Consider the following 71,874-nt stretch of genomic DNA (forward strand, 5'->3'; position numbering starts at 1 on the left):
TAAATCAATAGACCTTTAATCAGTGGACGTGAAGAAAACTGAGCAGTTTGGGGGAAAGCCCTTAAGAAGGGAAACGAACTGCTTCTGAGAATTGAAAACGGCGGGCATTTCAATGCCTCGGTACTTTTCTCTTTTTAAAGCGGTATCTTAGGGCTATCACCAGCGTGGTAGCCCATTGGCTGGGAGGTGGGTGAGACTGCGAGCGCAGCCGATGGAGGTGGAGCGGGCCGCCGCACCGCCCTCTGGCCGGCAGGGGGAGCCCTGCCGAGCGCCGGGCCCCGCGCCGGGCCCCGCGCCGTGCCGCCCCGCCCCGCGTGCCCCGCGATCTCTGCGCCGCGCGCCCGCCTGCCGCCCGGCGCCACGCCCGCCGCAGGCCGAGGGCCAGTCACCCACGGGCCGACGCCCCGCAGCCCGCTCGCCGCCCCGCCCCGCCCGGCGCTGCCGCGGGACGGGTAACGGTTACGAAGCACTTTCTCCGCCGCGATTTCTGCTTAGTCATTGTCTTCCAGGAAACGGCTCCTCAGTTGGGAGTCCACTCTCCCGCGGCGGCCGCTGTAGCAGAGAGCCGCAGCCATCAGCGCGTCTTTCCTGGCCGCAGCTCCGCCGCCACCCGGTCGTCCTTGGGCCCGAGCGCAGGCCGGGGTCTCGCCGCGCGGGGCGAGTAGCCTCGCGCTTTGCTCTCCGGCCTCGGGCACCGCGTCTTACGGGCGGCCTCCTTCCCCGCCTGCGGCCCCGTCGCCGCCGGGCCCGCTCCGTCGGCTGCTGTCATGGGCACCGACAGCCGCGCGGCCGGAGCGCTCCTGGCGCGGGCCAGCACCCTGCACCTGCAGACGGGGAACCTGCTGAACTGGGGCCGCCTGCGGAAGAAGTGCCCGTCCACGCACAGCGAGGAGGTGAGGGCGGCGAGCGCGCCTGCGAGACTGGCTCCAGGGACAGGCCGCGGGCCGGGGCGGGCGGCTGGTTGGGCTCCTGGCGCCGCGGGGGACGTGGGCGAGGCGCGCACCTGGGCTCCGCTTGCGAGAGGAAGCCGGGGCTGCTGTCTGCTCGATGTCGCGTCCGAACCTGCTGTTGGGGGGCACTGCGTCTTTACAAATTGGGCAGGTGCAACTTGATGAGGGGTGACGCCTCTTGTCAGTGCTCCCGGCTGATGACCAAACTCTCCAACCTATTGGATCGCTCTCCCAGGCGAGGGGGTCAGAGGGGGCCGATCCCGCGCTTTGTCCCCCTCCCTAGCTCACTCCCTTTCTCCCACGGTGTCCAGGTAAAGAAAAATCTGGGGGATTAGCTTGCCGAAGACTCAGATGAGGTAGTAGTAATAATCCACTTAGCTTTTAGGGTGTTGACTGTAGTTTCTGTCTGGCTGTGAGGCAAATGACTGAACACTCAAATTCGGCTTTGGAAAAAGGTATGTATTTCTCTTGCTGAAGATTAATTTGGCTAAAGACTGACCACTATTTTGAAGTGGCAGGGAATAATCTGGAGTTATATTCTCGTTGCATATTTGTTACGTCGCTGGTCCTTCCTGAAGGGAAGAGTCGATCATTAGGCACAGTTAATTGCTGAGGCGTGTTGGTGGTATAGGACGGGTTTTAGTGTTAAAAAATAACAATAAAACTTTTAATTTAAGAGCTCTGTGACTTTGGGAAAGTTACCCTCGCGAGCCTATTTCCATGACTTAAAAGTTGGATTATATCATCATCAGGTCACGGTGAGGAATAAAAATCCTTTATGAAACACCATGCAAGCGTTTATCTCCCTTGCCATCTGGTTCAGAGAGGTAAAACAAATCTTGATTAAAAGAAAAAATTCCTAAGCTATGTCAATTATGATGTTATCAACTGTGTTCCTAATCAGTTTTAAATAAGATGTTGGTGTTACACTAGGTAGTAGCAGTAGCATCCCTCTGAGTATGAGTTGGCCTGTGCCCAGGCCTCTTGTCAGCAGTGAGGACCCCGGGATGAGAACTCTTGGTTGCAACTTTAATAGGAATCAGAATCCATACCATGTTCTGTGTCCAGGATGCAGCTCAGCTTGTCTCTCCTTGTTGTTTTTTTTTGTTTTGTTGTTTTTAAAAAACACCCTCACTTGTGCTATTTCTCCCAAAGATAGACACTTCTGTGTTTTTTACTAGACCTTTAAGTTCTCCAGGGTTGATGGTTCAATACAGCATTTTGCACATAGATAATGCTGGGTGACATTTTCTCTCTCTTATCTCACTCAACACATGCTAAAGTAGTAGTTTGCAGTGTGACTGCAAACCCAGTTAAAAAAAAGCATTTTGCCTTGACACTCCATTTCATGGTTTGCACGTGCGCGCGTGCGCGCGCGCACACACACACACACACACACACACACACACACACATATCTTATGAAAAGATTTTACTATATACTGTGTATTCTAATTTTTTCTCTCTTATTTTAATTTTTAAAAACGTGATTTGTTAATGCAGTAATGAGTTACACCCCACAGTTTGAAAAACGTTGTTCAAAAGACTGTCTTTTATTTTGGGTGACGTGAAAGAGGGACAAAATTAAGAAATTTGAAAACTTTTGAGGAAAGCTTGGTGCTAGCATTTATAGAGAAAACGTGACAGCTTGATTAGAATAGGAGAGGTGTGTTTTGTTTCTATGTAAAGAACTTTGCAGCAACCAGAGCTGTAAAGTGGGATATACTACTTGAAACAGTTCAACCTCATTGAATAAAGAAACTAAATAAATCACTCATTATTGAGAAAATTTACACATTAGGTAGAGATTATTGAATTTCCTAAAAGGTCTTTTCTAGTCTAATGTTTTGTTTTTTAATTATTCTGTAATCTCTGCCCAGATTTTTTTTTCACTGTAATTTTCTGAAATAAAATCTTGTGTTTTAAATGGACTATTATTGGACTGTTTTGAACAGTTATTTGTTGTTAAGGTATTTGATCATGTAGCATTTTTAAAAAACTCTTATACAACTCCAGATCTAATGACACACTAAATTATGATGATGCTCATCTTCCATGTTACTATGTGTGGTAAGAATGAAGAGAGCAGAGAACAAAAAAGTACAAGGTTAATGTTCATTCAGTATAGATAACATATAAAAGATTAAAAATCACCCAGTTTGTGATAGTGAATTTCTCATGTTATTGTAACACTGGACTGTTCCATAATTTGTCCTGACAGAAGGGAGAGAACACTCTGAAAATATACTTATCTTCATGAATTGAGAAATTCATCTGGAAAGCCTTCTGCCAGTTAATCATCCCACCAGAGGAGAATTTCTAAAATTTTTCCCATGTCTTGAGCCACAGCACTCCTGATCGAATTGTTGTTCCTGCTACCTCAATTTTTATTAATTTTTCAGAAAATATTGACTTGTAATTCTGTCTAAAATGATTATCAACTAATCATTTTTTATTTAATGACTTCAATTTGATTATAAGTATATACACTCTGTAAACTGAATTATGTGGGTTATTGTGACTAGCACATGAATTACTGTTGTATATTGTAAATCTTAAATAGGTGATTCTGAGCTCTTAATTGATAAACCAGTTGTCCCTTGTAATTATCCAAACTGAAATATAAGCAATAACGTTCTTGTGTCGGTTTTTATCCTAAGCACTCAGAGATCAGATAGTGAATTCAGAAGTTTAATCTCTGTTGTTGGTATTAGGAAAGTGCTTTTGCAATTCAGGGATGTGCTTCTAGTTACTCATTTATTTTTTCATTGATTGCCCACAGAATGCAAAGTACTGTGCCCTTTGTATTTATAAGGCAGTGATTGCTGCTAGTGTGGGCCCAAACTGCTAGTGTTGGCCCATTTGTGGCCAGAAGTCAGTTCGGTGATTCATGGAGCAACATAGTTTTTTCTAACTCATAGAAGTCACCAGACTACCTGGTATATAGTAAGCATAAATATTACTTTGTGAATTTTTGTTGTTATATATATATACGTCTGTACTCACTGTGTTAGTGTGTGTCGTATTTTGGACCACTATTAAATAAGTTGGAAATACACTGTCATAAGAGATAAAAGATAACTAGACACTTGAGTGAATTTACAGAATACTACAGTGTTAGTGTAAGAAAATTGTATAAGAAAACATTGATGACAGGTCTAAGGTCTACCTGCCTGTTAGGAACTGACTTATATGAACTGACTGTATGCAAGCTGACTTCTGTGAGATAGGACTATGGTGATTTCTAGACTTGAGAGTACATTTTGATTACTTGGATGCTTCTTAAAATGAAAGTTCTGCTGCCCTTAGAAAGTGATTCAACAGATCTAGGATGGTGCTCAGGAATTTAAACATTTATTGAACACCACAGGTGATTCTCATGTAGTTGCATAGTGGTTAAGGTTCATTCTAGTCAGGCTGCCTGGGCTTGATTACAGTTCCATTTATAAATTTCCTTATTCTTGAAATTTTGTTCCTTTATGAATGCTTTTACATCTCAAAAGTTTACTTAAATTTTCATTGGTACAAAAATACTTTTTAAATGATTAGATTACTGCTTTAGGTCAAGAACATTTGAGAATTAAGAGTAGGATAAAAACAGATCTAAGTTGATCTTTGTTAAAGAAACAAAACCTTGTAGAATTAAAATTTTGTTTTGTATCGTATTTCCTATGGATATCTTCTTTTTCCTATTTATCAGACTAATACAGTCCTTTAAAAAAAAAAAAAAACTTTAGGTGAAGGTTTATTTCAACCTTTTTTCATTGTAGAAGTACATAAAAAGTGTAGTGTATGGTTAACAGTTACAAAATGCATTTCTTTTGCAGCTTCGAGATTGTATTCAAAAGACCTTAAATGAATGGAGTTCCCAAATCAGCCCAGATTTGGTCAGGGTGAGTGAACTGTGAATGAAGAAATCATGTAATAAGCAGGAAATTAATTTTCTCAGGTTTGATTGGGAAGTCAGATAGGCAACTAGCATGAAAATCACTGTGGTCCATTTGCTGAAATGGCAGTCTGACCCAGTAGGCTTAAGCATGAAAGAGAAAATCCAACTCTGTAGTCAACTCTTCAGTAAGACAAGCTTCTAAGATTCCACAGTCTTCTCAGAGTATATTTAGTTCCAGTTTATATTTGGTCTAGTAGAGGAATGACTATCAAACAGTTCTGGTTTCTAGATTGCTTTGGTAGACTATAAGCAAAACATAGTTACTAAAAATAATTTTGTAAGTGTCACTTATGAAACAGTAAGGAAGTGTTTCATTGAATGTCAGTATATGGCTATTATAAAAAATGTTAATATACAAAACACAGTCTATAAACCACTCTTTGGGATCCAGCTTAGCCAAAGGCTGGCTTGTCACAAACTACAGAGACTACTTAAAAAGTATGAAAGAAGACATGCACTATCAATAATTGTTTCCCTAAGCATACTGCAAGTTTGTAACTAAAGGTGCTAGGCAGACATTCATTAATGTCTTCTATCAGTCTCATTTCTCTGAAGTGACCATTCACTCTGTGCTTGACTTGGAAATACTTAACATGTGGTCAGACATTCTATGTTCAAGAATTATGGGAAAATCCTGTTTACTTTGTTTTAACTTTATAAATGTTAGTATGTTACTGATTTTTATGTACCAATATTTTATCATTTCACTTATTAACTACTTGTTTTTATGCATTGGAATTGCCTTTGTTTCCATTGCATTCAGAAAAAAATACATTTTGGGTTAAAATATTTGGGATTGATACATGGGAAGTTTTTAACATGTCAATATCCAGAAGGAAAATACTACTTTTCATTGATTTCTGAGTAGAAGTATTGACTGTGTTAATGGTTCTCACTCCTCACATACTGCCCAGTTTGCTTGCTGGTTTGTTCACTTGTTTTTGGTCATACATCCTTCCCCTACCCCCGCCCTGAGTATCTCATCAAAATAAGACACTTTTTCCCGGAAAATGGACACACACACAGCCCTTTACCTCTATTTCAGGGCTTTATAAACTTTCTGAAGCCCATCAGGTAAAGAACTTTATTGTCTTATGGATTCTCTGGTTCTAAAGAGTGTTATGGACAATAGAAAATATATAGCTAAGTAAAAACATTAATTTTATTTTTATTGTAAATATCATGTGTTTATTACAGGAGTTTCCAGATGTCTTGGAATGTACTGTATCTCATGCAGTAGAAAAGATAAATCCTGATGAAAGAGAAGAAATGAAAGTTTCTGGTAAAGTCCAGCCTTTACAGTTCATTTTGTTTTACAGTGGATAATGGGTTTTGTTAGGCATGGGGATAAGCCTTTCTTTGATTCTGGTAATAAGTAACTCGATCACTCAGTGTCGGAAATATAGAGATTCCTTATAACATAATTTTATAGCCAGCTTTAAAGGAGTTATAGGTCACTGTTGGCTACTTCAGTGAAGGCAGAATAGAACTTCACCTCTTCATTTTGTTCTCACTAATTTATGTGAGACATTATTAATCAGAGCAGTAAAGGGTGTAGGAAAGAATGAAGGGAAGGCTTAAGAGCAGTGTCCACCCGAAGCCAGCATAAGTCCTCCCTTCCTGTTGTGACACTACTAAGCAATGACTGAGGTCACCTGGGAGCAGAGAAACAAGTCTGGGCAACAAGCCGCATGGAAGAAAAATAAAATACATACTGTACCCATTCAACAAAGGTGGAGGGACTGCTACTACTTTCCAGAGATAGTGTTAAGTTCAAGGAATGACAGCTGTTCTTGTCCTCGGCTTACAGTCAGCATAACATAGTCACTAAATACTTGAGCTTAACTAGACTGAAATCCCTGGATGTGCAGATTACTGACTGACATCATCTAGTGCTAACAAATGATGTAACGTCTCTGAGCTCAGTTTCCTTATCTATAAAACGGGGATACACCTGTTTTGCAAGCTTCCTTGTAAGTTAGATGAAATAACAAAAGAAGCACTTAGCATGGTTCTTGGCACAAAGTAAGTGCCAGGTAACTGTTATTTATTACTATTTGCGGCTGTGTTGTAGTTGTTGTCATTTTATTATTACTCTTATTAGAATGAACACGTAAGATGAATTAGAGCATTGACTCTAATAATTATAACTACCATTTGTTGAATCTCACTTTATACCAGAGACTGTACTTGCCACATTATGGTTATATTTATTCTATAGAGTTTTCAAGACAATTCTGCAAGGTAGGTTTATTATCCCCATTACACAAGTGACATTAAATATCTTGAAAGCTGTCATGTAGCAAGTAAATGGTTGAACCAGAAATCCATCAAGGTATGCCTGACTACAGAACTCATTTCTTTTTGTTAATTTCACATTGCTATTTGTGTTGAAAAGGACATCAGAGCAGCATTTCTCTGTGGTATATTGCAGTTCATCATGGTGTAGATCCAACTTGGAACAAGTTGTCCTTGATTCCTGGAAGGCTTGAGATTTTTGATAAGCATCAAGAGCTTCTCTCTCTTCACCTACCTAAAAATGCCTCCTCTTTTGGAAAGAGACCATCTCAAATGACACCCAATTCATAGCCAGTGGGGTAATGATGGGGAAGGTTTTCACAGAATATAATTACAGAGCTGAGTTGGAGCAAAGTGGTGAAGATTGACTCAGCTGGTAAGGATGGCTTTTAGATAGAGAAGTAACATGAGGAAAGCAGTATTTTAGGACAATTATCCAGCAGTAGAAAGGAAATGACAACAAGAAATGTTGTACAAAGAAAATTTATTGTATACATTGAATGCCAGGCACTTTACATACAGGTATTTCATTAACCCTGTTTTCTCTCTGTTACCCTTTATGATTTTCTCTCTTCTTGCTTTCCTATTACTCTACCTATTTGTTGAGTAAATTTAGATTTTTGAACAGTGAGTTTATTACATAAAGTAAATATATACAATATATATATAATGTTGAGTCAAATCAAGCCAAAGCTTCAATTTCATAAGTATGAAAAACTACTCAACTTTCCTAATAAGCAAAGAAATGCCAATTAATATGGTTCTGGGCAGGTATATTTTGTACCTATCAAATTAGCAAAAATATATATCTTTTTTTAAATAGCATCCTATATTGTTAGGGAAGCAACTTCTAACTTTTAATGGTCTGGTAACCTGGGACAGTTTTTTTAAAAGTAAGAGATAAATAAAGCAAGACTGATGAAAGAATCATATCCTTTGACTCATAATTACATTTATGATCTTCAGAAATGCTTGAGGCATAAAGTTGAACAGAGTCACCATGGATGTTGTTCATTAAGAATACAGAGTGCAGGGAACTCCCTGGAAGTCTAGTAGTTTCCACTCAGCTTTCACTGCCAAGGACCTAAGTGTGACCCTTGGTCAGGGAACTAAAATCCCACAAGCTTCAGAGCCAAAAAAAAGCAAAAGAAAAATACAGAGTACATAAAAATCAAACAGTAATTGCTTTTGGAGATGAGACTACTGGCAGTTTACCTAAATACTGCATAGATATATGAAAAAGGGTTTGCTACATAAGAGTAATAAACCAAATACATAGAAGTAAAAAATATATACTGTGTTTCATGTAACCAAGAACTTGAAAGTAACAGTTTTTGTCTAAAATTGAAAATGATTGTATTAAGAAAGTAGAATTGTGGGATATTTGTTTGCTTGGGTTTTCTGGTTTTGTTTTTTCAATTTTCTTCTCATTACAAGCAATTTAATTTAATCTTTATATAGACTTTATTGGAGAAAGTATATCATGTGGGGGTGGTTTAGTCACTAAGTCATGTCTGACTCTTGCAACCTCATGGACTATAGTCTACCAGGCTGCTCTGTCCGTGGGATTTCCCAAGCAAAACTACTGGAGTGGGTTACCATCTCCTTCTCCAGGGGATCTTCCCAACCCAGGGATGGAACGCAGGTCTCCTGCATTGCAGGCAGATTCTTTACTGTTTAAGCTACCAGGAAATCCCAAATATATAATATGCTCCATTAATGTTTAATTCATAAAAACATATATTTTGAATGCTGCTATATTTATCTGCCCTGCTTTCCAATAAAGGGGAATTAATATTTGCCTTTTTGTTTTGACAATCAGATACTTGTTGGCAACTAGCATATCTTCTTAAAATTACCATGGAAATATACTTTTAGGTCTTAAAAATCAAAACTATAAAACAATGCAGCTAGGGAAGGAAAAAATCCATTCAGGATTATCTATTCTTAGTATTTTGGCAGTGTTACTACTGTGTAGTAGAATGTTACTCAAATATAAAAATCCGTTTTGTTGTTTTTGTCACTCAGCAAAACTGTTCATTGTAGGATCAAACTCTTCATCATCAACTAGAAACGCAGTCGACATGGGTAAGCAAAATTTTAACTTTTATTTTCATGGTGAACTTTAAAATTACTGTATTAATTATATCTTGTGTTCAGGTCTAGTTAAAAAAATAAATGAGCTCATTGCAATTTTACCTTTTCAAGTTCTAGCCTAATTTCTTAAGGCTTCTGTGGAAATCACATCAACAAATGTAAGGTCATATTTTGATATATATAAGAAGAATGTAAAAGATGTAACATAATTACATGTTAACTATATGTTTGGAGATAGAAATTCTCCTTAATCATATTCTTAACTTTTTTAGTACTACAGGTGAAATATCAAAAGAATAACAACAAAAACAAGCATTTTAATCTATTTTCATCTCATGGTGAGGTTACTATATAGCATTATAATTAATTAGTATTTTTTTCTTTTCAAACATTCTTCTACTATTTACATACATGGAACAGTTAAATAACTAGCTCTTTAATATAACTACGGAAGGAACAAAAATTGTTAAAACTAAAGTCATTTTTATAAAAACTAAGAAGTTATCTACATCTATTGTTGTTTAGTTGCTAAGTCGTATCTGACTCTTTTGCAGTCCCTTAAACTGTATAGCCCGACAGGCTCTTCTGTCCATGGAGTTTCCCAGGCAAGAATACTGGAGTGAGTTGTCATTTCCTTCTCCAGGGGATCTACCTGACCCAGGGATCAAACCTGCATCTCCTGCTTGGGAGACAGTTTCTTTATCACTGAGCCACCTAGATTAATGTGTAAGTTAAGACCATAAATTCAGTTTTTCATAGTCTCAAGCTTAGTCTTTGCTATGATTACCAGTTGTAGGGTTTCCCAGGTGGCACTAGTGGTAAAGAACCCACCGCCAATGCAGGAGACGTAAGAGACTTGGGTTCGATCCCTGGGTTGGAAAGTCGCGTGGAGGAGGGCATGGCAACCCACTCTTGCTTGTATTCTTGCCTGGAGAAGCCCATGGACAGAGGAACCTGGCGGTCCATAGCATCCCAAAGGTCAGACACAACTGAAGCAATTTAGCATGCATGCACAGCACACCCAACAATTACAGACTATTAGGTCAGAAGCTGCCAGAACGTCCTGGGGCCTAGGAAACAAGGAGCCTGTAGTAGTTGTGAGTTTCCCCAGGAATGAGGCAGGTCAAGGAAACCCACATGTCTGCCACACAGACCAAGTAGATGAATGGACACTTACTGTTTTGAAGAAGATGGAAATGTTCTACATGACAGGTAAATTATGAAACCTAATGAAATAACCTGTTACATAGAATACTAGTGAACTGTATGGACAGAATTCAGTGGGGGAGCAAAGGACTTTAGAAACAACTTGCCTTTGTTGTGTACAAACGTTTGTCTTTGTGTTTTCCCTTTGTGTCTTCCGTCACATCAGCCTGTTCAGTCCTTGGCGTTGCACAGCTGGATTCTGTGATCATCGCTTCACCTCCTATTGAGGATGGAGTTAATCTTTCCTTGGAGCATTTGCAGCCTTACTGGGAAGAATTACAAAACTTAGTTCAGAGCAAAAAGATTGTTGCTATTGGTACCTCTGATCTGGACAAAACCCAGTTGGAGCAGCTGTATCAGTGGGCACAGGTAAAGGACATCTGCATCCCGAGCGCTCCAGGAGCGCCCTGTCTTCTGCAGGCTTCACTGCACCCCATTAAACATCATGCACATAGCAGACGCCACTGTGGGGAGCCTGTTCCAAATATGGGGATTTTGAGGCAGACTTTGACAAAAAACTGTAGAAAATGTGTGTTGAAACATTCATAGCCAAATGAATTAAGGCTCTTTCCTTCAGTTTTAACTATGTGGTAAAAATATTATGTTTTCCTTTAGGTATTATTAGACCATGGTTCTAATTTCCTAAGTAAGAGAATATCATATATAACATATATTTTGCTCTGTTATTTAAAGACATGTAAGACCTTCATTTCACATAACTTGATATGGAGTAGGAGTCATAAATTAATCCCTGCCACTCTCTGGCCTAATAACCTACAAAATTATTAGGGAAGTTGTTTACAAGTAGTTTACCTTTACTGTCTCTATTTTTCTTTATTCCTTTTACTTCATCCCCAGCCTTTTAATTTTCTTCTGGGCAGGAAAACCCTAGAGAAAAGTTGCCTCCTTGTCCCTTTGACTTGGTGATAGCCAGAATGTGGCTAAGATTCTGCTGAATCGCTAAGATCACTTGGGTGATCTGAATCTGTAAATTAACCACAGCATCTATTAGAAATTATCTAATTCTTCTCTTTTTCAAATGCATCTGATTAATAACCATATCATATACTTCAGCACTAAATATACTAATCATTTGTATTTGATCCTCTGTCTCTAAGATATCTCCTTTCTAGTTGGAACCATCACACTTAGAATCATGTTTGTTTTCAAGGCAGATGTATTAGATGGCAGGTTCTAGTATGAGACTTTTTAATAGTGTAGTAATATATTGGCTTATTCCCCTCTCCTTAGAGCTATTTTTCCCTTTCCTGTTACCAGTACCATTAGTCAGAAAAGCATATATTAATAAACATATTCAAATCAAAACTATAATGAGGTATCACCTCAAACCAATCAGAATGGCTATCATCAAAAAAACCTACAAACAATAAATGCCAGAGAGGATGTGAGAAAAGGGAACTCTCTTGCACTGTTGGTAAGAATGTAAATTGATACAGCCACGATGGACAACAGTATGGAGATTCCTTAAAAACTAGGAATAAAACTACTGTATGACACAGCAATCCCACTACTGGGCATATACCCTGAGAAAACCACAATTCAAAAAGGCACATGGACCCGCAATGTTCATTGCAGAAGTATTTACAATAGATAGGACATGGAAGCAATCTAGATGTCTATTGACATATGAATGGTTAAAGAAGTTGTGGTATGTATATACAATGGGATATTACTCAGCCATAAAAAGAAATGAATTTGAGTTAGTTATAGTTAGGTGGATGAACCTAGAACTGTTATACAGAGTGAAGTAAGTCAGAAAGAGAAAAACAATATCATATACTAATGCATATATATACATATACACACATACATTTGTATATATATATGGAATCTAGAAAAATGGTACTGATGAGTGTATTTGCAGGGAAGGGATGGAGATACAAATGTAGAGAATGGATTTGTGGACGCAGCCGGGGAAGGAGAGGGTGGGATGAATTGAGAAAGTGACATTGACATATAAACACTGCTCCTGCTGCTATTTAGTCCCTAAGTCATGTCCAGCTCCTCATGACCCCATGGGCTGTAGTCCACCGAGCTCCGCTGTCCGTGGAATTTCCCCCGCAAGAATACTGGGGTGGGTTGCCATTTCCTTCTACAGGGGATCTTCCTGACCTAGGGATCGAATCTGCATCTCCTGCTTGGCAGGTGGATTCTTTACCACTTAGCCACCTGGGAAGCATATATACACTGCCATGTGTAAAATAGATAACTAGTGGGAAGCTACTTTATGACACAAGAAGACCAACCTGGCGCTCTGTGACAACCTAGAGGGGTGGGATGGAGAGGTGGGGTGGGAGGGACGCTCAAGCGGGAAGGGATACTTACATAGTCATGACTGATCTGCATTGTTTTATGTAAGGCAGAAACCAACACAACATTGTAGAGCAATTATCCTCCAATTAAAAAACAAATTTAAAAAAATCTGGCACAAGTATAAGTAAAAGTAAAAAATAAATTCATATAAAAGTAAACTTGAAGCACGGTAGGATGTGATATTTCATATGTTCTAAAATTGAGTCCTTTTATTGCTTTCTACTTTTTGAAGTACTTAATTTAAAGGAGATGTCACGATTTTTCTTTTTCACTTCTAGGTAAAACCAAATAGTAACCAAGTTAATCTTGCCTCCTGCTGTGTGATGCCACCTGATCTGACTGCATTTGCTAAACAGTTTGACATACAGCTATTGACTCATAATGATCCAAAAGGTAAGACTGAGATTTTCATTTGTAGAGATTGATCAGGTGCTTTTATTTTATAAGAAACTACTTGCTAAAATTTAATTTTTAATTGTACATTGATAAAGGTACAATGCTGTCACCTAGAACTATTCTTAATAGTTAAAAACACATACACCTTTATTTTAGTTTCAAAATGCTTTAATTTTGTCTTTGTACCAATGGGAAAAGAAATGAAGGGATCATTTCCTGAACATCCAGTCTGCTCAGATTTATAAATAGTAAGCTACACAGAGAAGATCTTGTAAGATGCTCTAAGTAGTGTCACATATAAGATTGTCTAGTACAGCAGAGATTGCACCAAAAGGCCACTTAATTAAAGAGGATAAATATCTGGAAAAAGCAGCAGATAAAATTTAATTTGAAACTTAAGCATCTTAGGATGGGTATTTGATTAGGTATTTTATTAATCATTACTATCAATACATATATGTTTGATGTTAATCAGAAATGTTATTTGATTAATGAGAATGGCTTGCCTGCCTTTTGTAGGATAAGTTTTTATCGACATTTTACAAGATAAGTTGGAAAGCTGGGAAGGTAGTGTTTTACACTTTAGTTACTAGCAGTCTGCTCCATTTTCATTGTTTCAGTTTCATAGCGAGCAGAGGTGGGTTTTCCTTGGTAAATATACAGGCTCTATGAAATAGTTCTTTTTGGTATAGTCAAGTGAGAGCTATCTTGTGAAAGTTTCAGATTTCCATGACACTTCTATAGAAGTTCTAGTTTAATAAAAATTGGAGGAAATTTTATTTTATAGATGATTCCTAAAGAAAAAAATTTCAGTTTTTACTTTCATTTCTAAAAAGATGGCATTTGTATAGGAGGTGTGATTCCATTTATTTTTAGGATGCTTATGGATAACTTCTTAAACCTTATTATAAACAGTCTCCCCCATTCTCATTTTTTTTTTTTACTGTTTTATAGGAAGTGGAGGTGGAGTTTTAATAGTTATTCTTTCTCAAATGCTAGGCATCTTGCTAAATGCCTCAGAGATTGTAACTCTCACAACTGAAACTGGACATTTTATGGATGAGGAAATAGAACCTTAGAGTTTAAGAAACTCCTCAAGGTCACCCAGCTGGCCTAGCGTGAAGTCTGAACTTAGACCTAGGTCCTGAGTGAATTTGGAGCCTTTTCCCCACTCTCTCTCTGATTTGAAACATTAGTATTGTAGTATTTCAGGTCCGAAACTTTACTTTCTTATCAGCCTCCATTTAAATCATACCAGAATAGGACATAGTTACTTTTACCTCCCCTCTCCAGCAGAGCTTTCACGCATAAGTAATTAGATTCATTTTTTTTAAAAAAAAAGTCATTTTGGTGAAAATCCAACAAAGAATTGCTGTGCTGATTTGTTCTGAAATATAAGCTATTAAAATTTTAAATTCCTGTATGTTGGCATATATTATATAATTTTTCTATTTACTTTGTGGAGGCTCTTCCAACTGTAATTATTACCAACAATAGTTGTTACAAATAGCTGATCGGTGAGCCTGTACCCCATTTGAGCTTCACTTGAAAAACACGCAATTCTTTTTCCAGTGGGAAAGGAAATAGGAAAAGTCTAAGGTATCTAGTGTTTTATTTCCATATATCTAAATGTGGGCATGTGGATTATGTGCTAATACATCATTGTCATGGAAAAATATATTACATATGTATAGGAGGAGAGAAATTTAATCCTTTTGGGAAGAGTATGTTTTTGTTTTACCGGTGTAATTTGACAGTTGGATGTCTTTTTAATTTAATTCTAAAGCCTTTAGGTAGAATTTATAGTCTGATCCTGCATATACTGTAAATGGATCTTCAGACACTTTGATCTGTAATGAAGCAGTTCCCTTAAAAGTTTTGTCATGTCTACTGATTCTAAAGATTTAACATTAGTTGAATTAAAAGAATGTAGTTAGTGAATAACATAGTCTTCTGATTTTGTGTAAGATTTATTTTTTAAGCAAGCAAGTTGTAAAACATTTAACTCTATTTGTCATCTAAAATAGAATCTTGTTTATAAGTCAACTAAAGGCCTTCCTCTCTTCTATAATTACCTTATAATTACCCTTTCCTCAGAAAGGTTTATTTTCCATTATTCTTTGTCCTAGAAGTTGTGGTAACAGTTTAACTACAGTCAGAGTACAATTGTGAAGTATGTGATTCTGACTTAAGAGCTTTCCTTCTTTTATTGGCCTTACTCCTCTCCTCACTCCCATTAAGTCTAATCTATAGTATGCCTCATTCCCTTAGGGTTCCTCAATTAGACAATCTGAAAAACAGATCCACAAACAGAGATATTTGGAAAATTACCATTTTATTTATGAAAACTACCGTTTACTAGCTGTGTGACCTTGGGCAAGTTATCTAATGTCTCTGCATCGATTTCCCCCTGCAAAGGAAAATAATATCCATCTCTTGGGGTTAACATATGGATTAAAAGAGTTAATACATGTGAAGTACTTAGAAAAGTGCCTGGCACATGACAGTAGCTAATATTTACTGAAATATTTATTGGTGTTATTCAACTATCACAGTAGTTCATTTTGGGACAGGCAGGTTCTTTGACATTCCCAAATCATATTGCATAGATGGTCATCTAAGCCCTATCTGTAGGGTTGGTTCTGACCCTAGTGGAATCTTTCCATATTGATTGATTTCTTCAGTAGACTATGTGCCAGGCATTCTAAGTACTAGAAGTACAAGACCAAGTCAGGAAAATCTCAGCTGTCATGGAATTTGTATTCTTATGGGAGGAGACACAAATAAGATAAATGTTGAATGTGATAAATGGTGGTGTGTGCCATGGAGAAAAGTTGGCTGAGGAAGAAAAGAGTGCCCAGGTTAGGGGGGGTTGTTTTATATAGGATGGGTGGGGAGGCCTCTGTGCTAGGGTACATTAATCAGAGACCTCCAAAAAGTGGGAGAGCCACGTGGGTATCTTGAAGAAGAGTGCTCAGGGAAGAGGAAGCAGCTAAGTCAAAGGCCCCGAGGTAGAAACATGTTTGAGGATTTCAGGCTACAGCTGTGAGGCCAGTGTGACTAGAGAGGAGGAAGTGAGGAGGGGAGTTGTAAATCGGAGCAATGGTGGAAGTCTTAGATATAAATGTGGAATTAGAAGATAATGATTTCATCAAAGAGATGCAGATTAAAAGATAACCGCTGGGAAAGATTTTGTAAATGACTGCTGGTGCTGGTGAGGATATGGTAAGATTGGCACTCCAGTATCAAGTGTGAAGCACAGTCTTTCTGAAAAGCAAATTGGCAATACACCATGTATCAAACCTTCCAAAGGTACTTGTACTTTGACCTTATTATTCCATAGCCAGGCATGCATTTTAAGGATGTTCATCAAGCTTTATTTTTATTAGGAAAATATGAGGAAAAACCTAATTTTTTGCCAACAATAAGAAAATGTATAAATTATATCTATAAAATATAATATTGGGAGAATTATGAAAAATGCTTTCACAGAATAATTATATGGGAAAATATTCATAATATATGTGAAAAACAAATTAGGCTATAACTACAGTACGATTTCTGGTTTTTAAGATATGGGTACATACATACATATAAAGTAAATATATACGGAAAAAATAGTTGGATGGAAATACATGGTAGTGGAAATGGTCCATATTTTTTCCTTTTGTCCTTTCCTTTATTGTCCCTGACTACATTGGGATCACCTGGAGATCGTCAAAAAAACACAAGTATTCAGGCTCCTCTCACCAGAAATTATGAGTTAAACTGGCTGGGTTACAGGTATAGATACTTTCTAAAGAACTACCTGGGTTTTTCTGATATTCTGATTCATATTTGTAGCACACATTAAGGATAAATATTCAGTTTTGAGGTGTTTCTTTTGTTGTATTTAAATGCTTACCTACATAGTAAAGTGCTTTGATTTCAAGTTTAACAATCTGGGTTTTTATTTGTTGTTTGTTTTAAGAACTGCTTTCTGAAGCAAGTTTCCAAGAAGCACTTCAGGAGAGCATCCCTGACATTCGAGCACATGAGTGGGTGCCTCTGTGGCTACTGCGGTACTCGGTCATTGTTAAAAGTAGAGGAATTATCAAATCAAAAGGCTACATCTTACAAGCTAAAAGAAAGGGTTCCTAACTGCAGCTTAGGGTCATAACCTACTGACCTGTATTTTCCTTGAATATAAGATAAAATTGAGATGTGTAAAAATCTAATTACTGCCTGTAAGTGTGTCATGGAGGCAGATATTCTTTAGTTATATTTGACAATATATTATCTGTCAAGTTTGAATACTTCTCTTGCTTCCATATCAGTTCACTCACATGAACCACTGTATTGTTTTCATTAAACTATTGTTTTCTAATTGAAATCGTCTATAAAGAATATACTTGCAATATATTTTTCCTTTATTTTTATGACAATAGCAATCAAGAAAATTTGTCATTAGATATATTTTGGCCTAGGCATCAGGGTAATGTATATACATATTTTTTATTTCTAAAAAATTCATTAATTGCTTCTTACTCTATAGTATAACTAAGCAATTTAATTACAATTGTTACAACTGAAATACTGGAAGATATTTTTCCTGTCATTGATAAGATGATTGTATCTCAGACTAACTGGAGTAGCTGGGATCTACTAATAGTGTAAATAAAAGTCCTTTCTTCACTACATGAATGGAAACTTAAATTTTTTTTATGTGTCCTTGCTTGTAGTTTACCTGCAATGATTTAACCTTGTATTCTGTGCCATAATTGCTCTTGCTTTTATTACAAGGACAAACCAAAGTAAATATGTAAAGGAGACTAGGAGCTTTGATCTTATTGTTTGGGGGCTTTTTAAAAGCAGCTATTGTCACATCCAGATTCTTTTTAATTCTCATTCTGTCCTTAGTATCTTTCTACTCATTCAAGAATATTCAGTAAGTATTGAGCGATTACCGTGTGCTGGGCACTGTGGGCTCTGGAAGGAGGGAGTACAGGGATGAAGAATCAATTAAGTAAAATACGCAATACTCGTTCCCTTCTAGTAACCGACTACGAGGGACTAAGAGCCAGAAAAGAGGTGAAAAAAATCTTTAGTTCAGGGTCAGTGTTGTCTATTTAGATAACTTTGTTTGAGATACGGTCTTAACTATTTAAAAACAGGACAGTATAACCAAAACTTTAAAGCTAAAAGAGACTGTGTATCATTCAATATGATTCCTCATTAGATTAAGAACCAGAAAATAGCCAATAAGTAAGTTGTGACCTTTGGTATATACTATTGGTCTCTGTAACTCTATAAATTTGTATCTGTGACCCAAATAGTTTGAAAATTTTTTTAAAAATCTCTTGTATCTCAATTAATACTTTTAAACCATGTATTTTAACATATGGTTTGTAAAACTAAGCTAATGATAATATATATATTTATACATACACACATATATACATACACACACATATACATATACACACATGTACGTAACTCATATAAAACTAATTTGCCCAAGTTTTTTCAGCTTAGGGAAAAGAGCTATGATTCCATATTCAAAATAAACACATTAAAAATCAATATTATATAAACAAACAAGACTCTTCTATCATAAGTAAGGTTTTGTGGTTTACTAGTTGGATAATTTGATTAGAACTGTAATGTGAAATCAGCTGGTTTACCTGCTAAAACTTGTTTAGACTTTCAGCTTCCTAAAGCCTTCTGTAGCCTTTATATTAATTGTATGTAATGTTATTAAGTATACATAGTTAACTTTTTAATTTGGAAAAGTACATTTTTTCGTAAAATATAAGTCTTAAACAAATGCTCATTTTAATTTAAGCCTATAGAGTGAATTGGCCAAGATATTTAAGAGGGTACGTAAATATCACATTTATTACTTTTTAAAACCCTAGGCTTACAAAAGCAGATTTTTAAAAGGTTATTTTGAAAATAGGAAAAAAACATATATTGCCAATATATCTAGACTTCAGGGGGATCTTTTTGTGTGTTTTTTCATCAACTCTTGATAAGGAACCAAGATTATAGATTGATTTCATGAAGGGGATCATGTATGGCTTTTTTTAAATGTGTTTTTTGTTTTGCTTCTATACCTTTAATTTCTGTTCTTAAATAACCTTTCTTTAAAAAACTGATTTTTTAAGGCTTCATCTTTTCTAAGCTGATATTCACTTCTTTATTTGGTGAATTATCAGAATATAGTGAATGCTTTTCAAATATTGAAGGATTTAATGTTTAAAAAGCCATAAAATAAAGAGTGATGATACTACCAAATAACTGCTTAAAACTGAAAGCTAAGTGAGCAATAGTGTATATAACAGATTTGTTTTTCTGGGGGGATGTGTATCCAGTGACCCAAGGTATAAAGAATTTGTATAACTTTTTTTCCAGTAAACATGACAAGAAGCTGCAGCTTATTATTATATGTCCAAAATACACTGGAGCCTTATTTTAACACAATGTACTGTAACTTGTAATTTGTTCTGTAATGAGTCTGTTTTGAATTCTCATCTAAGAAACTGTAGTCAAAAAAAGGACCCAGGTGTCTTATAAAATGTGTTTTCATGTAGTGTGAATTCTGAAGACCACATTGTGCCAGTATGATAATCGAGTATCCAACAACCAGTGCTAGAAATTGAATCACGAATAATAGCTAATAATTTTTCCATTCAAAGGAACATTTAGACAGCTGTGTGAAATGGAAAGTGAGGTTATTCTGTTTTGAATGAATGATACAGACTTTTCCCTACCAGAGCCTAGTAGTAACTGAAATAGGATCTTGATTTTCAGTGATAAAGGTCTAAGGCTCATTTAATTGTGTCTTTTTTTAGAACCTAAAAAGTTCAAGTTTAGAACTTCCTAAGTTTAAACTTAAGAAAGTTTAGAAATCTTTCTAACTTTTCAACCCAGTTTCAATATTTAGGAATGTAAGCAGTTGATATATATATATATATATATATATATATATATATATATATAGTGTGTATGTGTATATATATATACACACACAATATGTGAGTTTTATTTTTTAAAAATATGTACTATAACTTTTATTAATTTTTTTATAGTTTTCAGAGTGAGAAATAGGAGGGGGAAATGTTTTAATTAGATAATTCTACTTTTATGTGTCTTTAGTAGTATACTATAAAGGCAAAATATAAAGCATCATTAAATATTTATAATAGTTTTTAATTTTAACTATATTATGAACTTAAAGTATGAGTTGTATATTTTTTAATTGAGTTGTTGCAATAATTGTAAGCATCTTGAAACATTGATTTTGAACTGTTTAAATTCAAAATGAGTATGATTTGAAAATAAATTATGATAAAAATTTAAACATCCAAGCCATAAAGTTATTCATACATTCATTCAATAAAGATGTATGGAATGCCTGCTGTGTGCCAGGCACTGTGCAAGGTGTTGGCAGAAAGACACAGAGACGAAAACAGCCCTGTCTTCAGAGAGTAGATAAGTATATTTGAGGGGCGAGAGAGATCTCAATGTGAACAAGAGCAATAAAGGGCTGCACGTGTTGTTAACGATAAAAGCTGTGAAAGGGGAGTAGGGTCATATGGAAGGACTGCTGGGAAGCAGAGTGAGGACATGTAAGAAAAGTTCCCTGAAGAAACTAGCCTTAGAGTTAGGATCATAGAGTGGGATGAGGGGCGTGCCTGGTTTGTATTCAATAAATACACCTATACTGAATGATGAAACAGTTTAACTTCAGAAATTCAGTGAAAACACTTTCTTCAAGAACTTTTTCTTATCAGATAGAAAGGAATGGCTTCTAGTGAGACAGGAATAGGTAAGGTTTGAAAAGTCACATTTTACATAAGACAAAAACTTGCCCCAGTCCCCTAGACATGTTAGGGTATGTCTTATATAGTTTCACTACCAGAAACGTCAGACAAGACCTTGATATGTATCTCTCAGCAATGAATAAATGTATAAAATGTTCTACAAGATTTTGGTCTGTGTTTTGGTTCATTATCTTAAGGTTCGTGTTTTACAATAAGCATTACTTATTTGGACTTGGCTTTGTTTTCTCTGTTTCTTTGCTCACTGTTGATTCTTGCATCCTATTCCATTCACATTTACTTTGTTCTTAATTATATCCTTAGTAATTCTTTCACTAAAGGTGTTTGGGCAGTAAACCTCCTAGGTTTTGTTTGTCTTAAAATGTCTTTGTTAATGATCTTAAATGATCATTTGACATTATAGAATTCTAAGTTTCCAAACACTTTCCCTCAGCATCTTGAAGATAATATTCCATTGACTTCCAGCATTTATACTCTTGCTAATGAGAATCTGGATTTTCTTCCCTAGAAATAATCTGTTTTTCCTTCTGGTCTCTTTTTTCATTTGAAATACTTGATTCATTTTGATATGTGTGGAATTAGAATAAAGCAAAAAAATGAAAACTGGCTTCTGAGTTTTCTAATAACACCAAAAAAATAACCATAAAGGAAAATATCAATAACCAGATTTAATCAAAATTAAAATCTTATGTTGTTAAAAATATACTGTCAAGAAAATGAAAATGTGAGCCACAGACTCAATGAAATATGTGCAATAAATATCTTATGAAAAATAAATTGGACATAAATGTTTTTAAATTGAACTTCAAAAACACCATTCAAGATAAGCCATAATGGAAAAGAATATGAAAAAGAATGTGTGTGTGTGTGTGTGTGTGTGTGTGTGTGTATGTATAACTGAATCACTTTGCTGTATAGTAAAAATTAATACAAAATTGTAAAGCTACTACACTTCAATAAATTTTTTTAAAAACTTCAAACCTCCATCAAGAAAGTCAAAACACCATCAAGAAAGTCAAAAGGCAACCTAAAAACAGGATAAGATACTTGAAAATCATACATCTGATAAGGATCTTGTATCCAGAGTGTTTAAAGAACTTCTTACAGCTTAAGACAACCCAAGAAAAATTAGGCAAAATTTAGGACAGATTTTTTTTTTTCCCAAAGAAGACATAATAGTAAGAATACTCATATAAGATGTTCAACATCATTAGTCATCAGGGAAATGCCAATTAAACCCATAATGAAATATCACCAAAGTAGCTAAAATTTTTAAAGACTGACAGTAGCAAGTGGTGGCAAGGATGTAGAGGAAGCAACTCTCACATAGTCCAGTAAAATGGTACAACTACTATGAAAAAGAACTTGAGATTTCTTACAAAATGTACCATGTGACCCAGCAACTCCACTCCTAGGTATTTACTCAAGAGAAATCATATATCTGAAAAAGACATATACCAATATCTATAGTACTTTGGAATTCCGTGGTGGCTCAGCAGTAAAGAATGCCCCTGCCAATGCAGGAGATGCAGGTTTGATCTCTGGGTCAGGAAAATCCCCTGGAGGAGGAAATCACAACTCACTCCAGTATTCTTGCCTGGAAAATCCCATGGACAGAGAACCTTGGTAGGCTACAGTCCACGGGGTGGCAGAGAGCTGGACATGACTTAGCAACTAAACAACAACATAGCACTTTACTCATAACACCTGGAAACAACCCAGATGTTTAGCAGTAGTTGAATGGATAGATGAATTGTAGTATGCATGCTAAATAGTAGTGCTAATTTGCCTCAGTCATGTCCGACTCTTTGTGACTCTATGGACTGTGGCCCACCAGGCTCCTCTGTCCCTGGGATTCTCCAAGCAAGAATACTGGAGTGGGTTGATATGCCCTCCTCCAGGGGATCTTTCAGACCCAGGGATCGAACCTGTGTCTTCTATGTCTCCTTCATGGGCAGGCGGGTTTTTTTTTTACCACTAGCACCACCTGAGAAGTCTGAATTGTAGTATAATCAGCAATTAAAAAAAAATAACTACTGGTATACACAATATATATTACTGCTGGTTTATATAGTAATAATATATATTACTACACTGGTTTCCCTGGTAGCTCAGATGGTAAAGTGTCTGCCTGCAATGAGGGAGACCTGGGTTTGATCCCTGGGTCGGGAAGATCCCCTAGAGAAGGAAATGGCAACCCACTCCAGTACTCTTGCCTGGAAAATCCCATGGACTGAAGAGCCTGGTAGGCTACAGTCCATGGGGTCGTGAAGAGTCAGACACGACTGAGTGACTTCACTTTCACTTTCATACACAGTAATATGGATGAGTCTCAGAAATAGGCTGAGTGAAAGAAGCTGGACATGAAAATACATTATTTCCTTTACATGAAATTTTTAGGACAGACAGAATTAGTATTGACTGTATTATCTATTGCTGCACCTGGATACCTCAGGGCGCCTCAAAATGTGGCAATCATGGTCATCTGGGACTCCAGTCTCCTTTGTGTGCTTGACTGAGGTTGGTCTCCTTCCAAGCTTGCTCATGAGGTTGTTGACTGGACTCAGTTTCCTTTTTGGCCAGGGGCCTTCCTCACTTCCTTGTCACATGGCCATCTCTGTAGGGCAGCTCATAGCAAGCAATTACTAGCTTCTCACAGAATGAATGAGAAAGTACAAGAGAGAAGCCAGCCTTTTTTGTAATCTCATCTTGAAAGTGACACCCATCACTTCTGTTACGTTTTTTTCATTACAAGAAACTAGGTCTAGCCATACTCAAGAGTATGAAGAGGATAGGATCAATGGAGACCATCTTACCAGTCAAACTTAATTTAAAAGTAATATTTTGTATGTAGTAATGTAAAGTGACCATGAATAGTATGCATTTTTAGGCATATGCACTAAAACTCTCATTTGAAAAGACCCTGATGCTGGGAAAATTGAGGGTAGGAGGAGAAGGGGACAACAGAGGATGAGATGGTTGGATGGCATCACTGACTTAATGGACATGAGTTTGGGTAAACTCCGGGAGTTGGTAATGGACAGGGAGGTCTGGTGTGCTGCAGTCCATGGCGTTGCAAAGAGTCGGACACGACTGAGCGACTGAACTGAATTGAACTAAAACTGTCATCTTTTGGTTAAAATTCCTGCGAGAGATTCAACCCTATAATTTAAGATTTTTAGTTAGTAAAATAGACTATTATGGGAGAGTTTCCCTTTAGGCCTGAGTAATAATTACTGTGTTTTTATATTTACTCTCTCTTCCCAAAATCCACTTTGGGTAAAGAAGAGAGCAGGTAAAGAAGGCAGAGATGGGGAAACATGGCAGACCTGTTCAGTTCAAAAAGAACACTTCACAGTTTTGCCCCTGATCAGCAGACCAGTCCAGTCTTCTTATATTATTAATATGTACTAACATTTTAATCTTAGTATTTTATTTTTGTTCTTGAACTTTTTAGATTATAAATACTTGGGAGTGTTTTGTTGCTGCTGTTGTTTCATTTTAAAGGAGTCATACTTGTAAGTGAATAGTACACACTGGTTTTATATTCATAATACTCTCCTGATTTTCTACACAACTCCTGTAATCTTAATTTCTATTTTCATGCATTTGTTCATGTTAAAGTGGTCATATATATTAAATGTTATACATAAGTTTATATTAAATGAGTTAATGCATGTAAAGCACTTAGTAACAGCATATAGTAAGTGCTCTACTGGTTACTATGATTGAAGCTGTTGTCTGCTGCTTTGATCTCCATTACCCACTTTGTTGCTTCACCTTCCTTCCTCTACCCCATCCCATCACCTCTTCAAATTTTAAATGTCTTCTGTTCTTTCTTACCTACTCCAACTTACATAGATTGATGTTCTCTCAGATCCCCTCCTCTTCTCTCCACTTTAATTCCCCTGCATTTACAGTCTCCTCTCTGCTTCAATTATCTTTTCCCTCTTGCCTCAAAGGAAGGAGCATTCCTCTGTAGCTCCATCTCCATTTTTTAAAAAAAAATTCCATTCTTTAGCTAGGATTAGGCTCAGCTGCAAAACTCAGAAAATACCCAAATAACAGTGATTTAAAGTGAGAGATGTTTCTCTCAGGTGAAACAGCTCTAAAATTAAGTCTGTTTAGAACAAGACACTTGCTCCTTGGAAGAAAAGCTATGACAAACCTAGACAGTATATTAAAAAGCAGAGGTACAACTTTGCCAGCAAAGGTCTGTATAGTCAAATCTATGGTTTTTCCAGTAGTCATGTACAAGATGTGAGAGTTGGACCATAAAGTCCGAGCACTGAAGAACTGATGCTTTCAAACTTCAGTACTGAGAAGGCTCGAGAGTCCCTTGGACAGCAAGGAGATCCAACCAGTCCATCCTAAAGATCAGTCCTGGGCGTTCATCGGAATGACTGATGCTGAAGCTGAAACTCCAGTACTTTGGCCACCTGATGCAAAGAGCTGACTTACTGGAAAAGACCCTGATGCTGGGAAAGATTGAGGGCAGGAGGAGAACGGGATGACAGAATGAGACGACTGGATGGCATCTCCGGATGTGAGTTTGTGCAAACTGGGAGACAGTAGTGAAAGGGAAGCCTGGCGTGCTCCAATTCGTGGGGTCACAAAGTGACTGCAATAACAACTGATATGGCAGTTCCCCAATTTGTCAGAAACTTCTTTGTCACTGCTCTGCGATCCTTAAAGCATGGCTCTCCTCTTCATGGCACAAGATTGCCGCTTGAAAACCAGGGAACATGACTCTCCAGGGAGTGGAATGAAGTCAAAGGCAAGGAGAACCTCTTTTAAGAGGTCTCTAGAGAACTACCCAACACTTAATGATCTGTAATTAGCTCAAACAGCCGTATCTGTCTGCAAGGAAAACTATGAGAGGAGTTATTTAGCTGAGGGCAGTGTGCCCACTGAAAATTCTGTACTTTGTGACTTTAAGGCAAAAAAAAAAAAAAAGTTTTCTGTTATAAAGTAGGAGAGAAAAGATACGATGAGGCGCGCGTTCTCATCTCCAACGTCTGTTTACTTCTTCAATCCATTGCTCTCAAACATATTCTAGCTCTTCTCTCTTCATTCTGAAGGAAAAATCAAAAAGCTTTTCTTGATTCTGGTCATTCTTTTCCTTTCACTGAAAAAAAAAAAACAAAACCTTTTTAAAAAAGCTCTCTCCTTTGTAATTTAACATTCCTCTATTCTGCTTTTTCCCCATCCCTACTCACGATCTCACCTTTAAATTATATAGCTTCCTTCCTAAGTAGTCGAGTTCCTGGGCATTTAGCAAACACGTCTTTTACTCTAACTAGGGCTTTTATTTATGTTTAACTTCACACATAATACAAGAGTGTGTGTGTGGGAGGGGCATTTAAGGTGTTGGGATAGATAATGCAAACGTCTCCTTTGACCATAACCATGGCTACATTAAGACTTTTGCTGAACAAATGAGAGGATACATGTAGTGGGGCACATGATGCTAATTTCGAATTCATTCGGGTGTAATGAGGACAAGGGCCCTAGATCATTGCGGGAAGGTCTCTCCCTGCACCAGCCTGGTCTGTCTTCTACCGCACTGTGAGTGAATCCAAGTGAAGTCGCTCAATCCGACTCTTTGCGACCCCATGGACTGTAGCCTACCAGGCTCCTCCGTTCATGGGATTTTCCAGGCAAGAATACTGGAGTGGGTTGCCATTTCCTTCTCCAGGAGATCTTCGCGACCCAGGGACTGAACCCAGGGCTCCCGCATTGTAGGTAGACGCTTTACCGTCTGCCACCAGGGAAGTCCCGCACTGTACTGAACTCTAAAACCGGAGCCCTTCGGAATCCCGGCTCGGATTGCCTCGACCTAGGTCTGAGGGGCGGAGACGGCACGAGATTCTCTTGAGTTCCGAGATTCTCGCGGCAAACGCGAGTGAGGCGCATCTCTGACGTACTTCCGGGGCGTCGGAACAGGGCGGCCGCGGGAGCCGCACGCCTGGAAGATGGTGGTTACTAGATCTTCGCGGCCTCGGGCCGGGAACCAAGCCACGTCAGTTGAAAGCTCGCGGAAGAAGGTAGGAGAACTCGAAAGTCTCTCTCATTTCTTTTAACTGCTTCGCAGAGCGGTGCTGAGGAAGGTGGGCGGTGGTGGAGCCTGGGGAAGGAACGGCAGAAAAGCCAGAACTGGCGGCGTGCTTCTGCGTACCAGGCTCCCCTCTAAGCCTGTAGCTTCTAAAGACCACATTGGAATCTTTTAAGGTAATCCTTGGCAGGTAATAGGTAACTTGATGTGCGTAGTTCAGCTCCGTAATGCAGATGCAGTGCTCGCTTTTTAACCTTACTTTAAAGGAGAATTAATTTCGGCCGCCAAGCGTGAGCCAAGCGTGGATTGGAGAAGGCACCGTTTTCACGTGGGAAGACTGACTGTGCCCTGACAGCATTTCCTTCTGGAGTGGAGAGGACTGCGGTGACGTCACCTCGTAATTCAGTGGTGCTAGTTGTCTGCTGTCTCTGATGCTGCGATGAAGGGAAGGGAGCATTAGTATTAGTACACGTAGATATGAAAAGTAAGGACAGCGACCGATTCCATTGGCGTGTTTTCCTGAACACATCGTTGGGTTCTTTGTTCTTTTCCTGTGTGTGTGTCGGAATGTAAGGCCACCAAGCATTTGTGACCTTGCGTGAGGAAAATTTTTATTTGCAGTTGTTTTGTTTCCTAAAGTCAGGACTGAGGTGACGCTAGTGAGGCAGAGCCTGCAAATGCGAAGTCAGATCCAGTATCTGGCTGTTGATTTTTTAAATTGTGGGTGGTGATGGTAGTTATTGTTTTGCATTATTTTTGTTTACTGAGTTTTTCCAGTGCCCCCTTAAAATTTGCTTTTGAAGGGAGTGCCTCATTCGCTTTGCCCTTGTCCCAGCCCTACCTAAATTACAATCTATTTGGCTTACAGAATTCTGTTGTCACAAGACTTCAAGTGCACCCAAAAGGCAGGAAGGGGTCTTCACCTGATAACCCAAATACTGCTGAATCACAGACCACTCCAGAACGAAGTCCGACTCCTAAAACCAGGAAGAGTGGAACTACAGGCTCATTACCAGAAATGAACAAACCTTCGACAGATGGCGAGATCTCTGAAGCAGAGTCAAATTGTTCTGTGTCTGAGGTCCAGGATCCTATTTTCAGAGTAACTAGGAGAAGACAGATCTTAGTTGCAGGCACCCCAGTTTCTAGTGTAAGGAAAAGGCTGAAAATAACTCGGGTAAGTGAGTCTCATACTGAAGAAGAAGTCTCTGAAGCAGAATCACATGTTTCAGGTATTTCTAGAATTATACCTGGCACAGAAATGACAACCAGAAGAAGTAAGGCTAAATCCCAAAGAGAGCCAAAGCAAGAATGCCATGTGGAAGTTATTTCTGACACTGAGTCATCGTGCTCAGACGTTTCTTCATTTAATGGAATTGCAACTAGGAGAACAACAAGGAGTATGCAAAGGAAATTACAGGCACAAACTGAGGAGAATGATACTAAGATTGTACTAGAAAATGAGAAGGAAATCACACATACACCTGTGAATTTAGAGGATTCAGTTAACAGACGAACTTCTCGTTTACCAGCAAGATCACTTTCTCAGATAAATAAGTCAAATTTCTCTAATAATGAAATTTATAATGACCCTGATGATGATTCCGTCTTTGGAATTTCAGAAAAAAAACTAGCAGTGAAAAAAACCCGAAATTTTACCATAAGAGAGGAAAAGCAGGACAGTATTTCACCTCTCAAAGAAATATCAAAGCAGAATTGTAAAAGTTTAGATGAAGAAGCCAAAAAAATAATAGTTGGGGGAAAAGAAGGTAATGAAAAGAACTCTCAGTTGAAGAATCTTTCTGAACTTCAGGACACTGGCCTTCAGCAGTTAGTTTCTCAAAGGCATTCAACCCCTGAAAGTAACAAAACCACATCAGAGTCCACAACTCTGAACTGTGAGGCTGTGATGAAATCGTTAGCCCAAACATTTGCTGTTGTGAAAATGGACAGATGGAATGGAGAGAGAAAGAATGCCATAAAAACAAGTGACAGTTCAGAACCTGGTGATGATAGTGATAGTGATGAAGAAGAGTGCACAGTTATAGGTGTCAGTGAAGACATGAGCGAAGAAAAGGAGGTAGATTCTGAGAGTGTTACCAAACCAAGTAAACTTGAGTTCAACACAACTCAGGATAAAGATGATTCTGTTTTGTTAGTTCTCAGCAGTGATGAAAGCCAGCAGTCTGAACACAGTGAGAATGAAGAGGACACTGTGTGTTTTGTTGAAAATAAGGGTAACAAAGAGTCCCTAAATGGAGACTCAGAAAGTCTGTCACGTGACAATGCATTGTTTGTGATTGACACTACTCCCGGATTGAGTGCTGATAAAAATTTTTACTTGGATGAAGAAGACAAGGCAAGTGAGGTTGCCATTGAGGAGGAGGAGGAGGAGGAGGAAGAAGAAGAGGAAGAAAGTGAAGAAGAACTATCAGACCATGACAGAAATAAAGATAATGAGTTTAGTGATGAAGACAACTTGCTAAGTAACACAAAATCTAAACTGTAAGTTTTATCTTTTATTTTTTTAAAGTAAGCTTTTGATACGTGCTTCAAGTGGCAATAATTTACCATAGAAATATTACAAAGCATAGAACTGAAAAAAATTACTGCTTTGGGTTCTTTATAAAAGAGCTTTGTTATCTGTCAGGGTTTCCCTTGTTTATTTGGGTGCCTTTGTTAGTCATATTTTTCCCACTGGTGAGAGCTAAAAGTACCCTGTTTGATGGTGTATTAAAAATGATCTGTTAAGATTTTCTTGCATGATTATGAAGAGCAACATACAAAAGGGAAGGAAGGTAACTTGGCTTTTTTATACATGTTGATTGTAGAGAAATTGAAAAATAGAGGAAAAATGAGAAAAATAGTAACCTGTAATCCCATCTACTGCCATTTAAAAGCACTCTTTGGGGGCGGTTTCTTTAGTTTTTCTGTTTTCCAAATTTGTTTTTCCCAGGCACAGGCCTTTGGTGGCAGTGGATCCACTGAAAATACAGGTATCCTTGGTTAAGGAACTGTACATTAACAGATGTCTTCACTCTAGTGTCTTTAGTCTTCACTCTAAACCAATGAAATCTCTGAGACTAGTCTCAGTGTACTTATTTTAACAAGCCACACCCTTTCCCAGGATAACTGTAACATACACTCAGGGTTGATAATCACTGCCAAGGCACTGTAATTGAGTGCCTTGTTGGTTGTTTATGGAAACTTTAAACTGCTCAGTTTATATGAATAATTAGGGAAGAAACTAAGTCCAAGTGTTTATAAGTGTACTTATAAGAAAGACTTTAGTAGTTACATAAATACAGCAGAAGCCCAAGCCAACTGCTAAAGATTCTGATTTGGTGGGTCTAGGGTATGACAGTTAAATTTTTTTTAAGCTCTGATGGAGAATACAGATGCTCACTGTTGTTTAAAACTCACTGATTTAGAGGCACTACTAAATGTCTTTAAATACTCAGGAAAACATTCCAAGTTTGGATAACTTAGAAGTACAGAGAAGAGGGCCGTGTCTGTCTCATTGGCTTTTGAGATGGAAGAATATGGATGTTTATTAATTTACTACCTACATATGAAATTGAGCTAAATGCCAGATTATTTCCTCCTTTTTTCTGTAATTTTTTCCTTGTAAAATACGTGTATGATGTCTGTTGACTTATAATATGGCCTTAATCCTCTTTTAAGAAAATTTGGGGAATAAATTTGGATGTGCTCTCCAAAGACTTAATTCATTATTTATCCTATAATTTCTTCTAAATGAAAAGTCTCAGTTTTCATTTTGAATTGCTAAACGATCTAAAGATTATTTCTTAATCACTTAAAAAGTGATCATTTCTCTTTCAGTCTGAAGTTGACGAGCAGCAGCATAGATCCTGGACTGAATATTAAGGAACTGGGTGGTTTGTATATTAATTTCAATGCAGACAAGCTACAGTTGAACAAGAGAACCCTAACACAGATAAAAGAGAAAAGGAAAGATGAGGTAAGCTGCACAGAGTAGCCCACTGGTTTTCATAGAACTCACCAGTCACTTCTAGAAATGATTTGTCCTTGGTAAGAGACTAGTTTTCTTACAGTGAAACCACATTAGCCTACTGTGCTACTTTTTTCTCTCTTTCCAGGAGAGTCATTTCTTTTTTATCATAAAATCCCAGCTAAAGGTGACATTTGAAAACTAATGTAGGATCAGTATTCCTCTTCTGGCGAGCACCAGTTATGATCCCAGAGTTTTTTTGTTTTTTCTTGCTATACTTTTCATTCTTCACTGCGTTGGACTCTGTTGAAAATCTGAAAGCTGTGAGTACCCATTAACCCCACCAGGAAAAAGCATATGTACTCATAGACATAAAATTGTAGATACATTTTTAGAAGGAAATTACATGTTAGGTAACCTTATATAAGCCCTTGGTTTCTGCTGCCACCTTGAATGGCTTCCTCCTAAATCTGTCGTATTTTCTAGTCTTGCAGCCTACACAGGTCTTTAAACTCAGGTGCCTATTCTTTGTTCATTCAGATGTGCTCAGGCACTTGACTTCACTAATTGCCCTTCTCTTCTTCCTTGCCTGAACCAGCTCCTCCTCTTGTATTATTTATCCTGGTTAATGACACCAAAATCTATTTCTCTTTTGTAATCAGTAACTAAGCCCGAAGGACAGTGCTTCTTATATACTTTCTATTAATATTCCACTCCCTCCTTTCCACCCCACTGTCACTGACTAGTGACATCTGTTTTACTTTTTCTAGACCACTGCATTGGCCTCCTCTTCTTCAAGCCGTCCTCAACGGTCTTGCTAGATTTCTCATTCTGAAAACACAAAATACCATCTGACCATGACATTCTCCTGTTTAAGTCCTTGAATGGTTTCCCAGAGCATTTCAAGGTGCCTCTGTTGATCTGGCTCTGTCTACCTGCTGTGTTCTTAGCACTGAAAAAACAGGATTTCTCAACCTCAGCAAAGCTGATGTTTGGACTGGATAATTACTTGTTGTGGGCAGATGTCCTGTGCATTACAGAATGTTGAGCAGCATCCCAGCCTCTACCCCGTAGGTGCAGTAGCATTCATCTCTGCCAGTTCATGCCCCCACCTCAATGTCTTCAAACATGGCCAGTTGCTCTCAGTTGGGAACCACTCTAAACCCCACTATAGTACTTGATACACAACCAGCTCTTAATAAAAATAAATGTCTTACACTCTTCTCTGACTGCTAGGAAAGTCTAGACCACTACCGTGCTACCCAGCAACTTCTAGTCCTAAATTTGAATTGAGGATTTAATAATTGCAAATGTTATTTACCACGTTAATATTTGCTGCGTTCCTGTGAACTGTTCCTGCCAGCTAACGGTTTTGTGAACTGTCTTTAGTTCTTGTACCAGGGAAATGACTAATGAGTCTGAGGTTCCTTTTAGTCACATACACAGTATTAAGACAGTATTTAATTACCCTAGGCAAGTAATCAAAAAATGCAGAATACATTTAGGAAAAGATTAACAGACTTGACTACATAAAATTTTTAAACTTAGGCAATTAAAAACATCTAAACAAAGATAAGTAAAAGGCCATGCGTTTAATACCACTAAGATACAGAATATAATTCTTCAAATTAATAACACAACCTTGTATAAAAATGAAAAAGAACACCGCCCTCCCACCCCAAACAAATGCAGGTCTTCTCCACGGAAAAAGACTTATACACAGCTAAAAAAAAATACGCAAAAAGATGATCAGCAGCAAATGGAAACATTCATGAGGTACCACTGACAAAACAGAGATAATCACCAGTGTTAGCTATGTTAAAAAAAAAAAAAAAGGTACCAATTAACTTCTGGTAGGAGTTTGTACTACTTGGATTCAAGGCAATTTAGTGGTACCTATCAAAATTTAAATGACACGTTTTGGAATCTGTTTTACAGAAATAAGTATTCAGAGATGATGTTTACAATGTTTAATGGAAAAAATTTAATGGAGACTGTTAAACTAAATATCAAGAAAAATTGTGCATAACTGCTATGAAGTTGATCTTTGTATGAATTGACATTGAAAGAACATCTCTGATGGGTTGTTGAGTTGCAAAAGGCAGATTTGCTTGATGGCATGATTTAATTGGTTACCATTAAAAGCTTGTGTAGTCTAGCTGGTCTCAGATCACATAAAGCTGTTTTGTCAACATCAAAAGAACTTAGCCTAGTCAGGTGTTTGTTTGTTTGTTTTTTTGGGGAAGTTCCAGAACACTATAGCATTGTTTCTGTTGTCTTTGTTTTCCAGTTGGTTGGTGCAGGTGGCTGGTTGCAAACCAATGAAATGCGAGTGGACACATTAATGTATGTCTGGTGTGTGCAAATTCAAATTAGAAAAAAAATTTGAGATGAATATTAATTTTATAGATACCCTAAAATAACCCTTCAGTAAAGCATTTTTATTTTTATATAATTTACAGATTTAAGGACAGGAACAACTTTGCAGTAGTACGTCTATCTATAAAGGTTAATGTATCTGGAGTCATCAGTGTGGGAGATGTTTCCTTTTAAAGGCAAAGATGTTGAAAAAAATACATTTTGACATTATTTTAAAACCAGTTTAATATTTTTGTAGCTTCTGCAGAAAACTGTCATTACTCCTGAATTTGAAAAAAACTACTGTGTCCCACCATATAGTGAATCAAAATATAAACTTCAGAAAAAACGCAGAGTAAGTACAGTGATTGTTATTTAGAACATTTAATGTGTTTGACTATATATATATTCAGCTTGTCTAACGTGGTTGTACAATTAAAATGTTTCCAAAGAAAATTATCACAGATGTCTAAGAGCCCATAAAATATGGTTTCATAAACACATTTCATATAAATTTTCACAAAGTAAAAGTATACCAATAGGCACATTTGGATACAGTCTTTTTTCCCTTTATTAAAAACAGTGGCAGCCAGCATATGAGGTCACTGTCCACACCGTACTATGTTGCGGCTTATAGATACTGTTCACAGAAGGCTGGGAACTCTGTTGTTAGCTCTTGAAGTAATGTAACCAGCTAAAAACACCAGCCTATTTAGTCTGCCAAATGAAAGCAAGGAATTTCTTGAGTAAAATACATGGGACTACTTCCATTTCAACTAATAAGCATAAAGAAATTATGAATGGTACATGAGGAAATTTGAGGATGGTGCGCCAGTTATGTCACTGATATGACCAGAGCACCCTGGCGGGTGGTAGACACTAATATTTGCTGATGAACAAAAAAATGAAATTAAGCAAATAACTTGCTGTAAGTTTTCCAAAAAATAGAAATATTTTGAATTTTAGAAATAATACAAATTCCGGGCTTGTTGGAGAGAGTAACTCTTAAGAGACAACTGGGTGACCGAATAAAAGTGTTAAAAGTTTACAGAAAGGCTCCAGAAGTAAGAATGTTTTTATACTTTACATCTTGTAGGATATCTCAGACAGTAAAAAATCGACATTGTCGACTATTCTCCCAACAAGTCAGCAGTTCTTACTGAGATACAAAATAAATTTTAAGGAGCCTTCATTTATGACACTGATAGTGCTCTAACTTATCAAGAGAAATGGATTTTTGTCATTTAATTCATTTAATGAAAGGTGTATCTGGAGACTAATACTTACATTCCTGTAAAGTAACCTTGTTTTTAATTCATGAAATTTTCTTCATAATATTGAAATGGGGTGTCGTTATACACTACTTATTAAAAATTAGAATTTTCTAATTGTTTTTGGAATTTTTAATTTCAGCAAGAGCGACAAAAAACAGCAGGTGATGGATGGTTTGGTATGAAAGCGCCAGAACTGACAGACGAACTGAAAAATGATCTCAAAGCACTGAAGATGAGAGCTAGCATGGACCCAAAAAGGTTTTACAAGAAAAATGATAGAGATGGCTTCCCTAAGTACTTCCAGGTATGAAGCAAACAGAATAATGGTAGTGATGTTCTGAGGATTTTCGTCTGGAAAACACTGTAGTGACTTGTTTTCTCTTAAATGTGTATTTACAGTGTATATCTACTCAGACCATATAATAATGGCCAGAACCCAGTTCAGATAACCATCAGCCTGTAATGGCTTTCCTCAACAAAAGACATGTTCTGAATGGTAACTAGGTTTCCAGATGAGCTCTGTAAATATGGAACCTGTAAGATGGGTGTGCCATATATTAATGATACACCTCTGTGGTATCAAGATAATCAGTTAATACCACCAGTGATTCTTTATAACCTTTAGGATAGACTCTCTACCCTGTGATGTAGCCTTTCACAATCTGCACCCACACCAGTTCACTAACCCTTATTTTGGTCACGTGGCCCTCTAAGCTCCAACACACTCGGCTGCTCAGTCTTCTCAGGATGTGCACAGACTGGTCTAGTCATTCTGACTTTAGTGTTTGGCTCTGCCATGTTTGCTTGGTGAAATTTTACCCATACAAATCCAAGTGAAAATGTCATCCTTGTGAAACCTTCTTTACCTCCATTTGGTAGAATTGGCCACTTAGTTTTCAGAGAATCTAGAGTGTTTTGTTCAACATAATATTAGGTTACACTTTCATTTTTAGCCGTGTCTCTTTGGATCTTCTATAAAACTGGCCATTCACTGGCAGGGACCAGATACTCTCTGTTTCCCTAACCATGGCACAGTTCCTGGCACATAGACATTGTATATTTTACTTGGTTGAATGTATGAACAAATGCCAAGTGTTCAGTAAGAAGGTTCTAAGCTGGCAGCATTTATGATAACCTAGGAGATCTAACAGGTATATAGTAGAATGTGTGTACCAATCTTGTTCAATTGGAAAACTAAAAAGGTGTTACTTTTATCTGTCCTACTTTTCCTCTATTTAGACTATTCATCAAGAATTTATAGTCTAGCACTTACATAGAAGGAATTTTAGTTTTACTCAAAAATTTTAATGAAGAAATGTCACTAGTAGGACCCAGTGCAGGTTGAATAAGTGATTTTTTTAAGAAATGGCAAAAATTAAATTACTAACTTTAATATTGGTAAAATATAAGCTGTGTTTTCCATTCCTTTCTATAAATGTACTTTGTTAGAGCTCCCCTGAGGTATGAAAACAGCTTGGCTTTCAGGTATTGCATGACTTATTTCAATCATTCATTCATAGATTGGAACCATAGTTGACAATCCTGCTGACTTCTACCATTCACGAGTTCCCAAGAAACAAAGGAAGAGAACTATTGTGGAGGAACTGCTGGCCGATTCTGAGTTCAGAAGGTAAAGGAATTTATGTTTCACTTTATAATATATGTTTTCCTTTAGAATGTGCAAAAACTTTAAATTCAAGATAATTTTTAAATGCTTTAGCATAGTTTCTCAACAGAACTATTAGGTATATTGGATGGGATAATTCTTTCTTAGGGAGGACTGTACACTGTAGGATCTTTAACAGCATTCCTGGTGTCTGCCCATTAGATGCTGGTAGCGTACTCCCCTCCCTCCCAATTCATGACATTCAAAAAATGTCTTCAAATGTTTTCAGATGTTCCCTGGCATGCATAAGCATTCTCGATTCAGAACCACTGCTTTAGAAGGAAATGAGACTAACTAGAGGAGGAGCCCACAAAGGAGACCAGGAAAGAAGTGAGGCAGAAAGAAAACCAGGAGAGCAGTGTCCTAGAAGTCAAGGAAAGAGTGTTACAGGCAGGTAGAAGCCAGAGCGAGTGGTTAACAGGAATAAATGCTGCTGAGAATGCAAGTGAGCTGAGAACTAAGGTCTTCCTCTGGATTTAGTACATGGACGTCACAGTAACCTTGTCAGGAGTTTTTAGGGGAGTGATGGGGAGGAAACCAGGCTGGACGATACTTGAGAGGGAATTGACGAAATAAGAGATGTGAGCAATACGAGAGAGGCACAGCTAGTGAATGGAGCTGGATTTTTTTTTCCCCCTGAGATGGGGGCAGTTAAGTATGTTTAAATGTCCTTGAAGCAGGTATGTGTATAGCATAGATTTAAAAGCATGCCTTATATAGAAACTTCTGCTGAACTTCCAGACTGGTTTAATAGTAAAAGTGATCATATTTATGAGGTTTTAATGATTCTGGGTAATGGTGAAACTTTTAGAAATAAGCAATGCTCTTTTCTTGCTTATTTCTCTCTCCCTGGAAATCTCATCCCCACAAAGTTGTATTAATCTGTATACTGTTGACTTTCAAATGTATGTATAGTCTGAATCTCTTCTGAGTCCAGAGCCACATAACCTGCTGCTGCCTCAGGAACAATAATGAATATCTCATTAGCCCCTCTGAGAGCTGACTGGGGCCTCCCGACTTGGTCCTTCTATACATCCTAGTCCTCTCCCAGTGACCTGTTTGTCATGACTGAACAGCATTGCCCTCAATCCCTTAGGGCACGTCCTTATACCACCACCTCCCTTTAGTCCCATGTTCAGACTGTCAGATTTCCTCCCATTTTCCTATCTCTTAATCCTGTCTCTTTCTATCCCACAGAGGTGTTGGGTACAAGGTGATTGAGTCTTTGCTTACTTCATATATTGACCTACATTTTGTAATCTTCATGATAGCAGTCTCAGAAATTACAGCATGGGTCTCTAGTAGTTGAAAGTTTCCAAAAGCCTGCCTCTACCATGGCCACTTTTTTCTTACTAGACTACAAGCTCTGAGGGCAGGGACTGTGGCTGACTCGTTCACTGCTTTGTCTCCAGCTCCTAGTATGGCTTCTTATTCATGATGGAACTTGGTACAGATGTGATGGATAGTGAAAATGCAAAACAAAAAAAAAATTTAGAAGCACCTGCCCATCACCCCCACCCCCCACTGCCCCCCAAACTCCACCAAAAGGTTACATTAACTTCTAATGTCTGGTGTGTCATACTTTAGAACTTAAAGGTTTGGTTTTTTTTTTAGATACAACCGAAGGAAGTACTCAGAGATAATGGCTGAAAAGGCAGCAAATGCAGCAGGAAAGAAGTTTCGAAAGAAGAAGAAGTTCCGTAATTAAGATTCACCAAGCAAATCACAAAATTGTACATCTCCTCTTTATTTATTTACTAAAGATAATTTAAAAATTATCAAGACCGTCACATAAAGTAACATAGACTGGCACTATTGGGGGGATTTCTCTTTAAAAAATTGATTTGAGAGAGAATCAGTCACTTGCCACATGGAATAAAAATAGGTGTGTCTACAAAAGATCCACTTATGTTTAGACCCTTTGAGGAGGGAAAAAAGGAAAAGAACATCAATCAAAATATTTAGAAAATATAAAGTTTGCTGACATTCAAAAAATTTAAAGTAGTATTTTCAAAGAGACATAAGCAAAACTGTAATTATTATGTAGAGATGTACATAGGGAGGAGATGATGCCCTATGTCCGTTGCACATTCAAATCCAGAACTGGTAAAGCTGTGATACAGAGATCTTGTTGCAAGTATAAAAGTCACAGTTGAAATCAAAGAAATGTTACAAGTGTTGGAGCATGTTTATGTTAATATATGACCAAAGAACTAAATGAAGCTATGAAAAGGACTTAAAAGATAGACTACTTGGAAAGTTTGGGTTAAAGGTAGAAACAGGAAAGGTAGAAACAGGTTAAAGGTAGAAACAGGAAAGAAACAGTTTCTTTCCTTAGCAACTGAAACAGGAAGATAGATAGATTTTTATCCATATTCAATGTTGTATTCCAGTGAATAGTATTCAAATTCCAGTGACTAGTATTCAAATAATTTTAACTTGGCCAGGAGGTAAAGTCTCCAGTGACAGAAATATGCATCCTGGCTAAGCAACTCATGACACCCAAGGAACACTAGTCATTTCTATTCATGCTTCTTGGTGGCTTATTGCTTCCTTTATGTCGTTATTCACAGGACCTCTATTTTCTACCGTACTGCTTTCTTGGGATTTCAGTAAATAAGAAACTTCCTATTTTGTGTTTATTGCTCAGGATCACAATCAGCCTAGTAATAAAACTAAATGACATTTATAGGCAGAGTGAGGGAAGCATCTGTATCTGTTCATTTTTATAGTAAAACTTTTATTTCAAGAGTATTAAGTTTTACGTTAAGGATCTGCTATAAGAGAATTAGCTATCAAAACAAGAAGCATTTACCTCATACACGTTCTTCCAGGAGACATTGTTAGCGGAATGTTTCTTCAACTCACGCTACTGGCGTTTTAGAACACTCAAAACTGGTGGCCCTTTTGTATTGTGTTTCTCTGTGCAACTGAGAATTTACCCAGTTTTTTCTCAGGCTCAAGGGAATGGGTCAACTTTTTATCTATTTGTAACTTGCCTGCTGGTTTCTGACTCATGAATGCTAGAATAGGTTGAATTATCTGGTATTCAAAACTGCAGTTACGACAGATAATTGGGACACTATAGTGCATTTACAGGGAACACAAAATTGGAAATCTCCAGTCCTTCCCACACAGGGCAGCATTTGAGCTTTCTAGATTGGGAAGCAGTGATAAGGAAGAGAATTGAACCTAGTTGCCAACCTCGCTAACCCGCCTTAGAGGTGCTCACCAAGTGTATTCTGATAGCTGATCCTTGAACAAAGGGGTGAGGGGCTCTGACCCCCAAGCAGCTGAAGGTCAGAAACTTAAAGCAGGCCCTCTGTGTCCACAGCTCCGCGTCAGAGCCGCCTGGTCAGCCCCTGCAGAACATGCGGTACTTTAGTGTGGATTTATTGGAAAATCTGTATAAGTGGACCCACCCAGTTCAAACCTGTGTTGTACAGGGGTCCACTGTATTTACTTACGGTTATGTTGTAACACGCGCTTTTTTGTCTCCACTGATTATTTTATATGTATTATCTTTACGTTTATACTTTATTCAGATTTTCTTAGTTTTTTACCTAATACTCTTTCTTTTCCAGGATACTGCAGTCTTTTTTTTTTGGCTGCACTGCAAATTATACAGAATCTTAGTTGCCTGACCGGGTTTTGAACCTGCACCCTCTGCAGTGGGAGCATGGAGTCTTTGCCATTGGACCACCAGGGAAGTCCCTTCATGTATTTTTTTAAGTCACATAAATAACTTGGAACAAAGTAGAGATTTGTTAACAAATGTAAAATACCTTATTCAGTGAAATACTGAAATAAACTGAAATACTTCAACTAAAAATCAATTTAAGTCACCTCTATTAACTTTAAGGGATTAAAACTGGTAAGATGCATAGCTGTATCTCAGATATGATCTTCACAAGTTTAAATCTTCAAAACAGAGTATCAAAGTTTATCTAGGTAAAGATGAGAAGGAAGTCTCTTAGTGCCCTTAGGCGTCTACAAAAATCTGTATTTGAATAATGGATGTATTTGTCTTGTGTTTTTTTGTTGTTTTTTTTTAAGCAAAGCAACCATTAAGAAACAGGTTTAGTGACTTTGGCTTATGTCAACTAAACTCAGTTCACTTACTGGAGCTATTTGAAGGCTAATGACTGTCAGAAGTACCACGACTTCTCAACTGAAAAGCATTATAGAGTGTACCAAGTGCTGATACAGTGGAATGAAAGAAGAGCCTTCAGAGTACCTTAAGGAGCTCTTGAAAGATACCCAAAATGCTTTTAAGACAACTTAAAAATAGTTTGCAATGCTAGTTTTGGTTGTTTTGTTGTTGGTTATTTTTTGGGCAGGGGGGGTTTGTTTTTCTTAAAGTAAGGAAATTAGGGAAAGGAAAATGAAGATGGAAGAAATTAGAAAACTAGCAGTTGATGAAGGCAAGTTCTCAGCTTCCTAGAATCTTAACACAAAAATCAGCTCTGTTCAGTGTTCTGCCATGAGATTAAAAACAACTGCTTTAGAGAAACACCATTATACCTGTTTTTAAGACCTGAGGAAATGTCTCATGGGTTCCCTAACAAGGCTGTCAGACTACAAGCCATGCTTGGCTGTTCAGAAAATAAATAGCAGGCTTTTAAAAGGAAGAAAGGCTGTACAGAAATATTTAATGAAACTTTGAGCAATTGGGATAAATTCAAGGGGTTGCATTCTAAATCTAGCAAATACAAGAAAAACGCACATGAAAAAATTTTCAGTACCATCTCTGGAATATGTGCAGGTGCCGGTTCAGTTCAGTCTCAAGTAATGACAACTACTGTTTACAATAACCATCTACAACATCTTATTGGAAGCATGCAGTTAGGATTGAAACAAAATGATTTACAAACTCCCAAAGCATCTGACTAGAACGTAAAATTCAGGTCTCATTGTTTAAAAGTGAAGACGGAATGCATTCAAATTATAATTTCCCTGAAGCAAGGTCAGTAGCATGACTTGTCTTAAGCAGATCAGTGTTTTATCAGAGTTGGAATGTTTCAAACTATGAAATGTGAGTTATCTAAACTCATAGTTATCTAAACTGTGGAGGTGGTTTTGAAATGTAAAGTTACCAATAAACACTGAACACAGCTGTGAGAAAGGGGAAGCTTACAGGTTCAGGTGACAGGTGTTCATTCCTTATCACTGTGTAACAAACTGCCCCAAGACGCACTGATTCAAAACAGCCACTGTTTACTCAATCTCATGCTTCAGTGGGACAGGGCTGGGCTAGATGGCTTGTACTCCACATGGTATCAAATGAGGTCCTTCAGCTGGCTGCTGAGCAGATCTCGAAGGCCTAACACATTCTTGAAATTTTTCATCTTCAGTTTAATGGTAGTACAGTATAGAAGGGCTTCCCCAGTGGCTCATCAGTAAAGAACCCGCCTCCCGCCTGCAGGAGACACATGGGTTCGATCCTTGGGTCAAGAGATCCACTGGAGTAAGAAATGGCAACCCACTCCAATATTCTTGCCTGGAGAATCCCATGAATGGAGGAGCCTGGTGGGCTACAGTCCATGGGGTCGCAAGAGAGTGGAACACGACTTAGCAACTAAACAACAGCATAGAAATCGGCTAGAAAACCAAAACATGACCCACACTTTTGTGTGGCACTGCACAGTATTTAGGAAGTCCTGCTCTTCTCCATCTGCCTTCTTCCTAGTTACCCCTCCTAAGGGAAGAGGAGTTGCTAACCAGATAGGTGAGCCCAAGATACCCATTAGGCTATACTTTCACAAATAAACAGGGCTGATGTATTAACAGGTCAGAAACCATCTGCAATTGGTCACTTGCCCTGTTAGGGGCAGGCCTATCATTCTCTCTTCCAAATGAGGTGGGAAATCAGAATTTGGGCTTTCCTGAGCCAGGCTTTCTCTATGAAAGGTAAGGGATGACAGGGGCATAAGTCATTTAATCGCAGCCTACCTGAGAAGTCTGCAGTCACAGTGCTCTTCTAAAGCTATTACATGAGTGGTATACTTTGTTTTCCATTGATTCATCTTCCTTATGGTTACAACCTCCTGGGCAGAATTGCAAAGCAGAGGCTGGTATGGTTCAGGTGCCAAAATCTTGACCTCAGATCCCATGCAATGTACTCAAATTCTGAGGTCTTGTTCATTAAGGGAAGAAAAGTGAAACATGGATTATGAAAACTATAATTAGATTTAGTTCAATTTCCAAATTACCATATGAACTTTAGCTCCCCAAAGCAGTGAGGACTATTACAAATGACTGAGGGGTGTTCCTCAACCTTTGTCAGTGGCAGGAAAGAAAGATGTGCATGCAGTCATCTATATGAAGAAATGTTTATATGAAGTTTTGTTCAGTCCCTCCCTCCTACATGCATTCCTCCACCCCCATAACTCAGGGAAGTTTGCAGGAGTAATTTACTAAGAGAACAAAAAACAACGTACACACTGTAGTTAATAAAACTTTTCTATATGTTAAAGTTTTACCAGGAAGACCTATTTTTTCCCTTAAATGTATGTGTATACATTTTTATGTGTACATAAATCAAAATGGCTGGCTCTGAAACAGCTAGCTAGGAGAACAAGTCATGGCTTAATTCTGTAACGTAAAGCTCATCCAAACTTTGGCTGATGTAGCTGTAACATCTGCCCTTCCAGCCAAGTCTCCCACTTAACCTGCTTCAGCTGTCACCTGCCCCCACCTGCCAGGAGGGAGATGGATGTCCAAGTGAGGTGAAAAGATAGTACACAACTGGCCCAGTGCCTCTTCTCATGCTGTGGTAACTGCTGAATCAAGACTTAAACCCTTTCACATATTTTACCTGACTATAGTCCTTTAAGGTTGACTCTTCGTTTTTCCTTTAGTGAACATCATTATCCTGATCTGTCCAAAGGCAACTGAACCAAGACAAGCCTGCGGTTTCTCAGGCTCGGCCTCATCAATTCTAGTCACCCTATTTCCACTCCACCTCAGTCAGTCGCCATCATGGACTTAGACTCACTGCTTGAAACTGTTCAGTGGTCAAGATTCTGGACTTTGACTATCCCAGTCTGTTCTCCTGTTAGCCTTCCCTCCAGTTCGCTCTAACCCAACCTTGACCTGCACTTTGGAATTATCTGAGGTGGCCCCAAAGTCCTGTAGACTCCAAAGACTATAAACTCCTGATCTCGAGTATTTCAGCCCCTCCCAGTCCTCCACCCCCATCAGGATACATTTTCCTCCCTAGTCAATCTGGATCCATTGGTGAGACGTTTCTTTATCTCTTTTTTTTTTTCTCTGTTACTCGCACCTGCCACTTCCAGCCAAGGAAATACCCACTGTTCCTTCTGTGACCTAATCCATCAAGAAACCATTCCTCCATGCATCCAGCTGTTGTATTCAATAGCTTTTATCTTGGTCGTCATCTCTTCTGGCCAGGAAATATTATTTGACATTACTGACCCTTCCCTCTTGAAGCTCCAGCCTCTCTTGGCGACTGCAGGAAGGTAAACTTTCTGCTTCTATCTCTCTGCTCTTTTTCTCTTCGCTGGTTTTCTTACTCTGCCCACTGCTTGCTAGTCTCCCATAATGCCTGTGCTCTTATCTTCTTCCTCTATACTGTCTAACTTGAATGTCTTATTCTCCCTCTCCTGCTTTGCTCTCACTTCTCTGCAGAAAACACCAATGTCTCCATCCTTACATCTCTTTTTTTAAAATAATTTGTTTTTGGTTGCTTTTAGTTTTGTTACTGCATATGGGTTTTCTCTAGTTGCAGACAGCAGGCTTGTCAGCGTGGCTTCTTTTGTTGTGGAGCACAGGCTCTAGGTGTGTACTTCAGTAATTGCAGCATTTGAGCTCAGTAGTGGCTCATGGACCCTAGAGCACGCAGGCTTCAGTAGTTGTGGTGTATGGGCTTAGTTGCTCACGACATGTGGAATCTTCCTGGACCAGGGATCGAACCCATGTCTCCTGCATCAACAGGCAGATTCTTACTCATTACACCCCCACGGAGGTCCAACCACCCTTACATCTCTACACCTCTGCTCCAGATGCAAATTTCCTATTAACTCTGTAACATGCCCATCCATGTTATTGTGAAGTCCTAACTCAGCATATCCAGAACCAGACACATCATCTTTCTGAGATAAATGCTTAGCGCCATACCTGGCACATGACAGGTACTCAAAGGGAAGGTACTGTTCCCCTGTTCTCCATCTTCCCCATTGGGGAAGTCTTCCTAAAATGGTTTTAACAATGTCTTTCTGCTTTTTTATGTTCTATGGCCCACCTCTGCCTAACAAAACATGAGGCAACCCCTACATTCAAGATCTGACATTCAAGACTCCATAAAAGGACACCACCACAGGCTTATGTTCATCACTCCCCTGCTTATGCTCCAAACTGCCTTTTTGCTGGTCATCTGCCTGTTTCTCTCACTGCTCTGCTCTGGACTTCAAGAAGTGATATTTCCGAGATGCCAAATTGACTTTCCAGTGAGTCACTGACCTGAGATGAGGACAGAAAAAGGGAAGAGGGTATTTCTCTCCCTGTCTGGCTTGGGTTGGGTTGCAGCTCTGCCATTTCCCAGCTCCCACCAGGCAATCCCCCACCACTGGATACCTCAGGATTCTGGGTTCTGGGAACACCACCTCCTCTCCTGTCCCACTGGCACTAGGAGTGATAAGAGGTTTCCTACTGTTGGAATTTCTGGGTTACCTATACTTTGATCACCTATGTGACAGTTCCCCATATTACATTCCCTAAAGTGATGTGTCTTTCTGCCTGGACCCAACTGACAGACTTCAGCCAAAACCAAACTAGCTGATATTGAATGTTACTCAACATAATACCACATTCTATGCACGCTAGCTACTGTGCTGGATACAGTAAGTTTTCACCTTTTATTTCTGTTCATATGGTTAACTCCCCCTAGAGTATTCTCCTTGCCTCCAACCCACCTAACAAACTACTACTAACCTTTCAAATCCATTCAGAAACCAGTACTTGGAGCATCTTCTCTGTGCAAGGCAATAGGCCAGGGGCTTGGGGTGCCCAGGGAAGGAATAAGACCATCCCAGGCATCAATGAGCTGATGCTCTACATTTCTTCATAAAACATTTTTTGTTTTTTCCCCCCCAATACGTGCATCCTTGGAATTCCCATTTGACTCTTATTTTTACTTTGTTTTTAATAAACACTATAGCACTTACTATCCTGCACTCAATATGCCAGCAAATTTGGAAAACTCAGCAGTGGCCACAGGACTAGAAAAGGTCAGTTTTCATTCCAATCCCTAAGAAAGGCAATCCCAAAGAATGCTCAAACTACTGCACAATTGCACTCATCTCACACGCTAGTAAAGTAATGCTCAAAATTCTCCAAGCCAGGCTTCAGCAATATGTGAACCGTAAATTTCCAGATATTCAAGCTGGTTTTAGAAAAGGCAGAGGAACCAGAGATCAAATTGCCAATATCCGCTGGATCATCAAAAAAGCAAGAGAGTTCCAGAAAAACATCTATTTCTGCTTTATTGACTATGCCAAAGCCTTTGACTGTGTGGATCACAATAAACTATGGAAAATTCTGAAAGAGATGGGAATACCAGACCACCTGACCTGCCTCTTGAGAAACCTATACACAGGTCAGGAAGCAACAGTTAGAACTGAACATGGAACAACAGACTGGTTCCAAATAGGAAAAGGAGTATGTCAAGGCTGTATATTGTCACCCTGCTTATTTAACTTCTATGCAGAGTACATCATGAGAAACGCTAGGCTGGAGGAAGCATAAGCTGGAATCAAGATTGCCAGGAGAAACATCAATAACCTCAGATATGCAGATGACACCACCCTTATGGCAGAAAGTGAAGAGGAAATAAAAAGCCTCTTGATGAAAGTGAAGGAGGAGTGTGAAAAGGTTGGCTTAAAGCTCAACATTCAGAAAACTAAGATAATGCATCTGGTCCCATCACTTCATGGGAAATAGATGGGGAAACAGTGTCAGACTTTATTTTTGGGGGCTCCAAAATCACTGTAGATGGTGATTGCAGCCATGAAATTAAAAGACGCTTACTCCTTGGAAGGAAAGTTATGACCAACCTAGATAGCATATTAAAAAGCAGAGACATTACTTTGCCAACAAAGGTCCATCTAGTCGAGGCTATGGTTTTTCCAGGGGTCATGTATGGATGTGAGAGTTGGACTGTGAAGAAAGCTGAGTGCCAAAAAATTGATGCTTTTGAACTGTGTTGTTGGAGAAGACTTGAGAGTCCCTTGGACTGCAAGGAGATTCAGCCAGTCCATCCTAAAGGAGATCAGTCCTGGGTGATCACTGGAAGGACTGATGCTGAAGCTGAAACTCCAATACTTTGGCCACCTCATGCGAAGAGTTGACTCATTGGAAAAGACCCTGATGCTGGGAGGGATTGGGGGCAAGAGGAGAAGGGGACGACAGAGGATGAGAGGGCTGGATGGTATCACCGACTCGATGGACATGAGTTTGAGTAAACTCTGGGAGTTGGTGATGGACAGGGAGGCCTGGTGTGCTGCGATTCATGGGGTCACAAAGAGTCAGACATGACTGAGTGACTGAACTGATAGCACTTGCTAAGTGTCAGGCACTTTAAGGACTTACAACTTATTTTATGTAACCATTATGTACATATGTATGTATGTATGTATGAAATGTACATACATATATAACAATTTAGGTAACCTTTAGGTAAACCTAGGAGATAAGTTCTACTATTATCCTCATCATTTTATTAATGAAACCAAGGCACAGAGAAATTAAGTAACCTGCCTAAAGTCACAGAGCTAATATGTATAATTCTGTTCCACTTTCATTTTAGCTAGGCACTATAGCTATGTGCATACCTATTTCTGCATCAACAGCAGAAACTGCTGGATTTTTTCCCTTTCTTTTACAGTTACAGAACATACGATTTTTAGCTGGGAATGGTCCCACCTTTCCATGGGATGTGAATGAACGTGGTTTGTGCAACTTCTGGGTGGTGTCCTCAAAGAAAGGTGAGCTTGAAATGAGGCTCCGTCCCTTTACCTTCTCCCCACTAACTAGTATGCTCACCTGATGGCAGGGGCAGCAGCAATCATCTTGGACCATGAGGTGGAAGTTGCATTTTGAAGATGGAAGAATGAGGAGCCTGGGTCTCCTGATCAAGTAGCTGCCATAGAAGGTAGATGAAGTTGTAAAATATTTTTTAAATTTTTTGATACAGAAAGCCTCAGATAAGAGGAAGCTGGAATGAAACCTCCCTGAGTCCCTGGTCTTTTAAGGTCTGTACTGGCTATAGGTGGCATTAAGATAGGAATGTCTCCACCTTTGGGGCAGAGCTCCCCCTTTGTCAATACCTTCCTGAATTCTGAGTGTGTGAGGCAGAGCAGTGAAAGAGGGCACAGAGGAAACAGGTCCTCAAACATGGAAACCTATAATTTTCCCTTCTCCATCTTCATGCTGTAAGCTCTGCCCTCTTCCCGCTTGCCTCAGAAAAGCAGACACTCTTCCATCATGCTTAGGCTAATCCTTTCACCTTACCCCCATAACATTTTTGCACCTCAATTTTCTCATCTGTAAAATGAGATTTTGTACTTCTTAGGATTGAGGGGATAATTTTAATGGCAAGGGTTAAATAAAGTTGCTGTCATGAAGCGGGTGTTTAGAAAAATGTGAGATATCTTCCTTTGCCTCTTGACTCTGGTCCTCCTCAAGAGGAAACTTACTCCGTCAGTTTTTGGAGATAATGCTTCTTCTTGGATTTCTTGCTATTAATACCTCCCTGGCTACTCTTTTTGTTCCCTCTGAAGAACTCATTCTTTGACTATCCTTCAACTGTCTATGCTCTGGGTTTTTGTCTTCAACCCTCATCTCTCCATACACCATCTACACTCCCCCTGCATGACCTCACATGGTCCAGAGCTTCAAGTGTCATCTGTAGGTGAACGAATTTTAAATCTCAAGCCTAGATCAGCCTCCTGGGCTCTAGACCTTCTCTTTCTTCCCTCTTTCCCTAAATACCTACTTTCCTTTTAGTCCTTTCATTCAGTAAGTATTTACTGACAGCTTGCTATGTACTTGGCATTGCATATCAACTGCCACTGTACATCTTCTCCAGGATGTTCCACAGAGACCTCAGGCTCAACACATGCAAGTATGAACTTGACCCACTTCTCTGTCTATCTCCTTCATGACTGTTTCAGCATCCACCCATAGTCCCTGGTTAGAAATGGGAGTTTTTTTCTGACTTCCCCTGCTTCTCTACATATCACTTAGTTCATCAAGTCCCATCAATTTGGTTTCCTTTAATATCTCTCAATTTGTATACTTATCCCTCTCTCCAAACCACCTCCCTAGGTCCAGCCCTCATCATTTTCTTACCTAGATGACCTCAACAGCCCTGAACTGGTCATCCAGCCTCCCATCTTGTGCTGTTCCAGCTTGGGATCCATAATTCAGATGGCTGACACAACACACACATCTGCACACACATCCAAGCCCACAGCTAATATCCTCACTGATGAAAAGCTGAAAGCATTCCAAGATCCAAGAACAAGACAAGGATGCCCACTCTTGCCACTTTTATTCAACATACTAATAGTTCTGGACATCCTAGATACAGCTATCAGAGAAGAAAAGGAAATAAAAGGAATCCAAATTGGAAAGGAAGAACTAATACTGTCACTGTTTGCAGGTGACATGATACTATACACAGAAAACCCTAAAGGTGCCACAAGACAACTACCAGAGCTCATCAATGAATCAGTAAAGTTGCAAGATACACAATTAATATCTAGAAACCTGTTCCATTTCTATACACTTAACAATGAAATAGCAGAAAGAGAAATTAAGGAAACAATCCCATTTACCATCACATCAAAAATAATAAAATACCTGGCAATAAACTTACCAAAGGAGGCAAAAACCAATACTCCAAAAACTATAGATGTAGATGGATGAAAAGATGTACCATGTTCTTGGATTGGAAGAATCAATACTGTTAAAGTGGCTCTATAACCCAAGGCAACCTACAGATTCAATGTGATCCCTATCAAATTACCAATGGCATTTTTCACAGATCTGGAACAAAAAATTTTTGAATTTCTAGGAAACACAAAAGACCCCTAACAGCCAAAACAATCTTAAGAAAGAAGAACATAGCTGGAGGAGTCAGGCTCCTTGACCTGAGACTATACTTCAAAGCTACAGTAATCAAAACAGTATGATACTGGCACAAGAACAGACACTAGATCAGTGAAACAGAACAGAAAGCCCAGAAGTAAATTCACTCACTTATGGTCAAAATTAATCTACAACAAAGGAAGCAAGAATATTCAGTGAAGAAAAGACAGTCTCTTGTCAATAAATGGTGCTGGGAAAACAAGGCCGCTACCTGTAAAAGAATGAAATTAGAACATCTTGAACACCATATAAAAAACTCAAGATGGATTAAAGACCTAAATGTAAGACCAGATACCATAAAACTCCTAGAGGAAAAGATAGGGCTTTTTGGACATAAATTACAGTAGTATGTTTTTGGACCTGTCTCCTGGAGTAATGAAAATAAAAACAAAAATAAACAAATGGGGCCTAATTAAACTTAAAAGCTTTTGCAAAGCAAAGGAAACCATAAAAGGACAACCGACAGAGTATAAAAAATATTTGCAATGTTACCAAGAGATTAATTTCCAAAATATACAAACAGCTCATACAGATTAAGAAGATCAAAAAAACAACCCAATCAGTATATGGGCAGAAGGCCTAAACAGACATTTCTCCAAAGAGGACATACAGATGGCCAACAGTCACATGAAAAGATGCTTAACATGGTTAACTATTAGTAAAAGCAAATCAAAACTACAGTGAGGTATCACCTCACACCAGTCAAAATGGCCATCATTAAAAAGTCTACAAATAATAAATGTTGGAGAGTGTGTGCAGAAAAATGAATTCTCCTACACAATGGGGGGAATGTAGATTTGTGTAGCCACTGTGGAGACCACTAAAGAGGTTCCTTAAGAACCAAAATTAGAGTTGTCATATGATCCAGCAACCCCACTGCTGGGCATATAACTGAAGAAAACTCTAACTTGAATTAACATACATGCATCCAAATGTTCACTAGTGCCGTTTACAATAGCCAAGACATGGAAGCAACCTAAATGTCCATTGACAGATGAATGGATAAAGAAGATGTGGTATTCACATACACACACATGATGGAATATTACTCAGCCATAAAAAAGAATGAAATTATGCCATTTGCAGCAACATGGATGGACCTAGAGATTATCATATTAAATCAGAGAAAGACAAATAGCACATGATATCACTTATATGCATCTTTAAAAATGATACAAATGAACTTATTTACAAAACAGAAATATACTCACAGCCAAAGAAAACAAATTTATGGTTACCAAAAAGGTAAGGGGGGACGAGAAACTTGGGATTAACCAATACAGACTTCTATATACAAAATAACAGTAGACATAGAACTATACTCATATTTTATAATAACCTACACTGGAAGAGTATGTAAAAAAAAGAATATTTTTATATAAAACTGAATCACTATACTGTACACAACATTGTAAATCAACTATTTCAATTAACATTTTTTTAAATAAAAATGTTAAGAAAGGTAGGTGAGTACTTTAGTGCAACTAATAAATAGCACAGGAATCTTGGTTGTCTATAAAACTATCAGATTTAACTTTAAAAAAAGAAGTTAAAGCCAAAATATAATGCCTATTTAAAAGAAAACAAACCCAAATATATTTTCTAGATACCTACTGTGTGTGTGGTGGGTTTGGTCATTTTTCTATTCCATCATTGGTCATTTTCTTATTGATTTGAAGTTCTTTACACACTAAGGAAACCAGCCCTTTTTTGTGATATGTATTATAATTGTTATTTTCCAGTTTGTCTTGATTTTGTTTATGGTATTTTATTTTTTGTTTTACAGAAATCCATATATTTGGATTTATTGATTTTTTAGTGGCTTCTAGGTTTGGAGTTATACTGCTTCAAGTTATTAAATAACTTCATTACATTTTATTTTAGTGCTTTTGATGGTCATATTATTTGTATTTTCTTCATCTGAAATGTACCTCTGTAAAAGGACTGAAGTGGGAATTTTGTCTCAGAATCACTAACAATGAACATTCCTCCTCTTCTAAGCAAATTTGAAATGCCACTTTTATCACTGTTAGGGACAGTAAAATGGATACAATCTCTATGAAAGCAGTTTGGTAATATCTATCAAAGAATGCACGAACAAGCCTTTGACCCAGCAATTCAATTTCCTAGGAATCTATCCTACAGATAAATCTGCACTTGTGTACAGTAATATAAGAATAAGGATGTTCACTGAAACACTAGGAAAATACAGAACAGTGATATGGCCAACTATTGGGGACTATTAAATCATTGTGATACTTAAGTACAATGGAACAAGGCAGTTCTATTGCATTAATAAGTGAGTTAGCAAGCATAGTATACCACCAATGGCATGCAAAACCACCTACATTAATAACATCAACAAACATAAAGAGGGTAGATGCAGAAATGCTGACATGTGCATAAGACAAATCTGAAAATATTTCCAAGAAACCATTTTCACTGATGGCTTATAGAGTTGAAGGGTTGGGAAATAGGAAAAACAAAGATGTTTACTTTTCCCTGTACTTTTTTGACAATTTGGGATTTTGTATTTTTTTGCATGAATTGTTTGTTGCAGCATTGTTAAAATTTCACTCACTCACTGATTTCTTCGCATTCATCGAGGTAGAACCCTAATCTCATGCAAAGATATGAATTGTCAGAAGGGTTCACCGGTAGCTCAGTCGGTCAAGAATCTGTCAGAAGAGGTACAAGATAGCCATGGCTAGAGGAGCTACAGGCAGAGTCTCTTTGCACCGGAATCATGGAGGAGAGGAGCAGGCGTTCTTATTCGAAAGTCATTTTCCTGGGCCTCACTGGAGTGACGCCCAGAAGGCCTTGCCTCGCTGCCGCCCGGGCTGCTTTTCCCAGTTCCCGGATCAGGCTCCGGAGTCGGCAGGGCCCTGGACCGGAGCCACCGAGCCAGGGAAGCAGGAGGAGGGATAGACTAGAGGAGCGAGCGACTAGAAGAAAAAGAGCTGCAGAAAGCCGAAGACAGTAGGGAGAGCGGGCAGAAAATGCGAGGCGAGTGTACACCCTTTAAGAAAAGGAGAGAAATGACTGGTGTAGAAAATAAAACAAGGGGTGGGGAAAAAAACCTCCGACTCCGCCGGGACTCGAACCCGGAACCTTTGAATGCCTTCAGCCTCTAGAAGTCCAATGCGCTATCCATTGCGCCACGGAGCCACCTGTTGGAGTTTCCGCGCATCTGCTCTGTTAAGCCAGAGGCGACGGCCCCGCGCCCTTCCCACCGCCCCCGTAACTGTTGGTCTGTATGGCTGAGGCCTGGGCACTTCCAAACATCGGCCGCTAGCGCCCGTCCTCATTCGGCAACCGCCTTTTAATAAAGTCGGCTTAGCCTTGCAAGAGAAGGGGGTTGCGAGGGCGCCGGGCGCGGGCTGGTGAGTCTGAGCGCAGCCGCAGGCCGGTCTCCCGCCCGCCCTGGGCGCCGCCGTACCTGGCCGAGCAGGACAAATCACGCCCGCGCTCTTCCTCCCCGGCTATTTTCCTTTCCGATCTCCCCCGCCTGCCCGCTCTCCCGCGGCCGGTTCCGCCCGGCCTGGCCCCGCCCCGGCGTTGCAGGCCTCCGGCTGGCAGTTGCGCCTTTAAGCCGGGCCGGTAACGCCGGGCACTTACGTCGCACCGTTTAGCGGCCGGTCCCGAGCAGCGACCCCTCCCGGGTCCCGACCTCTTGCCTGGCCGCACGCGGCCGGGATCCGCCGCGGCGGGCGCGGGTCGCGGCGACGTCTGTGTGAATGCTTGGGTGTGTTTATTTGCGCGGGGTTCGGCAAAATGGAGTTTGGGTTGCATTTCGCTCCCCACAGACCCAGAGCCGAATTTCTTAGGTATCCGGGCTCTGGTGGACTGAGGGGGACGACGCGCCCCGCGCTGCAGCATCCTCCGAGACCTCGTCCCAGCGCCGGCAGCTGGCTTGGTGGGCGCAGCGTAGCCGCCGACTCCGCGCGGCCAGAGCACGCGGCTGCGTGGGCGGCGGCGGCGAAGGGCCTGCGCGCGTGGGAGCGCGGGGAGCATGCGTGAGCGGTCGCGAGCGGTCGGGGGGCGCGCTCCCGAGAGCAGCCGCGGGGTTTCCGGGAGGCGGCGCAGCCAAAGGCTGGGTAAGCTCCCGCCGCTCCAATGGGCGCGGTCGCCACGAATCCAGGGGTTTGTCTGAGGGGACCTGGGGTTTCAGTGCTCCCTGTAATTCCTATTAGTACGACCCGAAAGCCACTTGAAATAGACGAGCCAAGTAAAAACCGCGTGGTTGCCCTGCAAACGCCTCTGCATACAAAACCCTTGAACCCCGCTCCAATCAGCTTGCGGTTTTCTGAGCCCGCCTACTTAGAAATTGCGGGGCTGCTGCTGTGCTATCTCTTCAGGCTCGTTTGCTGCCTACCCTGTGGTCCACTCCGCTCCACTCTGCCCAGCTACATCGTGCCTTCCGCACCCTATCCCAGTGCTAGAGAGGGAAGAAGCACCCAGGAAGGGTCGAGTAGAGTAGGGATCAGTGCGTTCTTATTTAACTTCACTCCGCTTTGATTAAGCCAAAGTCTTTGTGTAGATCACAACAAACTGTGGAAAATTCTTTAAGAGATGGGAATACCAGACCACCTTACCTGCCTCCTGAGAAATCTGTATGGAGGTCAAGAAGCAACAGTTAGAACGGGACATGCAACAACAGACTGGTTTCAAATAGGAAAAGGAGTCAAGGCTGTATATTGTCACCCTGCTTATTTAACTTATATGCGGAGTACGTCATGCGAAATTTCGGGCTGGATTAAACACAAGCTGGGATCAAGATTGCCGGGAGAAATATCAATGACCTCAGATACGCAGATGATACCACCCTTATGGCAGAAAGTGAAGAGGAGCTAGAGTCTCTTAATGAAAGTGAAAGAGGAGAATGAAAAGCTGGCCTAAAACTCAACATTCAAAAAACTAAGATCATGGCATCCAGTCCCATCACTTCATGGCAAATAGATGGGGAAACAATGACAGTTTATTTTCTTAGGCTCCAAAATCACTGCAGATGGTGACTGCAGCCATGAAATTAGAAGGTGCTTGCTCCTTGGAAGAAAAGCTATGACCAACCTAGACAACATATTAAAAAGCAGGGACATTACTTTGCCAAAAAAAGTCCATCAAGTCAAAGCTATGGCTTTTCCAATAATCTTGTGAGCTGTACCATAAAGAAAGCTGAGTGTGGAAAAATTGATGCACTTGAATTGTGGTGTTGGAGAAGACTCTTGAGAGTCTCTTGGACTGCAGGATCAAACCAGTCAATCTTAAAGGAAATCAGTCCTGAATATTCATTGGAAGTTCTGATGCTGAAGCTAAAGCTCCAATACTTTGGCCACTTGATGCAAAGAACTGACTCCTTGGAAAAGACCCTGATGCTGGGAAAGATTAAAGGCAGTAGGAGAAGAGGATGACAGAAGATGAGATGTTTGGATGGCATCACTAACTTGATGGACATGAGTTTGAGCAGGCTCCAGGAGTTGGTGATGGACAGGCAAGCCTGGCATGCTGCAGTCCATGGGGTCACAAAGAGCTGGACACGACTGAGCAGCTGAACTGAACTGAACCACTACAATGTTATGAGCCAGATACTATCATCCTCTTTATAAGGAAGGGAAACTGCAGCTAAAGAGTTTGAATGACTTGTGTAGAGAGGCCCCGCTGGAGTGTGACAAGAACTTTGAAGAATCGTGTATTTTACCCTACTTGCCAGTTATGACCTCTTGCCAGTTTCATGGATGTTGACAGAACACATAGGACTCCTGGGTCAGAGATGAAAGACTATCACCGTAGCCAGAGTATTAACATGATTGTATCAGTTCTCTGAACCCCACTTCTCACAGGAAAGAAGCAGGTGGGCTCAGATGGAAGACTGCACACAAAATGGGTTGCATTACATAAGAGGAATGCTGATCTTGGGGAACCTACCATTTCATAGCACGCAGTAAGCAAGCCGGCTCTTTGTCCCATAGACATTCCCTAATCCTTCAAGGTTGCTCACTGCAAACACAGCCTGTAAGAATGACCCAAGTGAGCAGGGTCTTACATTCATAGCACATTCAGCAAGAACGTGCAAGGATGCTAAGGGCCTGTGTGCATTGCCTCTCCAAACAATGCCAGAGCCCAGACTGATGCCAGGCCTGTATGTTTCATTTTACCACAATACATTAAGTTTCTTGATAGTAAGCACTTTATGTAAAACATCATTATGCCCCCTTTAAGATTAATGAAATAAATATCCTCACATGCAGGAAGGAGAAATTCTGACATATACAAAATTAACTCTTAAAATAACAAATGACTTCAGAATGTTTCTGTTTAATCTTTTTTGAACTTGGAAATGTGCCGGGCATTAGTGGCATCTTAGAGTCTTCACTAGTCCTTGGAATTGCAATGCCTTAATGTTTCCTTGGAATACCATACAGAGGAATTCTGGGAGCATTGGAGCCAAATTACAAATGATGAATCATTGACATGATTAACAGTTCAGACTCATACATGAAAGGTCTGGGAACGGGGAATAGAAAAAGAAATCACATGTTAAGGAAAGATGTGTTTGTCCTTAATTCCATTTAATAAATCAAGCGAATAATTTTTAGATATTTGATTGCTTTTGGTAGTTGAGATCAAAACCCCTTGTCTTTGTCATGGAAAACATTACCAAGATACAAGGTTACCAGACAGTGTGGGAAAACCAGGGCTTGTATGACCAACTCTGTGAGCAATCAAGGTGTGCTTTTTTACATCTTACAATTAGATGCCTGGGAAAGCCATGGCAGAACAAGTGCTGTGTATGTTCTCTGACAATAAGTGGTTTGTAGTGAGTCTGGTTTTAGAGGCAGCAATGTTAGCATGTAAAAGGAATGAAAACCTGTATTTAGTTTCCATCTAAGGAGAAAGATCCAGTAGGTTTTCTCATCCCCTTTCCTAAATCTAAGAGCTGAATTTTCTCAGGCAATAGTACATGCAGTTAACAGCCATCACATAACTTGCACCAAGAATTCCTACAGGTGAAAACAGACAAACCTCTTCCTTTCTGCCGACAGAGGGAGCCAAAGCATGGACTATATAACCACCTGTGAGCCGACTGATCTTCACCCAGCTGCAATTTGAGTTCCCTGGGCAGCAAAACCCTACTTCATCTTGGTGTCTTATTTTTAAGTTCAGATCATTATACCCCTCTGGGAGTCTGAAGTAACATTTCTCATGCTTGTATAGAAGGATTATTTTTAAGTTACAGAGTTCTATTTGCAGTGCTTAGAAGCAGCTTCAGCCTTCCCCAGAATCTCTAGAAATCCACTGTATTTCTATTTATTTTCACTAGCTTTGCTTTGCTTCAGAGGGAGAAGGTCATTGGAGTACCAGTGTAATTCAATTCAAGGAGTATTTAGGGAGGATACAGTTGGGCCTACTGTGGGAGCTAGAATAGAAGTTTAAGACACAATCCCTACCTTTAAGGACACTTCAGATTCCTTGGGAGAAATACCTGTGACTATGAAACAAGGAGCAAACTAATGCAAGATGGCATATGAAAAAGTGGCAAAATGTGATTGGGTATCCCTACCAGTAAACTGTTTTTGAGTTTGAATTTCCAAATAAAAAGCATATACTCTATATTAATTATCTTTTTTAAAAGAAAAAATGTAAAGGAAGAGATTTTTTAAAAAATCAAACACTCCAAGAAGTTACGAACATAGGCTGTGAAGTCAGACTCCTGGTGTTCACGTCTTGGTTGTGCCTCTAATTTGTAAGACATCAGCTTTAACTTTTCTGAGCCTTCTCCTCCACCTCTGAAAAATCCTAAAGTTGTGAGGATTATGGGAGTTAATCCTTGCAAGGGTTTCTCTCTGTCCTGGCACATGGTAAGTGTGTAGCAACTGTTTGCTGTTATTATTAGCAAGCAGCTTTCAATAAAGAAATCTCATACATTCTGCAGGAACAAACCAACCTCAGATACAGGGTCAGCTAAATTTGTTGCAACTCAAGAAACATTCTCAACCTCCCTACTGGACTCCTACTCAGCTGTTGACATCACATTTACATGATATACCAAACAGAACACTCAGCTTCTCCAACTAGAACATCTACCTTCAGCTCCGTGGTTTCCTTATAATTCTCCCCCAAGAACCTTGTGTGGATTCTTATCTTCCTGAGTGCAACCACATGGTTTCCCAAAACAAGAGAAAAACAATGCATCCCTGAAGGATTTATGAAGACTCTTCTCTTGCCAGACAAAATCTGCTCACAACATTTAAATGATTGCTTTTTTCATCCTAATAATCATTAAGCAAGCTATTTAATACACTAGGTGGCAAGGTGGAATAGAAGAAAGAAAAGAAAAAGTGCCAGGATGAAGAAATTTAGATATTAACGTAGAAAAGAGACACAAGAGTCCTTATGAATGTACAGCTAGAGTGAGGGTTTGCAGCATCAGGACGCTGGGCAAGTAGGATAGAGGCCAGATGTGGCAAAGGGGCTGGGGGCAAGCTTGGTTCAGGATGAAGAACATGGATTTCATGCAGTAGGCCGTTTCTTTTGGCATGAGAATGGCTATGGAAGTGTTTTAAAGTGGTTAATTTAGGAGGTAATACACAGGCTGATCATCGAAAAAGCAAGAGAGTTCCAGAAAAACATCTATTTCTGCTTTATTGACTATGCCAAAGCCTTTGACTGTGTGGATCACAATAAACTGTGGAAAATTCTGAAAAAGAGATGGGAATTACCGACCATACCTGCCTCTTGAGAAACCTCATATGCAGTCAGGAGCAACAGTTAAACTGGACATGGAAACAACAGACTGGTTCAAATGGAAAAGGCAGTACGTCCAAGGCTGTATATTGTCACCGCTGCTTATTTAACTTCTATGCAGAGTACATCATGAGAAACGCTAGCTGGAGGAAGCACACAGCTGGAATCAAAGATTTTGCAGGACGAAACACAATAACCTCAGAACTGCAAGATGACCACTTCATGGCAGAAAGTAAGAGAAATAAAAAACCTATTTGAGAAAGTAAGGAGGAGTGTGAAAAGTTGCTTAAAGCTCAACATTCAGAAAACTAAATCATGGATCTGGTCCCATCCACTTTCATGGGAAAAGATGGAACAGTGGGAAAACCGTGGCCTGATTATTCTTTGGGCTCAAATCACGTAATGTGATGCAGCATTGAAATTAAAAGACGCTTACTCCTGGAAGGAAAAGTTTGACAAACCTAGTAGCATTTATTAAAGCCAGAGACAATTACTTTGCCAACAAAGGTCTGTCTGGTCGAAGGCAGTATGGTATTTCAGTTCATGTATGGATGTTGATGGAAATGACTGTGACTAGAGAAGCTGAGTGCTTGAAAAATTGATGATTTCTGAACTGTGTTTGGGAGAAGACTTGAGAGTCCTTTGGGTCTGCAAGGAGATTCAACCAGTCACCTAAGAATCATCCTGCGGTGTTCATTGGAAGGACTGATGTTGAAGCTGAAACTCCAATACTTTGGCCACCTCATGAGAAGAGTTGACTCATTGGAAAAGACCCTGATGCTGGGAGGAATTGGGGGCAGGAGGAGAAAGGGACAACAGAGGATGAGATGGCTAGATGGCATCACCAACTCAATGGACATGAGTTTGAGTAAGCTCCGGGAGTTGGTGATGGACAGGGAGGCCTGGTGTGCTGCGATTCATGGGGTCGCAAAGAGTCGGACACGACTGAGCGACTGAACTGAAGTGACACAGGCTGAATGGAATGGGGTGCAAGGGTCAAGGAAAATTGGATCCCATTTGATTTGTGCTTAGTGTTATCTTATAACTTCCATCTCTTCAACAAGCAATAGTTGAGTGTCTCATTGACATACAAAGGAAAAAGACGTGTGCCTGGCTTACTGCCTAGAAGATGTGATGAAAGGTACACAGCTGTGATGCAAGGTAAAACAGTGTCCAAGTGAGTCAGATGCAGTGGTCTGGGGCTTCAAGGGGGGAGACTGAGATTACATCCTGAAAGGGCAAAGCAGGCAGGAAGCTGTATTTGGAAAGGGCTACCTAACCCAGGGCCGACTTGCCTGCAAGGAAGGCAGGGTTAGCAAACAGACTGTGGAGGATGGAGGAAAAAGATAGGTCAGGGCTGGGGAAATGGCAGTGGCTGAGCAGTCCAGTGTCTGAATGGGTCCAGCTAACTTGGCCTTGGCTGCAGCAGGTGCTGGTGGAGAAGGTCACCGAGGTTCAAGGCACTGGTGACCAAGTCAGGTTCGGGCCAGTTCCATGGTTCTGTGCCATCAGCGGATTCACAGGAGGACAGGAATCACAGCTGAGGATAAAAGGAACATGATCCAGCCCCCAAAGGGAAGGTTTTGGAAAGAACTGGTTGATCGTCTCGGGCCAGTAGGCTGGTGTTCAGAGAAGGAGTCTAGTCTCAAAGGGACACTAAGGCAGAAGCAGGTATACTGTGTCTGAGGCAGGCAGCACCATGTGTGGGATTCCAGACCTCGTGGCTGCCAACCAGGCTTCCAAGCCTGGAAGAGCTCAGGAAGAATGTAGAACCTTCCTGTAGGTGGTAGTCACTCCCTGCTGTCGGGATAGCTAGACAAAGGCCAAGCCTGACCTGGGTCTTCAAACCTGCTCCAGCTTTGAGCCGGCAAAACCCACACTTATTCACTTAAGCACTGAGCACAGCTAAATGCCAGGGTGCTCCGCTGGTCTCTGGGGACACCGTAGTGAGGAACACAAGTGCTTTCCTTGCTCCCATGTACTTTGCAGTCTTGAGCAAAGTCAGACAGGAGAGCATGGATGGATACCGGAAGATAGTTTGACTTGTCAGGAGACAAAGATCCTGAAGCCCTTTGAAGGCAAGGCTACAGGGCCTGAAATTGATGAGCCCGTGTCACCTCCTCCACAAACTGTCCCAGACCTTCTTCTTCAGCCAAGTCTGCTGGTGGGGATGGGCTCCTCTTCTAGGTTGGAGGTGGGAGTCGTATTGTTTTCTATCTTATTTCTGTATCCTCTCTGAGACTATCAGCATCTTGAGGGGAAGGAACCACACTTTCTTGTCGCTAGATCACCCATGTCACACAGCTTGTGGGATCTTAGTTGCCCAGCCAGAGATCAAACCTGGGCCCACAGCAGTGAAAGCTTGAAGCCCTAACCAGTGGACCACCACAGAATTCCTTAGCTTGTCTTCTTTTTAAACCAGAAGCTCTAGAAAGTTAAACATCCTTGCTTTCTAACTTAGGCAGTTCTCCCCAAGGTTTACTTAGCACCAGGCCCTGTCACTCCAGAGATGTTGCGTGAATGATCTTGGGAGTAGAACCTGATCTTCAGTGTCCTAATTCTGCCTTCAGTCTTGAAGTTTGTGGGAGTGGGTCTTGAATCCCATCCCTTCAGATCCACTTCTCTTTCTTCCATATTAGGAAACAAAGGCACTCTCCACTCCTGGCCCGCAAAGGATAACCATCTATTAAAACTTAACGAATCTTAGGTCTTTAGCAATTGAGAGTAATCATGAAGTCATAATGCATTGTGCCAGGCATTACACTAAATTCTCTGTGAATACGTGAATGTGCTCCATACTTCTTTTGACTCAGTCATTGCCCCCATCCCCGGATGAGAAGGGGAGCCATGGAGAGAGCAGCAGGATGGATCAGGCACCTGCCCCCAGCTGCCAGTTACCTTGAACTGTAGCTGCTTCTCCCAGGAAGAGGATCAGGAGGGAACCAGTAAACCACTGGAAATGGCCTTGTTAGACCAGTGTCCGCAGATTCTGCCACACACTAGAACCCTAATGCCCAGAATGCACGTGAGACCAATTAAAGCAGACTTTCTGGGGGTAGGACCCTGGCATCTATAGCTTTTTAAACTTCCCAGGTGATTCTCATAAGCACCCAAGTTTGAGAATGATTGCTTTCTGCTCTTCCTGTTAAAATGCTGAACATGGGCTAGGAGCATCAGCTTCACCTGGGAGCCCTATCCCAGCCCTGCTGCAGCCAAATCTCTGTATTTCAATAGATGTCCCAGGTGATTCATTTGCATTAAAGTTTGAGAAGCACTGGTTTAGGGCTTAGGTAGCAAACTCTTATTAACCCACTTGGCTTCTTTTATTGGCATTAAGTCCTTAATAAGCAGACCTCAAAATTCCATTGAAAAGCTCTGAATCAATCTGATTTATTAATTCAAAAAGTGACCTCAGAAAACTATGCTGTTTTACTTCCCACTGCGTGGGGAACTGGGGAAGAAAAGTTCAATTGCTAGTTATGCCCAACAGAACCTAGGTCGAGTCCATTCCAGAACTGGCAGAAGAATCACTCCTGGCTGTCTTTCTCATTCTGAGATAGACTCAAGGACACAGGTAGGTGATGAGCACACCTGGGCCGCCAAGGCGGCTGATAAAATCCTCCAGCCAGCGGTGTCCACACTTTGATGGCTTCAGCTATTTCTCCATGGTGTATATGTGTCATAGCTCCACAAATGATACCAACAATTCTTCGTCCCAGCAGAGGTCTTGTTATTTGTCATCAGCTTTCTGATTTCAACTAGAAACACTGTCCATTTTTTTAGTTGTTTCTTTGTCATTACTTTAGAATGCTGTTTGCTTCACCTCATCTCTGCCAAGTCCTTGAAGCTGCTTCACAAGGTCTGTAAGAATACAATTTTTGCAGGCAGTGGTAGTTTGAAAACAATCATATATGAGTCATATAATTTCAGCCTTAAACCTGAGACCACTGTCAGAGCAACCAGGCTTATCTTTGTAAGTCGGTCAGAGGAGGAGGAGAAAGTCTCAGAGAGGCATGACTGTGTAGGGCAGCATGGTTTAGAAGGATTTGTGGGCAGGTGTATGACCTGGGAAATTACTTAGACTCTCTGAACCCATTTCACACCTCTGAAGTGGAGAAAGTTATTTCCTCTTTTGTTTGTTTTTTTTTTTTTTTAGAAAGTTATTTCTATTTCACAGGATTGTGGTAACAGTAAGGGGAGTAATAGTTATCTTTGTTGCCTTTAGTCGCTAAGTTGTGTTGCAACCCCATGGACTGTAGCCCTCCAGGATCCTCAACCCTCATGGGATTCCCCAGGCAAGAATAATGAAGTGGGCTGCCATTTGCTCCGCTAGGGGCATCTTTCGGACTCAGGGATTGAACCCGAGTCTCCTGCATTGGCAGGCAAATTCTTTACCCCTGAGACACCAGGGAAGCCCAGTAATTATCTAGGGCTGTGTTAACCAGTTATCTCAGACCTTAGCAGCTCAAAACAATAAAATTATCTCAGTTTCTGTGGGTCAGGGAGCCACTTAGCTGAGTGGTTTACACTGAGGGTCTCTCTCGAGGTTGTTTGGGGCTGTGAGTACCTCGAGGTTTGACTGGGGCGTGAGGGTCTGCTCCCAAGATGACGCCACTCACTCACAGGCCTGTTGGCAGGAGGGCTTAGTTCCTTGCCTCAGCCCTCTCAACAGGGCTGACTCCCCCAGACTGAATGATCTGAGAGAGAGGTGGAAGCCACATGCCTTTATGACCTAGCCACAGAAGTCCCATACCATCACTTCTGCATTCTATTGGTCACGTGGATCAACTCCAATACAGTGTGGGAGGGGAAGGGTGAGCCACCCTCACCACTGACCACCAGGGAAGCCCCACGCCACATCTTTAATATTAGTTTCTTCCTCCTCTTAATATGGCAGCCAATTTCCCTCCTCCACTCCAATCACCAAATATTCTGCGAAGGAAGATTCTTGAGGTGATTCAGTTTTGTTCTCACTCCAAATTACTTTGTCTAAGTCGGAAGCTTCTGTCCTCACATCAGGCCTCCTATCTGATCAAGGATCCAGACAGTTAAGGCTCAGAAATTTGGTGCTGGACTCAGAATTTATCCCAGTTCATCTGACGAGCATGGAGATTGACTGGGATGTTCCTTGTTTTACTGGTCCTTGTCCACTTTCCCCTTGAAAGAATCCACTCTATGAATTTTGTTATATCTTCAAGATGTCAGGCTCAAGCACTGTCAAATATGCTGGCTGAAATTTCTCTCCTTGTCCTGGAATATCTGCCCTTGAATACAAAGTGTTTACTCTTGGATCCCTGACAATATGGTTGTATAAATGTGACCCCATGATTATACAAACAAATTCACATTTGAAAGGAAAGGGCTAGTTAATAGCAAGTTCTTCAACACTAGCAATGGGGAGGCATCAAGAAATAGAGAGGGGCCAGTCCTTTCTGTCTGCTTCTCCGGCTGATCCTCCTTGGTGGCCAATGATTTGTCATTTTTCAGCCTGTGGTAAACAATAATGATAAATAGAAAGATCTCCAGGGTATCATCATAGCAGAGTCTGTGCTACAGCCTTAAATACAACTCATGCAAGTGTCGAATGAACTGATGTATGGATGGATAGATGAATAGACGGATGAATTCTTCAGGTATAATAAGACTATGGGTATATGACCACTATAAGGGTAATGCCTCAAGTGAGGGGACCATTCCCATTGGTCAGGCCTCCACTCTGCTGGTGGCACCCACCCTGTACTGGTCATTAGAGATAGCACCCAGTCGGGAAGAACATGGTCCCATGTTGCAAACTAGGTTATAGAGGAATGTTTAGAACCCAAATGATATGCACTTGCTCATAGGACTGGCTGGATTGACTGGGAATCTGGAAGGAGCAGAACTTGATAGACTTCGAGCTACAACAAGATGGATCTTAGAGCCAGTATCCAAAGTCAAAGTAGAGTGAGGTAGAGGATGGGTGAATATAGCTCTGGAGTCAATCTGGAGGTGAAAGCTGGGAGCAACAAAGGAGTGCAAGGTAGGGGGAGACCAGGAGCGAGGGTTGAGTGTACAGAGGCTCACTGAAGTTGAGGGGAGTGGAAAAGAAGCAGGAGGAAGGAATGTTTATCAGTGAAGTTCAGCTGGAAGTGATGGAAAGCCCAAAACAAGAGTTAAACATCATTCTGTATTAAGTAACAAAGTGTGGAATTGAGGCATCATTAGCTGATACCTAGCAATTTCAGGATGATCAAGGATCCAGATTTCTTCCATCTTGTTACTTCATCATCCTACACGTGTAGCTTCCACCTCATGGACAAAGATGGCAGCTTAGATTCCAGCCTTTACATCCATGCTCCAGTTAGTCATTTGGAGAGAGAAGCAAAATGAGCACATCATCTCCCTTAAGGCAGGGTTTCTCAGTCTTGGCATTTGGGGTCAGATTGTCATAGGACCTGTCCTGTTTAGCAGCATCCCTGGCATCTACCACCAGATGCCAGTGTAACTTCCTTTTTCCCAAGTGTGACAGAAAAAATGTCCCCTGACATTGCCCAGTTTCCCCAGGGAAGCAAAATCTATTCAGCTAGAGAACCACTGCTTGTAATTGACTTCTAGAGGCTGCACCTGATCCCTCTGCCACTGATCAGAACTTAGTCACAGAGGCAACTCTTAGCCACCAGGAGCTGGGAAATGTAATCTTTATTCCAGCCAGCCATGTGTCAGCTAAAACCCAGGAGTTTTATTGCTAGAAAGAAAATGAGAAAAGGTATAGGGAGATTACGCAAGTTTAAGGGCTCAGCCAAACTTTGGGCTGCTTCATTCCAGACCCCAGCTCCTAGCTACTGGTTAGCTGAAAGCAGAAGGATTTGTGGTCCCAGTGGCGTCTTAGATCGCTAGGGTAGGAACTTTCCTCCCAAAGGCTGAGCTTTCAGCTGAGAAGGGCAAACACTGGGTTCTCACTCACTGCCTTTTCAACGTGGCACCTGAACTCAGGTTTATGAGTATGTTACAAGGCATAGAACTTTGAGTTGCCCTTCACTGTGAGACCTGTGTTTTGTTTCAGTTCCCATGAGACAGCCCTCATCTAGTTTCCTCCCCACCCCCTTCTACTTTCCTTCTCTCCCTTCCTCCTTTCTTCCCTTAGGTGTTCTTACAAGAGGACTGAATGTAGAATCAGGAGCCCTGAGATCAAGCTTCCTCCTGTCACTGACTTAGGGTGAGTCACTCAATTTGTCTGGTGTCAGTGTCTGTAAAACTAGGAGCTGACCAGATGATCACTGGAGTTCCCCCTCACTCTGAACATGCAGGCTCTCCAGAGTCCACAAGAAAGTGCAGGCTCTCAAAGTCACCCTGAAAGTGCAGGCTCTCCAGAGTCCACAGACTGTGGGGAGAAGCAGAGAGTGCCTTTCCCCGAATGGCATAAACTCAGCCCCTGGCAGGGTCTGTGTCTGCCAGGCTCCCCCACTGTGTGAAGTCCCAGCCTGGAAGATGTCACCAATCCCTCCCATGGGCTCCAGATAGACCTGCTTTGGATGAATGACACTCTGGTTTTGCTAAGTTTCACCAGCTCAAATCAGGCCTTATGTGCTCACTGCAAACCTATCGGATGGATGCAGCGCTTCCCGGCTGCCAGTTGAAGGTTGAAATGGCCCAAGTGGTGGCCTCTGGGGTGGTTTTGTTTCATTGGTCAGGTCCCCATGCCCGGTTAAATTCTGTTTCTCTAGTTAAAGTGTTTTCAGTCTTTATTTGTCCAATAAACACTTCTTGAGCACCTGTGATTCCCAGGGGCCCCAGGAATACAAAAACAAATAAGTCACAGGCCCTCCCTTTCTGGAATGGCACTGAACCTGGCCTTGCTGGTGTCCCACCGTCGTGTCCCACCTCACCGTGCCGCACACACATACACACACAGACACACACAGACACACACACACAGACACACACACACAGACACACACAGACACACACACACACACACACACACACAGACACACAGACACACACAGACACACACACAGACACACACACACAGACACACACACACACAGACACACACACACAGACACACACACAGACACACACACACACAGACACACACACACAGACACACACACACACAGACACACACACACACAGACACACACACACCCTCTCCCTGGCCATGGCTGGTGTCCCACCGTCTTGTCCCACCCCACCGTGCCACACACACACACACACACACACACACACACACCACAGACACACACACACACAGACAACACACACACAAGACACACACCAGGACACACACACACCCTCTCCCTGGCCGGCTGGTGTCCCACCGTGCCACACACACACACACACACACACCACAGACAACACACACACACACACACACACACCCTCGTCCCTTGCCATGCTCGGTGCCCCACCGTCTTGTCCCACCCCACCATGCCACACACACACACAGACACACACACACACACAGACACACACACACCCTCTCCCTGGCCATGGCTGGTGTCCCACCGTCTTGTCCCACCCCACCGTGTCACACACACACACACACACACAGACACACACACAGACACCCTCTCCCTGGCCATGGCTGGTGTCCCACCGTCTTGTCCCACCCCACCGTGCCACACACACACACACACACACACACACACACACACCCTCTCCCTGGCCATGGCTGGTGTCCCACCGTCTTGTCCCACCCCACCTGCCACCTGTGTCCCTCCACCAGCTGCAGGCTGTGCTTGGGATCCTCTCGCCTGAATCCCTGTCTCTTTCCCTGTGCAGATTTTGCATTTGCGCAAGCTCAGCCTGAAATGGGATACTGCCCCTGACACACACACACACACACACACACACACACACACACACCCCTCTCCCTGGCCCTCATTATTCAGGTTTCAGTTTAAATGTTCCATCTTTTGGGAGACCTTCCCTGACTGTCCTGCTCCCAACCCCAGACTAAAGGACACCCTCTCTTACATTCACTCATAGCACCCTGACTTTCCCTTTCGAAACATTCCCCATCTTGTATTCCTGAAGTCTTCTTCTCCCTCACTGCACTGCCACTTCGCTGGTGGCACTGAGGAGCCCGGTCTCTCTTGATCACTGCTGGCAGACAGTAGGCCCTCAGTAAATGACACATGGGGACTTCCCTTGTGGTCCAGTGGCTGGGACACCACACTTCTAATGCAGGGGGACTGCAGTTTGATCCCTGGTCGGGGAACTGGCTCCTGCATGCCACAACTAAAGATCCCATGTGCCGCAATTAACACCCAGCATATCCAAATAAATATAGATATTTTTTAAATAAATTAAAAATTAAAACATAAATTTCACGTGAATGAATGCCGCATGAATGAAAGCATGAAAGGGAGAGAGATACAGACAAACGCCCTCCATCAAGTGCTGCTCCAGGAAGGCTGGCAGAGTGGAAAGAGTCCCTGGCTGCAGGCGGTGGGGAGGGATGGGTGGGAAGTCCTCACAGGAAGGAAGAGGAAAGAGAGAGGTGGAGAGGAAAGCAAAGAGCAGCCCAGGTAGAAGAAACTGCAGGGGCGAAGGCATGGGGCGGGGCCTCTGACAGTCCCTGGGCCTGGGGAGACACTGGCCAGTGAGCAGCGCTGCAGACATGGGGAAGCTATGGGCTCCCAGCCCTGGGTCTGTGTTCTCCCAGGAGCACAGGCCAGCGCATCCCTTGCGCTCTGCCTCTCCCCTCCTGCCCTCCGCCCACCCTGATACTTTGTTTAAGAGCTTTCAGAATCTCTGGATCTGGAGTCCTTAAGAAGGTAGGGTGGTCCCGTGAGCAGGATTCTCCACTGTCTCCTTCTTTCCCTCCCTCCCTCCATCCCTCCATCCCTCCCTCCCTTCCTTCCATGCCTCCATTCTTTACCAACTTCGACTCATATTTACCAAGCTCCTTCTGTGTGTTAAAAGTTGGAGAGAGAATTTTCCTCTCATTCTCTCTGAAGGCTTTGAAAAGTGAATCCAGCCAGAAACCAGACACAGTTCCACTGGGCTGGAGCTGCAGTAGGGGAAGCAGAGGAGAGCTGGCAGGCAGGCAGACAAGAGCAGGACAGCATCTCGGCCGGATCCCCAAGCAGGCACAGATTTAGGGGTCAGGTGAGCGGAGCTGCCAGCGCAGAAATGGGGCAAAGAGTCAGCAGAATGAGCTCCCAAGCATTGGCCCTGGACATGGAGGGAAGCTGAGCTCAGGAGAGACAGAGAAGGGGCAGCTCGAATCCCTGCTGGAAGAAACAGGCAGAGCTTGGAGAAAGGCAGGGGGTGTGCCCTTGTTTCATTACTGTCTCCTACCAGCGTGACCTCTGGTTCTCTCTCTGAAGGGACCTTAACTTTTAAATGCCTTGGTTGCTTTTCTCTACCAAGGAGGAGCTTAAACCTGCAAAATTCATTTTTTGGGTAGGAGGGAGGATCCGCCAATGAAGGCTGCTGCTTAGCTCCTAAGAGCAAAGTGGGGTGGGGCAGGCTGAGTTCTGAAGGCTGGGCTGCCCAGGGCAGATGCTCTGCAAGCTGATGTATGCCCAGGGCAGCCACCAGCTACAGCCCTGGGAGTGAGACTGGCTCTGAGGTTGAGTTGGGGACATAGGTGTGGCACTCAGTGATTTCCTCTGGGGTTATTGAGTGGGCTTTCCTGTGTCCTGGCTCCCTAAATTGACCCTGGGTGTTGAGAGAATGTCATCCACTTAACATCACCCAGGGAATTCACCCCAGAGCTGATTGACCCGCTGAGGATTCTAGGTCTGTACTTCTGAGCTTTGATGGATGGCCTGAGAGCTGAGGAAGGGGATGGCCTGGAACAAAAGCCAGGCGTGCTGCTCACAGCCAAGCCTGACAAAGCTCTCTCTCTCTCACAGACCCTTCCTCAGGACGGCAGAGCCCTCCCAGGGAGAAGGCTGCCCCTCAGGCCGTCAGGGCATGCAGAACCCAGTGCCCAGAAGGAAACTTTCAATCAGATTAAGTGCCTTTTTTGATGAGACAGAAGGAATGAGGAGGAGGAGAGGCCCTGCCAGGCAGCTCTGGACTTACAGAGGGCATGAAAGAATGTCATCTGAGGAATGGGGAGAGAGGACAAAGAGCTTAGTGTGACAGGAAGCCTGGGAGGAATAAAGCCAGCCAAGGGAGCCAGAGGGAGAGAGGGCCAGAAAGAAAGGAGGAGGAGCCGCCAGGCGGATGCAGAAACACAAAGAGGAGGGGGATGGTGCCTCTAAGCGCCCGGGCCTGAGCAGGGAGCCCCGATGGGAGGGAAGGCTGCAAGGTCAGTGTGTCTGTACACCCAGAGCCATCATCTGAGAGGCCAGCCCAGCCCAGCCCTCTGGGATGGATCTGGCGGATCGGAGGAGAGGACAGGCAGCTTAGTTGAGGCAGTCAGGCCCGGCCTGCAGCCAGCCATGGGGAGCCCTGCTCCTGACCCCAACCTTCGAACACAGCTGCCACATGTCACTTTACGGAGCAGCACTAGGGGTTCTGAGGGCAAAGGTAGAAGGAAGTTATTTCTGTCCCTACTGTTTTGTTCTTTGGGAGTCCTAAACAGTCAGCAGGGCGGGAAACGGGAGTGCAGGCCAGGTGTCTGTAGGAAGGAGGGAGGGGGCAGAGTTGGTCAGGCTGCCTGGGAGAGGCCTGGGGTGAGGCCCAGGGTTCATTTGTTCATTCAACAAACACGTGTTCACCATCTACTAAAAACAGAGCAAAGAAGCCAGAATCTCTGCCTCTTGGAATCTAGTTTACATTCCAGCTAAGAGCTATGGTTTTTCCAGTAGTCATGGACGGATGTGAGAGTTGGACCTTAAAGAAGTCCGAGCGCTGAAGAATTAATGGTTTTGAACTGTGGTGCTGGAGAAGACTCTTGAGAGTCCCTTGGACTGCAAGGAGATCCAACCAGTCCATCCTAAAGGAGATCAGTCCTGAATATTCATTGGAAGGACTGATGCCGAAGCTGAAGCTCCTACTTTGGCCACCTGATGCTAAGAGTCAACTCATCGGACATGAGTCTGAGCAAACTCTGGGAGATAGTAAGGAACAGGGAAACCTGGCGTGCTGCATTTCATGGGGTCACAAGGAGTCGGACAAGACTTAGCAGCTTCAGCTAACAACAACAATTGTTCAGTATTTCCTGTGTACCAGATGCTAAGTCTTTACATTCTTCTGTTCATCATTACAGTATCCTATGGATCTGTTTTCCAGTGAAACCACAGTGCCTCACAGCCCCCCATTTTACTCCCTTCCACAGCCCATATCACTTTCTGACACTCTATGTTTACTTCGATTACTTGTCTGTGTCTCTTCACTAGAATGTCAGCTTCCTGATGGTGAGAATTTGTTTCATGCTCAGCACCTAGAACAGTGCTTAGCATACAGTAGGCCCTCAATAAATAGCTGATGAATGATAGTACTATTATCCCCATTTTACAGATGAGGAAACTGGGGCCCCAAGTGGTTAAGTAGCTTGCTCAGATCACAGCTAGAAAGTAGCAGAAATAGGATATAAATCCAGGAAACTTGGGTCTGGAGACACATAACTACAACAATAGACTATTAGCCCAGTATAGCATGACTAGATATGGGCAGGCCTGAGTTGGGGATATTGTGTGGAAAGGGTAGACCAAAGTATTCAGCTCATAGGTAGGAAGAATAAAACCCTGAGTGGGAGGTGGTAAGCACTGAAGATTAACATTAGCTCTTGGACATTTGTGCTAAGAGTGCTGGTATTAACCTGGTATGAATATAATCATATAGAAACCAACAGATATCTACTGAACCCCTTTAGTGTGCAAAGCACCAAACGAGGGGTTAAGAGAAATATCACAAAGTTTAGAGGAGACACTTGGCACTCAAGGAGCTTATAATCTTAATTGTGGAGGCAAAGCAGTAGCACATGAAAAATTAATAGTGAAGTCGGTAATATTAAGAGTATCGTAAAGTAGCATATGGCTAACGGACAGATCAGCAGCCCAAAGAACGAGTTCTTCACCCTGAGGCCTGGGTGGATGGAGAAGCTTCACGGAGGGAATAAGACTTCACTGGCCCTGGCAGAGCGAGAGGGCTGGGGATGTGAATAAGGAGGGTGAGGAAGCAGGAGGAGGCTGGGACAAGGAGAACTCTTTGAACAGAAAGTGCTATGATGTGGAGTGCTGCAGAGGTGCTGGGTTGGGGCTTGCAAGATAAACAGACCTGGTCAGCTGCAGAAGAAAGCCTGAACATGGGAGTAGTAAGGGCAGAATAGAGTCAAACTGTGGAGGGCTTTGAAAGCAGGATGACAGATGTGATATGGAGCTTATGGATGACTGTCCTTCTTGAACTAGGAAGGAGCCCAGAGACAGGGAAGCAAAATAGAAGGAGCGTAAAGGCTAAAAAAACCTAGTGGCTGAGGGCACAGGCTCTAGAGTCAGCGTGAGTTCAGATTTCACTTTTGCCTGTTCTGAGTCATGGGACAGACCAAGGCATGTAACATTTCTTGAGGCTTGTTTCCTGCACTCATAAAAAAGCAATGACAACAACAAAAACATTTCATTAGGTACTGTGAAGTTAATCTAATGAGAAATAACATACGCAATGCACTGAGCACTGTGCTTAGTAAGTGGTAACTTTCAA

The 71,874-nt window shown here is 41.0% G+C and overlaps 3 protein-coding genes and 1 non-coding gene across 4 annotated transcripts; 2 read left to right on the forward strand and 2 right to left on the reverse strand.

The window, feature by feature from the left end:
* Nucleotides 1-334: 334 nt before the first annotated feature.
* GCLM (glutamate-cysteine ligase modifier subunit) lies at nucleotides 335-20,571 on the forward strand. Its single transcript, XM_043460600.1, has 7 exons — nucleotides 335-893; nucleotides 4,777-4,842; nucleotides 6,096-6,180; nucleotides 9,225-9,284; nucleotides 10,666-10,868; nucleotides 13,112-13,226; nucleotides 17,200-20,571. The coding sequence occupies exons 1-7, from the start codon at nucleotides 768-770 to the stop codon at nucleotides 17,367-17,369; spliced, it is 825 nt and encodes a 274-aa protein (XP_043316535.1). The 5' UTR covers nucleotides 335-767; the 3' UTR covers nucleotides 17,370-20,571.
* Nucleotides 20,572-26,944: 6,373 nt separating this feature from the next.
* On the forward strand, nucleotides 26,945-40,210 carry DNTTIP2 (deoxynucleotidyltransferase terminal interacting protein 2). Its single transcript, XM_043460601.1, has 8 exons — nucleotides 26,945-27,099; nucleotides 27,976-29,612; nucleotides 30,951-31,089; nucleotides 33,698-33,793; nucleotides 34,852-35,016; nucleotides 36,233-36,342; nucleotides 37,993-38,111; nucleotides 39,963-40,210. Exons 1-7 carry the CDS (start codon nucleotides 27,028-27,030, stop codon nucleotides 38,084-38,086), a joined length of 2,313 nt encoding a protein of 770 aa, XP_043316536.1. The 5' UTR covers nucleotides 26,945-27,027; the 3' UTR covers nucleotides 38,087-38,111; nucleotides 39,963-40,210.
* Nucleotides 40,211-52,631: 12,421 nt separating this feature from the next.
* Nucleotides 52,632-52,716, reverse strand: TRNAR-UCU. The gene is given in 2 exon segments: nucleotides 52,632-52,667; nucleotides 52,680-52,716. It is a non-coding gene; the product is annotated as a tRNA-Arg (tRNA).
* Nucleotides 52,717-53,017: 301 nt separating this feature from the next.
* LOC122428775 lies at nucleotides 53,018-55,521 on the reverse strand. Its single transcript, XM_043448878.1, has 2 exons — nucleotides 55,474-55,521; nucleotides 53,018-53,864 (listed from the first exon to the last, which is right to left on the reverse strand). The coding sequence occupies exons 1-2, from the start codon at nucleotides 55,519-55,521 to the stop codon at nucleotides 53,163-53,165; spliced, it is 750 nt and encodes a 249-aa protein (XP_043304813.1). The 3' UTR covers nucleotides 53,018-53,162.
* Nucleotides 55,522-71,874: the final 16,353 nt, after the last annotated feature.

Source organism: Cervus canadensis, chromosome 2 (assembly GCF_019320065.1).
Source record: "Cervus canadensis isolate Bull #8, Minnesota chromosome 2, ASM1932006v1, whole genome shotgun sequence".
NCBI lineage: Eukaryota > Metazoa > Chordata > Mammalia > Artiodactyla > Cervidae > Cervus > Cervus canadensis.

Coding starts and splice junctions, on each gene's coding strand:
- DNTTIP2 (XM_043460601.1), top strand. CDS start 27,028: ATGGTGGTTACTAGATCTTCGCGGCCTCGGGCCGGGAACCAAGCCACG. Junction 29,613..30,950: donor AGTAACACAAAATCTAAACT/GTAAGTTTTATC, acceptor TTTCTCTTTCAG/TCTGAAGTTGACGAGCAGCA. Junction 31,090..33,697: donor AAGAGAAAAGGAAAGATGAG/GTAAGCTGCACA, acceptor ATATTTTTGTAG/CTTCTGCAGAAAACTGTCAT.
- LOC122428775 (XM_043448878.1), bottom strand. CDS start 55,521: ATGTCTATGGGACAAAGAGCCGGCTTGCTTACTGCGTGCTATGAAATG. Junction 53,865..55,473: donor TTACTGCGTGCTATGAAATG/GTAGGTTCCCCA, acceptor ATTTCTAAGTAG/GCGGGCTCAGAAAACCGCAA.
- GCLM (XM_043460600.1), top strand. CDS start 768: ATGGGCACCGACAGCCGCGCGGCCGGAGCGCTCCTGGCGCGGGCCAGC. Junction 10,869..13,111: donor AGCTGTATCAGTGGGCACAG/GTAAAGGACATC, acceptor TTTCACTTCTAG/GTAAAACCAAATAGTAACCA. Junction 13,227..17,199: donor GACTCATAATGATCCAAAAG/GTAAGACTGAGA, acceptor GTTTGTTTTAAG/AACTGCTTTCTGAAGCAAGT.